A 72,089-nucleotide genomic window follows, 5' to 3' on the forward strand; every position below is an offset into this window, starting at 1 on the left:
AATGGGGGTCCCCTAACCGCTGGAAAGAGGCCCCTTCCGGACACCTGTCATATAGGAAACCCTAGGAGGATTCCCTGGACGAGAGTCGGGTGCAATAAATTCACAGAAGACGGCATTGCACACTAAAGAAAAAGAAAAGGCATGAAATAGAAAGAAAACAGTCTATCCTATGCCCTAAGGAACCATTATACGAAGAACGTATGGTCTTCTACAAAAAATAACAACAAATGTGTGACAACAGTAATCCTATCACTAGAGCAGTAAACTCAAACCGATTATATGAAGGATTTAAACACTTGCATTCCCAGAAACTTCGAATGCAAACCCAGAAAAGAACAAACAGATAAGTAACAGCATGCCATTTAATAATGAAGTAAATGGTGCAAAGAACTTACACTGAAGTGTTGAGACTGGGGGTCCTGCTGTGAATCGAATGAAGACAAGAAGGACTAACAGTAACAAATGAAGGAGAACTGGAGAAAACTGCAAAGTGCTTAAAGGTGTTTTTCTGGGTCTGAGAATTTTTCTCTCTGGGAAATTTGAGCAAAGTTGGCAAGAAATGGGAAGTAACCGAAGTGAAGGAAAGATGGTGGCTTTTATAGGCAAAGCTGCATGCGGAACAGGCGTCATCACCTACCAATCGAACGGTGGGGGAAGCGCACGATTCGGATTCTTAGAAATCAACGAACAAGATTGATTTGCAATTAAGGCGGTGGAAACGTTTGAGTATCCGTCTGACACCATTAATGCGCCGTATCAATCAATGGGCGTGAAACGAATCGACCTCTGCAAAAAGTGAATCGCTGCATTAAAGGCCATCATTAAATACACCCTCACGCGCTCAAAGCTCGTGTCAGGAAACCGAGGAGTCAACCGGAAGCACTTGAGCAAGCCTTGTCTTATTTTTTCAAATAAGCAAGGCTTGGGGGGTAAATGTTGCCCCTAATTTTTCCCAATATACGTGGACCAACCGAATAAGGACACGTGGATCAAGCAATGTACAAACCAAAATATTTGCTAAGTCTTTATGCTGAAAGGTAGCTTCCAGGACATAGCTCCCGGAGAAGGCATATGGAACCCCATATGCTCCCGGAAGCTCGAAGTAACGTTAAGGCATCTCCGTGACGTGTCAGGTTTCTCCTGAGCAATCAAGTCGCATTTAATGCCGCATGGGAGGAAGCGTGTTGGGACTGCTACACGCAATAAAGTCTGACGGCACAACCTCCAACCAGCAGCTACAAAGTAATGATCATTTAAGTCTAGCGACGGCTACACTGTGAAGAGTCACATCAGTCAAAAGACAATAAGGACATTCCACATAAAAACCCTACAGCACCTAGGGATTTGACCATGCATTACCCATGGTATATTCATTGAGAATGCCCAACTTTATGGATACTTACAGATACCTTTATAAGGATAATTCTGGGAATTACCCCACCAAAAACACTATAAATACCCCCTCAAAGCTCATTAAATGGGATCGAGAATCTTGGGCTGCATATGAGCAAGTAGAGTAAATACTCACCAAGAACATTCTCTGTATTTATAAGAGTGAAACACTCCCCAAATACATTCTCTGTATTAAAGACATCCATAAATAACAAAGACTCGTGGACTAAGGCTCATTAACGCCCCAACCACGTAAAAATCCTTCTCTAATTTTCTTACAGCTCTCTAACTTTATAATATTTTATTAGTTGCCGAAAACCTCGGTCAACAACGGCGATCCAACTCCTTCAATATTCTCGCAAGCTCTGTTTTCTTCATAGCGGATTATAATGAATCTTTCACTGTAATTTCTCTCAATGAAAGCACCAATTGATAGGTAATAGTCCTCTTCGAGACAGGACAAATCTCTTAAAATGTACTCTTCGAGTCAGTGCTAAACTCCAATTGAACCAAAGTTCTATTTTCTATTTCCATGTCAATAGCTGCACAATTACATAGTCTTTCACCCTCTTTACAAATTACTAATAAACCCCTACACTATTTCATAGTCTAACATAATACTAAGTTCTAGGACGAATTTTATTAATTTATTTTTTCTGTAAGGTCCCGCACGATCTTCTAAGATCATAAACATTAAGGTGGTGTTTGATTGGGAGGAATGAAAATATAAGAATAGGAATGAGAATGAAAATGAAAATAGGAATATGAATAGGAATAGAATAGAATAAATTTTAAAATGCATAAAAAAATTTGATAAAAGAATCATTAAATTTTTTCTCTTGTTATATTGGAATGGTCTTTCCTTCCTTTTTAAAATGGAATAGTCATTCCACCAAAATAATGAAAAGAGCATTCCATTGGAATGTCATTCCAATACTTTAAAATGCAACCAAATAAATAAATGGAATAAAAATTGTTTCTTTTCCATTCTATTCTATTTCATTACCTCCAACCAAACGCCACCTAAGATCATCTTTAACTAGAAAAAGATACCGCACTTGGCTTGGTTTTTATAACAAATAAAAATTACACGTGTTCAAAGAAAATTATACATTTTTTAAGATTTTCTTCAATTTTTTTTTTTTTTTGGAATTGCCATACATAATGTATTATTTTATTTTTATAAAAGGTATTTTTATTTAGGTTGTTTTTATATGTACACGGGTAGCTGAAATATTATTCAAATATACTATGTACAAAAATTTATTCCATTTATACGGTTAAATGACATTTTATTTGTAAATATAAGACACTTTTTAAAAAAAAAAACCTGCTATTCTAAAGCTTCACAGTTCACACAACATCATCTCTTTGGCTTCGGCAAGATTTCAACATTCATTGCCGGAGCTACTGAATTTAAAATAGGCTATCTCTCTCTCCCGAAAAATCCAAAGCATCAAATGTTCAACCTTCTAATTTTTTCTTCAATTACATTAAAGTTGGCAAGAATTTCAACAATATGGGGAAAACTTAGATTTATTGGAAAAAAGCTTTCTATCCCTTCAAATAAAATCAGCAGAGGTCATTAAATTCATGTTGAAGATTTATTACAGCCATACTAAATTCTAATTGAGGTAATTAAAAGCTTAAAATTCTCTTTTATTAATATTATGGGTAAATATGAATTTTGGTGTTAAACTTTGTTTGTTTTTCATCTTGTTCTTAACTTTGAATATGGTTCACACGGTTCAATTTGATCGGTTCACTTAATGAATTGTTTTTGTTATATTTTGTGCATATGAGTTGATGTTAAAGTTGCAGATATATAGTTACTATAGTGTTTCTGCACATGTTGCTAGAAAGTTTGTTGTAATCAATTATTAGAAAGTTACTATAAGTAATACTGCAAGAGTTGCTAAATTGATTGTTGTATTTTATTATTATTTCTATTTACATAGGGTTGTTGAAAGTGTTTCTGTAGGTATTGTCAAAATAGTTATTGTATTCAATCTTTTGTTTTTTTTTTAAAAAAAAAAAATACTGTTGTTGGAAGTATTGGTATCAAGTTTGCTGAATTTCTTTCTTTGTTCTTTGTACATATAGTTGCTACAAGTGTTTTGAAAAGGGTTTCTGCATTTGTTTTTTTTCTTAACAAATGGTTGTTAGTCAGGGTTGCTAAAGCAGTTGCTGTAAGTGTTGTGAAAAGGATTTCTACATTTGTTTTTTTTTTTTTTTTTGACATATGTTGTTAATCAGGGTTGCTAAAGCATTTGCTGTAAGTGTTGTGAAAAGGGTTTCTGGATTTGTTTTTTTTTTTACAAATGGTTATTAGTCAGGGTTGCTAAAGCATTTGCTGTAAGTGTTGTGAAAAGGGTTTATGCATTTGTTTTTTTTTTTTTTACAAATGGTTGTTAGTCAGCGTTGCTAAAGTAGTTGCTGTAAGTGTTGTGAAAAGAGTTTCTGCATTTGTTTTTTTTACAAATGGTTGTTAGTCAGGGTTGCTAAAGCAGTTGCTGTAAGTGTTGTGAAAAGAGTTTCTGCATTTGTTTTTTTTTTACATATGGTTGTTAGTCAGGGTTGCTAAGCAGTTGCCGTCTTTGTTGTTTTGTTATTTTATGAGCATGATTTATGTTAGTGTTGTTGTGGTTGCCAATAGGGTTGTTATAATCTTAAATCTTTGTTATTTTTTAAATATAGTTATAATAACTGTTGCTATGAATATTTCTGATTGGGTTACTGATAATTTTTTTATTTTTTTAAGTTTATGGTCATGGATGCTTGTAATGTTGTTTTCAGCATTGCCAAACAAAGTTATACTATTTAACGTTTAAGTATTTTTGGCATAGAGTTGTTGAGGATATGTATAGTTAGAGAAAAGTTGTTAACTTTATTTATTTATAAGCTTAATATTGAGTTGTTGTAATTGGTTTTGTAAATTTAATAGAAATAATACTTGCTGGTTTAATTTTATTTTAGAACAGGAGATAGAAAGTATTGTTGTACTTCAACATGGAGGACAATGGGATCAAAATGGAATCTACATCAACTTTGAAGGTTGTGCATTGCTCATTCCAAATAATTGCAACCATAGCCACTTGTTTGGAATGATTTGTAATGAGCTGAAGTTGCTAATAGAATCAACTATTTTGAAGATTCAGTATCAAGTAAAAGACGGCTACAGTCCTTTCAATATAGCCAGGGCCGACCCTGAAACTTAGTGGGCCATAGAAAAAAAATTTATTTTGGGCCCTTATTTAGAAAAAAATGTGGTATTTTTCAAAATAAAAAATGGTATAATTTTTAAAGGAATTTTTTTTGGGGCCCCTGGGCTAGGTGGGCCCTAGGCACAGCCTAGCCCGCCTATGCTCAGGGTCGGGCCTGAATGTAGCTGATGATACACAACTTAAAGTTTATATGAAGATGAAGAAAAGAGAACCTGATTTTACAAAGTATCCATTATGCCTTACAATTGACATCAGCCCCAACAGACCAACTTTCTTTTCAACAAGGAGTGCAATAACTTCATCATACCTACTATATAATGAAGTTGGAAAAGTAGAAGAAAATGCATCAAACATTGATAAAACTGGCACAGAAGACATTGCAGACTATATTGACTATGTCAATCTTATGTCAAAAAAAATTATAGAAGATGCAAATGAAACGAACTTCGAGAAAGAAGAAGAGAGCGACATAAATGAAGAATCAGTGATCTGCAACAAAAATGAAGAAGAAATTGTTGTGTCTCAGATATACAAAGACAAGAAGACCTTGAAGAATGTTTTGAGTCATTATGCTATCAAAAACAATTTCCAGTATTGTGTGCAAAAGTCTTGTACAAAAGAGTATCTAGTTGTTTGCCTTGACAAAAATTGCAAGTGGACATTACGAGCATTACGAAATGGAAAGACAAATCAATTTATAATCAAGAGCTTTCAGCAAATTCACACTTGTGCGCTTGAAATAAGGTACAAAGGCAAACGACAAGCAACTTCAACAATTATTGGAGATATGATCAAACACAAATTCAATGATATCAAAACAATGTACAAAGTTGTTGATATAATGAATGACATGAAGCATGATCATGGAGTGAAAGTGAAGTATAGCAAAGCTTGGAGATCTAGAGAAAAGGCCAAGGAAAAAGTTCTAGGAAATGCAGCCCAATCTTATGTTGAATTACCAAGTTATCTTCACAGGTTCCACCTTACAAATCCAGGATCTAGAGTTGATCTCAAAACAGATGATAATGGGATATTCCTATATGCTTTCGTAGTGTTGAATGCTTCTATAAAAGGTTGGCCCCATTGCATACCATGTGTAATAGTTGATGGAACTTTTATGAAGTCAGCATATGGAGGAATATTACTAGCTGCAGCAACTCACAATGGAGAAGGTAAAAGTTTTCCCTTAGCATATGGTGTAGTTGACTCGGAGAATGATGATTCTTGGGAGTTCTTCTTTGATAAATTCAGGAAAGCATATGGAGTAAGAGAAGATATGATAATCATTTCAGATCGACATGAAAGCATCATAAAAGCAGTCAACACAGTATACCCAAAAGTACCACATGGGGCTTGCGCCTACATTTGTTGAAGAACATGAAAAGCAAATTCAAAAAAGGATCCAAAAAGGTGAAGAGTACATTCTTTTTAGCTGCATATGCATACACTGTCAATGAGTTTGAGTACCACATGAGAGAACTTGATAAGATTGATAAGAGGCTACAACCTTACCTACAAGAGATTGGATATCACAAATGGGCAAGAGTTCATTCACTAAACAACAGATACTCCATCATGACATCTAATATTGTAGAATCTTTGAATTCAGCAATTCTAGCTATAAGAGAGCTACCAATTTGTACGATGTTAGAATGTTTTAGAGGATTGGTTCAACAATAGAGTTAGAATAATAGAAACATCGCAAATGCTATCACAACAAAGTTGACCAGTAAATATGAAGAAATTTTGAATGACAACTACATATCCTCATTGTCATTGACGGTATTATTATGAAATTCAAATACAAACTTTCTTTTTTTTTCTATCATAACTACACATGGTATACTAATTTTATCATTATAATAAACAGGTGCACCCACCAACTCACACTTTGTACGAAGTTTGTGATGATGGAGAAAGAGCAATAGTTGATTTAACTTGGATAACTTGTTCATGCAACAGGTTAAACACTTAAACCATATATGTTTAATCATTAATATATAATGTTGTTGCATATACTTGATGATTCATTATATTAATCAATAAATTCATAATGATTCAATAGGTTTCAAATGGATCAAATACCATGTAAACATGCAATTGCTGTTTTGAAAGCAAATAATGAAGACCCTTATCAATATTGTTCAGCATATTACATGAAGGAAGCAATGGTTGCTACTTATGGGGAAGTTGTATATCCTATTGGAAGCAAAGACATGTGGGAAACACTTGATGAAATTAAAAATTGGAAAGTAGACCCTCCAAAAGGAAGAGTAAGAGTAGGTAGAGCAAAGAAGAGAAGATTCAAGCCTGGATGAGAGAAAAAAAAAACAAAATGCCAAAAAAAACAAAACAAATGCGGTATCTGCGGTCAAAGTGGACATAATAGAAAGACTTGCAGAAAATATAACAACAACAGGAATTAAAGATTGACTTTATAACTATATACATATATATAGAAGAATGATATATATATACATTCATTATTGCTTTACTTTTTTAAAACAGAATATAAATCTTTAATTTGACTATTACACACATAATTTTTAGAAAAAAAAAATATTTGGACTTTAATATTTAGCTAATAGTTTATCAAATGGTTTCAGTTTGAATTGTTTTATTGAATTATATGATATTTTATGCAAGGGATTGCTGAATGAGTTGCTTTTAGGGTTGTAGTGCAGGATTATTTGTTATTTAATGCAAATGGTTACTTTTATGTTGATGATGTAGTTCATTTCAAGGTTTCTGTATTTGGTGCTTTGACATGTTATGCAAAAAATTACTGATATAGTTTCCTTTAGAGTTTCTATTAGTATTGATATAGGAATTTCTATATTTAGTCATTTGTTCCTTGAAATCAAAGTTACTAGTGCAAATGTTATTGTAAAGGTTGCTAATATAGTTGTTGGTGTTGCTAAAAATGTGGTCCATTACTAATAAAGTTGTTGGTGTTGCTAAAAGGTTGCTAACATGTCATTTGTTATTGATATATTCGAATTGTTATAGGAATTGCTATATTTAGTCACTTCACATGCTTGCTGCTTTGTCATTTGTTGTTGGTGTTGCTAAATATTTACTTGTTCTCTACCATTGCTCCAAATTATCCTAATAATTCTTCATAAATTAAATTAAAACAAAAGCAGTATACCAAAAGAACATAAAGGACAAAAAGCTCTTTGTATTGACAAAGTTTCAATATCTACATACCAAAAAGATACAGTGGACAAAAAGCTCTTTCCTTTGATAAAGTTTCAACATCTATATACCTAAAAAACATTGTGTACAAAATGCTCTGTGCTTTGACAAAGTTTCAATATCTACATACAAAAATAACACAGTGGACAAAAAGCTCTTTGCTTTGACAAAGTTTCAACATCTGCATACCAAAAAACACAGTGGACAAAGTTTCAACATCTAGTCAGCCTCACTCTCATATCCACAGGTTTTCTTTGTCATTGCATATGAATATAATAAAAAAGCAAGCCTGGACCTATGACATTCCAAATCAAAATCCACCTTCGGAATCTCCTTTCCCTCTATGAAATACTCAGCAAATGAGAACATATATATTGCATTATCTCTGCACAAAAATAATAAAAAACACAAAGATAAAATTAGGAATGTGAGTTGGGCTGGGCCGGGCCTGACCCGCCACAAACCCGGCCCGACCCGATATCACTTTAGCCTGGCCCGGCCAGGCCTAACTCTTTCTTTTGGCTTAGCGGGCCAAGCCCGACCCTAGATAAACGGGCCGAGTTAGGCCCGACCCCTTTTTTTAAAAAAAAGTTAGGATACTTATGGTGGTTACTGAATTGCCTTAGTTCTCTAAATCAATTTTTTTTTTCTCATCCTCAAAATATAGTTAAAAAAAAGTGATAATGATGGACTTTTGAACTCAGATAAGTGATCTTGTGGGGTTTTGATTTTAAAAACAAGTTTACTAGCTGTAATTTTGTTTTTTATTTTCAGAAACTATATAATGTAATCATTCTATTCCTAGTGAGGACGTGAGGTGTTTTGTAATGACCAAAGCATCTTTTCTCTTAGACATTTCAACAAACACTTGTTGTTCACCAACCCAAAATCTAAGTACTAACACCAAAACACAACCAATACAAACACCCCACTCAATTTGAACAACCCATTAATCTTCATTAAATACCAACACAATCTCTAATAACACAAGAACTAAAACTCTAATCATATCCTAATCTCTCACTGGAAATATCACGAGAAGTAGTACCATCTTTGGACATAATTCATTCTGGACAAATAAAATATCATTAAATTCCCACTACAAAAAATAGTCAATGCATGTTTTCAATGAGACAGGTTAATCATATTATGACACGTAATTTACATACAAGTATATTTTAAGGTTTGTTTCACCGGTGTCATTTTTATCAATTGGGATTATAGTTCAGGTTAAAGTTACCTGTCTCTAGGATATAAATGTATGCTCGTTCGTGTATGCTTCAGGAAAAACAAAGATGGTTCAGAAAGAAATTGAATAGCTTTTCTGGGGATTGTATCAGAGACTAGAGATTGAGTATTGAAAGTGTAGAGATGATGTAAGTTTACCTAAAAAAAAAGAAGAAGAAGCTTTGCTTTTCTGGGGATTGTATCGTAGAGTAGAGATTGAGTTGATAAGAGATCGAGAACTGAGAAGAAATTAGAAATTGAGATTTTTTTAAGGATTTAGGTGTTTTTTTTAATATTTGAAACCGGGCCGGGTCGGGCCAGAAGCTCGATAAGAGCCCGAATAATTCGGGCCACAGTTGGCCCGTCGGGCCGGGGGCCCGACCCGGGCCGCGAAAATGGCCCAGATTGACATTCCTAGATAAAATAGGTAAGTAAAAAACACAATTAATCATTATAAAATGAAATTCAGTTTAAAAGGAACACACCTAGATATCCCTGTTGGAACGTCACCATCAAAAACTACCTCAAAAGGAGCACTACGTATTTTCCCAGCATAAGGGGCAACAGAGAAGTCTATGTCTGTGCGTTCAAAAAATCCAAGCATGGTCAAATAAGAAGGTAGCAAAATACGAAATAGCTCCACAGCTACCAATGCAAGATGATGGTTATTGGCACATGTCAATGTGTTATAAACATGAAAAACACTTTCTTTAAGACACATAACAGCAAGGAGGCAATGATTTCCTTCTTTATAGAATTTGGAATAAGCGCATAGCCTGCTTTATTCCAAGGAATTGTTATATTATTTGATATAATATAATATAGATTAAAATATTTAAATGTGACAAATTATATATTAATATGAGATTAATATATATTATGTGTTGGAGGTTATATTATATCATATATAGTATAATAATACACATAAAATTGTAACATATAATGAGTTACAAATCTGAAAATAGATTGTAACTTAAGGATCACAATTGATAATATGTGAGTTATTACATATGGAAGTTATGTAATTAATGGGATAAGTTTCTAGTTGTTAGAAACTGTTACAATACTCAATTATATCATTTAAATGGGTATTGGGACGTTGGGAAAAGATTTGACTCGGAGAGGAGTTACATTTTGAGTTCTCTAGAAACAATTGTTTAATGGTTGTTTTTATGTTGTTTTATGGTTGTTTTACAAACACCTGGAACCCGTTTTTGAAAACGTTCATAAACGTACATAAATTAATTGAGCATATTTCCAGCTCTCTTGTCCAATGTTTTTATCCCATTAAACACAAATTAAAGTATTGGTAATAGCCATGTGATTAAAGGATTTAATTTTCAAATGTGATCCTCAAAACACTATAAATAGAGGTCTTGAGTTTACTTTGGGGGGAGAAGTTTCTATCAAGAGAGCACATTGCTAGAAACACTATAGGCTTGATAAATCCAGAAAGCTATTTCCATTATTTCTTTTCCTTAAGTGCTTGTGGTAGGGGGAAATAAGCTTTTGGACAAAGGTGTAAGACCTTGTTCAAGTTTTGTGATTCTCCTATTATACACTTGTGGTGTATATGGTGTTGAGATTGCTCTCACATCTCTTATATTTATATGCTATTTATATATTGTGTTTTATGTGTAGCTTATTGCTTTGAGTTGTAATTCTTCTCTTCTCTCCATATTCTCTATATTTATGTGTATATTTTATTTGGTGTTGTAACATTATTTAATCTATATTTTTGTCCTTTGTATTATTTGTCATAGAGTTGTAATCTTGTTGGTTTGGTATTTCTATTAGGGCAAAATAATTTCCAACAAGAATATTACAATGATTTGCAAAACCCATAATCACATCAGCAACAACATGTTTGCAACTCAGCACACCAAAATCATGATTCTTCTTGAGAAAAGTTTGATAAACAACTTCAATTCTTGTCTGAAAGTTAGAATTGGTTGTGGTGAACTTTTTAACTGTTGAGTCGCGATACTTGCCTTTCTTTCTTAAGTAATAAAAGAACACATCAACATGCTACATCAATAAAAAAAGTTATTAAGAAAATACTCTAAAATTTACATGGTAAAATTAAAAAGTAATCATAAATGACAAAGAAACTTACTGAATTTGTAATAGGCAGCCCACTACATTGTAGAGCATGGAACCAAGCCTTCTTAATAATGACATGAACACCAAGTTGAAGGCCAAGAATTATCAAGTTATCCTCCTTAGAGTACAATCTCATTTTAAGACAAAAAAATACAATAATAAAAAATAAAGCAACCACAACAAAAAACAATAAATAAATAAAAAAAAAACAAAGTAAACACTCACTTGTTGTCACTTTTCATTCCCTTATCTAACCATCCGTTGAAATCTTGAGTAAGAGAAAAATCAAGTGGTTCACCAATTTTTTCATCTAATGGGCAAAGACCTTTGAGAACCTTAATGTCTCCTGTTGATTTAACTCGATTACTAAGGCCAGAACTAAAATTTCTCACAAATGGTGAGTCCAAATATGATGGAAGCTTAGTCTTCCTTTTTGACATAGGAGTAACACATTCCAACTTACTCTTGTCACTATCAATATAAGGAACCATGGTCGTGCAATGAGAGAAGATGGCTATGAGGAAAAAAAATCATATAAATATACTTATAACAGCAATAAATATAAACCATTAAATAGTAAAAATTTAGAAAAAGTATAATGGATAAAACTATACAATTTTTGTCTTCATCGCATCCAAAGCTTTATAAGCATTTTGCATTGTCTCCTCCAATAAAGCGTCTGATGAAGAATCCAAAAAACACCCACCATTATCATTCTCAGTACCCACTAAAGCAACTGGTGTTGCAACTTCAAGAACTTTATTTGAAATTGCGCCATCATCTTTAACCTGCAAACAAAATATACAAAATAAAATATATTAGAATATTTTATATATGGAAATTATTTTCTAATTAAGGAAATAATTTTCTATTTAAGGAAATAAATAAATAATTGATTTTCTGATAAATGAATATTTTATATTCATTGAATTTGGACAAAATCAATTATGTAATATTCTATATATGGTCAGATTTCTATATTCATTACCTGATTTGATTTCCTGAATTAATTGTCAAAATATTCTGACAATTAATGTGGCGCGTATCTCGATGGAGTATCTCACCTATAAATATAGGGTCTCGGTCCCCGAGCTCCTCACTCATTCTGAATCCATTCAGCAAATTCCATCTAAAGAGAGTTGAGAGAGCGAGGAAGCCCGAACTCCAATACCGAAGCTATCGCAGGGATTGAAGCTCAAAGATCAATGGCTGGAGGTACATCGATCCTTTCATTGCATATATTATTGATATGATTAAAGTTTATTTTCCGCATTTCATATCATTGTATATGCTATATTACATACACTATATATATAGTCTAACAGTTGGTATCAGAGCGGATTTATCTCTGCCTTGATTTTATTTGAGTTTCACATATATATATATATACATACATATACTGTTCATATATATACATATTTGTTTCGGTTCTGTATATATATATTTATATTCATACCATTTATATTATATATACATTTTAATCAGTATATACATATATATATCTTTTATTGTTCATATATACATATATATTATATACTCATACATTCATACTCGTACGTGTATATATATATATTTTATATGTATATATGTTTCTATATATATATCGTATATACATGCATATATACATGCATATATGTATATATATATGTTTCTATATATACATTTTTTTATTATGTGATATATACATGCATATATATATATATACATGCGTATATATAATCACGATCGGTCCATGGTTTTGTTTTTTCCTTTTTTCATTTTTCGGTGTTTATTTTGAATTCTATATACATTACTATATTCGTATAGTATTATAGATCGATCTAAGCATTGAAAATCCATTGAAAAACTTAAAGATGGAAAAAATTTTCAGTTAAAACTTTTTCGGACCCGATTAGTTTCGTGATATTAAAGTATATATTTTTTCGTGTTTTTGTGCATAAAATCTATGTGGATCTCTTTATTATTTGATTTAGAACCATTTAGATTTGAAAACACGTAATTTGGTCGTCGGAAACGCAATTTCCGATCGGATTTGGGTCGGGTTCGACGGACCCGCGTGCAGAAAAACGGGTCAAAATCGACCGGTTTCTTGTCGAAGAAGACGACGCAAAACGACATGTCGTTTGGAGAAAACGACGTGTCGTTTGGCGTAAAAACGACGTGTCGTTTGGCGTAAAAACGACGTGTCGTTTGTAAAAAACGACGTGTCGTTTGAAACACGTTACAAATGTCGTTGTAGAAAAAACGACATGTCGTTTTTCACATTGTGGAAAACGACATGTCGTTTTCGATCTTCGAGCGACCTTTGCATTTATTAAACGACGTGTCGTTTTAGCTTAGGTAAAACGACGTGTCGTTTTTAATGTTTTCAGCACACTTCAGAAAGTAAAAAACGACGTGTCGTTTTTGCCTTTTGCAAAAACGACATGTCGTTTGGCAGTATGAATTTTTCAAAAAAAAAAAAAAAAAAAAAAAGAGGGGAAAAATTCCGAATTTTTTATAAATTTTTATTTATTTGGAATATTAATTATTTTCCCATTTTAGTGTTAATTTAGTCAATAAATTGCATTTAGTTAATTTTCCATTTTTGTTTAATACATATATATAGTATAAATTGAAAATGGAAATTTGTTTAAATTTGGTAATTTGTTACATGATTTATTTAGGCATGTAAAAATTGTGTTAATTTGTGCATTTAATTATATATTACCAAATTTCTGCAATTTATTGTCTAAATTAATTTTTGAAAAATCTGCCATTAATTTCATATTAAGGAATTTGCATTTAATTAATGATCATACATTAATTGTATTATTTTGTATTTAATTGACAAATTTATGTTTAATGCAATTAATTTAGATTTGTATGATTTAAATGCTATACATAAATTCCTTTTATAGTGCTAGATATATTTAGAAATATTCAAACATTAAGATAGGTTGAATATTTTATTTAGCAATTAAGTTTCATAAAACTTCATAAAATTATTCATAAAATATTCATAAAACTTAATAAAATGAATAAAATATGAATAAAACGTAAGTAGTTTTGTGGTTTGACATAAGAAAACATGAACCTGGGACAAATGCTCATATCTAGAACGGTTTTTAATGATCTTCGGACGACCACACTAGGAGCACTAATCTCAGTGATTGTCTATTATGTTAATAACGAAATTACTTTTAGGTAGAGCCCAATACCTAATGTCTAAAGTGAAAATATAATTTTTTATAATTAGGGAGTAGCCACAGCATCTTTAATTATATAAAATTATATATTAATTAAAATTCACCTTAATGGACAAAACTTGTAATTAATTATTTGGATATAATAATTTTACCCCACAGGGATTTTATTATATTTTTATAATTAATTAGGATAATATATTAAGTTAAATTCTCTTAATTTACCCCACAGGGAGTTATGAGGATTTGAATTAATAGTGTTATCACAAATTTTAATTATAGATAGATTTCATTCCTCCATTATTTCTAAATTAAATACTTCATTAAATCTATCATAAAGTTCATCTAATTTTATTAGATTTAAAATTTAGCCCACAGGCAATTTTAGATTTAATAAAATTTTCATCTTCATCATGTTTCTACATTGGTAAAACATGAATTCATTAAAGCCTCAATTCTTTTAAACATCTAAATTTTTGTAATCCTATTCTTGCAGCTATTTCATCCACCTCTAAATATGCTGAAATCACTAGTGAAATCCACCGAGCTTAGGAGTGACAACTTCAAAATCCGGAAGGAACGAGTTCTTCTCCACCTTGCTTGCCTTTGACATGGATTATGCAATAAGGAAAGATGAACCGAGTGCTATCACCGATACTAGCACCGCTGCCGAGATTGCCTTTGCGTGAAAAGTGGGAGCAATCTAATCGTCTCTCGCATCATGTTCATTATGTCCGGAATTCCTATGGGAATGCGTGGATCGGTGGAGCCACCTGAGAAGGTGAAAGACTTTATCAAAGTTATGGATGAGCAGGTTTGACACTTCGGATAAATCCTTGTTCATCAACCTCATCCAAGAGTTCTCGTCCACAAAACTCACGGTGTTAAAGGAGTTCGAGAACATATTTCTAAAATGAGGGACATCACTGCTCATTTGAAGAAACTCGACGTTATCATTCCTGATACCTTCCTGGTTCATTACATCCTTCACAATCTTCCTCCACAGTATGGGCCTTTCAAAATTTCCTACAACACACATAAAGAAAAATGGACTATCAATGAATTGATGACCATGTGTGTTCAAGAGGAAGCCAGGCTCCTACAGGAGCAAGGAGAAAATGTTCACCTGACCACTCAACCTAAGAAACGCAAGCCATTCAAGAAGAACAAAGGGAAAAAGCCCATGGCTCCCAAGGCTGCCATAAAGAAAGATTCCATCAAATGTTTCTTTTGTAAACAAAAGGGACATGCTAAAAGGGAGTGCAGCCAGTTCAAGAAATGGATGGATGACAAAGGTAATCCAATTTCCTTAGTATGTTATGAATCTAATATGGCTAATGTTAATCTTAACACATGGTGGATTGATTCCGGTTCAACAATTCACATAACAAATTCCTTGCAGGATATTCAAAATCTAAGGAAGCCAGTGGCAAGTGAGCAAAGCATCTTATCTGGAAACAAGATGGGCTCACATGTGGAAGCTATTGGAACATGCAATTTAGTTTTAAGTAATGGTTTTATTTTAAAGTTAGAAAAGACCTTTTATGTACCAAGTTTCTCTAGAAACTTGATTTCAGTTTCAAGACTTATACCCTTTGGTTTTTCCTTTACATTTTCAGACAAATATTTCAATTTATATTATAAATCTGAATGTGTTGGAAATGGTATTTTGTCTGATGGTCTTTACTGCCTTAATTTACAAAATAATACCACTAATAATGTTATGCATGTTCACGCTGGCACTAAAAGATGTGTTATGAAAGAGGATTCCTGTACATTGTGGCACTGGAGATTGGGACATATCTCCATTGATAGAATTAAAAGGTTGGTAAAAGATGGGGTACTCAATACCTTAGATTTTACTGACTTTGATACTTGTGTGGATTGCATTAAGGGAAAGCAAACCTCCAAGTCTGTCAAAACTGGTGTCCATAGGAGTTCTGAAATATTAGAAATCATTCATACTGATATATGTAGTCCAGATATGGAGTCACATGGTCAGAAATACTTCATCTCATTCATAGATGATTACTCACGCTACATGTATATCTACTTACTTCATAATAAAAGTGAAGCATTAGATGTCTTTAAGATATTTAAAGCTGAAGTAGAGAAACAATGCAACAAGCAAATTAAGATAGTGAGATCAGATAGAGGAGGTGAGTATTATGGTAGATACACAGAAGATGGACAAGCACCTGGTGCATTTGCGAAGTTTCTTGAAGAAAATGGGATTGTTGCCCATTACACCTTGCCCGGTACACCCGAGCAAAATGGTGTTGCAGAAAGAAGAAACCGAACATTAATGGACATGGTGCGGAGTATGCTTAGTAGCAACTCTAACCTTCCTAAATCCTTGTGGACTGAAGCATTAAAGACATCCGTGTACATATTAAACCGAGTTCCAACAAAGGCAGTCTCAAAAACTCCTTTTGAATTATGGAAAGGTTGGAAACCAAGTTTGAATCATGTACGCATTTGGGGATGTCCATCTGAAGTCAGAATATATAATCCACAAGAGAAGAAATTGGACCCGAGGACCATAAGCGGATTCTTTATAGGGTACGCTGAAAAGTCTAAAGGTTACAAGTTTTATTGTCCATCTCATAGCACAAGAATTGTGGAATCAAGGAATGCAAAATTTCTTGAGAATGCCTTGATCAGTGGGAGTGATCAATCAAAGGACTTAGGTCCTGAGAAAGATCCTTCAGAACCTTCCACTTCAAAAGCAAGATTGATAATGGTTAACACTCCTGTAGTTCAAACGAATGTTGAACAACCATTACCAATCACTGAAGATCCACAAGTTGGTAATGATAATCCAGTAGATCAAAATGTTCAAGAGTTGCCTGCAACTGTTGAACAACCTGCTGAACCTGCTGCTGCTCCACAAGAGCCTGTTGGTGAAGTCTTAAGAAGATCTACTAGACCTATCAAACCAAGGATTTATAAAGACTATGTTGTGTATTTATTAGAATCTGATATTGGAATTGGAAATGATCCAGAAACGTTTTTACAAGCTATGAACAGTAGAGAATCAAAATTGTGGTACAATGCTATGGATGATGAAATGAATTCTATGAGGTGCAACAGAGTCTGGGAACTTGTAAAGTTGCCTAATGGGGCGAGAGCCATTGGCTGTAAATGGGTCTATAAAACTAAGAAAGACTCATTAGGCAACACTGAGAGGTACAAAGCGAGACTTGTTGCTAAAGGATTCACTCAAGAGGAAGGAATTGACTATACAGAGACTTTTTCTCCTGTATCAAAGAAAGATTCCCTGAGAGTCATCTTGGCATTAGTTGCTCATTTTGATTTAGAGCTGGAGCAGATGGATGTAAAAAACTGCTTTTCTGAATGGTGATCTAGAGGAGGAGGTATACATGAAACAACCAGAAGGATTCTCCTCTAGTGAAGGTCAGGATTTGGTATGCAAGCTCAAGAAGTCCATCTATGGATTAAAACAAGCATCCCGTCAATGGTATTTAAAATTTCATGATGTCATCTCTTCCTTTGGATTTGAAGAGAATGTCATGGATCAATGCATATACCTGAAGGAAAGTGGGAGTAAGATCTGTTTTCTTGTTTTATATGTGGACGATATTCTTCTTGCATCCAATGATAAAGGGTTGCTACGTGAAGTAAAACAATTTCTTTCAAAGAACTTTGAGATGAAAGACATGGGTGAAGCATCCTATGTCATAGGCATTAAGATTCATAGAGATAGATACCGAGGTATCTTAGGTTTATCTCAAGAAGCCTACATCAACAGAGTTTTAGAAAGGTTTCATATGAAAGATTGTTCACCGAGCGTTGCTCCAATTATGAAGGGTGATAAATTAAATTTGAGCCAGTGCCCAAAGAATGATTTTGAAAGAGAACAAATGAAGAACATTCCTTATGCTTCTGCTGTCGGAAGCCTAATGTATGCTCAGGTGTGCACAAGACCCGACATTGCTTATTCTGTCGGAATGTTAGGAAGATTTCAGAGTAACCCGGGGATAGACCACTGGAAAGCTGCAAAGAAAGTAATGAGGTATCTTCAGGGTACTAAGGATTACAAACTGATGTTCAAACGAACTGACAATCTAGAAGTAGTTGGCTACTCAGACTCAGATTTCGCTGGTTGCACTGATTCATGTAAATCTACATCTGGTTACGTGTTTATGTTTGCTGGTGGAGGCTGTGTCTTGGAGGAGTAACAAACAAACCTTGACTGCTACTTCTACTATGGAGGCTGAGTTCGTTTCTTGCTTTGAGGCTACATCACATGGTGTATGGCTAAAGAGTTTCATTTCAGGCCTTAGAGTGGTTGATTCCATTGCAAGGCCGCTAAAGATGTTCTGTGACAATTCAGCTGCTGTTTTCATGGCTAAGAACAACAAAAGTGGAAGTCGAAGCAAGCACATCGACATTAAGTACTTAGCTATTAGAGAACGTGTTAAGGAAAATAAAGTGGTCATTCAACACATTAGCACTGAATTGATGATTGCCGATCCTATGACAAAAGGCTTGCCACCTCATAAATTCAAGGATCATGTAGAGAACATGGGACTTGGTTCCCTTATGTAATTTGTACAAATAAAGTTATTATTAATGAAACTCTTATTTTTGATTTTCTCATATTTATGCGCATCTTAATTTTACATTTGAGAAAAATTTCAGAGGACCTGAATAAACATAAGGTTTAGGGTTTATTCACTTAAGTACATTGCCACATAAAGTACATTGTTATATAATAAATGTATTGTAATACATGGAAGATAATACTCGATTCATAATGAGGACATGTCGCTATGATTCGTATGTTTATTATATAATGAGGAACGTTGGGTTTGAATATTTTAGTTTAAATGCTGACCAAGTGGGAGAATATTAGAATATTTTATATATGGAAATTATTTTCTAATTAAGGAAATAATTTTCTATTTAAGGAAATAAATAAATAATTGATTTTCTGATAAATGAATATTTTATATTCATTGAATTTGGACAAAATCAATTATGTAATATTCTATATATGGTCAGATTTCTATATTCATTACCTGATTTGATTTCCTGAATTAATTGTCAAAATATTCTGACAATTAATGTGGCGCAGATACTGATGGAGTATCTCACCTATAAATATAGGGTCTCGGTCCCCGAGCTCCTCACTCATTCTGAATCCATTCAGCAAATTCCATCTAAAGAGAGTTGAGAGAGCGAGGAAGCCCGAACTCCAATACCGAAGCTATCGCAGGGATTGAAGCTCAAAGATCAATGGCTGGAGGTACATCGATCCTTTCATTGCATATATTATTGATATGATTAAAGTTTATTTTCCGCATTTCATATCATTGTATATGCTATATTACATACACTATATATATAGTCTAACAAAATAATCATAAGCGTAAACATGAAAAGTGTATGGAATCTTAAAACATTAATTAAAGGGAAAACACTCAACCTTAACATTTTCATCATTGTTTTCTCTACTACAATCTCTATCATCTTTGTCTTGTTCATTATTTCCACCGCAGTCATTATCATCATTTATATTAAGCCCATGATAATCATCATCATGATTATCCTTTTCTTTAGACTCATGATCATATTCTTTTTCTTGTTGATCTTTTTCTTCTTCCTCTTCTCCTTCGGCATCTTCTTCTTTATTTGCTTCTTCTTCTTTATCTACTTCTTCTTCTTCTTCTTCTGCTTCTTCTTCTTTATATGCTTCTTCTTCTTCCTTCTCCTCTTCTTCTTCTAAAACAATATTTTTCTCATGTCTTTGTTTAGTTCTCCTCTCATTAAAAAGAGTATCATTATGACAAGAAGGAGATTGGGACAAATCAACGGATGAATCCTATTGAACAATTAAAATATAAATTTAAATGGTGTGAACTAAAAAAAATAAAAATATGACATTAATATGCAATAGAGGTTGCTATTGGGGTCACTGGTAGGGTTGCTGCATATAAATATCATTTTCTTACAGATGGTTTCTATAATGGTGGCTGAAAGGGTATCTATATGTCAACTAAGAAAATAAAAAAATATAAAGATACATAAAATATGCTATGAAGGTTGCTATTTGCATAGTTATTAGGTTTGCTGCAAATAATGACTGTTATTTTATAACAGATGGTTTCTGTAAAAGTTGCTGAAAGGGTTACAAAAAAGGTATTTCTATGTGAACTTAAAAAATAAAAAATATATAAAGATGCTATGAAGGTTGCTATTGGTGCCATTGTTAGGTTTGCTGCATATAATGATTGTCATTTTATTAGAGATGGTATTTGTGATCCATAATTATTTTTAAACAGGGGTTGCAATAATGGTTTTTCACAGGGATGTTTTTATTCTCAAATATGAAAATTATTAAAAATCTAATAAAACAGCATATGAAGCAACATAAATTATATATTAAGACATACATGTTTTCTAGATTCATGGAAACTAATAAGCTAAAACAATGCCATATCAAAGCGAGAAAATCCATCTTGGACAAAAGTCTTCAGCGAGCATACTTCAGAAACTATAGTCTTGTTACTTTCTTCTAGTCTTAATTGGGCTTGCATGATATTTAGCGACACTTGAGGAACAGAATATGGACAACCAGCAACAGACCTAGGAGGAATTTCCACAAAATCATCATCTCCATCATCAACATCTTGTGGGGGGTTGCTCCAGCTTGAGGATGATCAATATCTATCTGAGGCAAAGAATGTTTTTTTCCTTTAGGGAAAAATATATCCAGATTATATTTTACTCTCTCTTCAGAAGTTGGACATAAATTTCTCAATTTCAACTAAAAATTTTAAAAAATAAAACAAAAAAAAAAAAATCAATATATATGTAAAATAATAAATAAAAATATAATAGTAAGAACATATTATACAATGTAAAATACCTCATCCATTGGCAAAGATAGCATTATAGAAACATCCTCGAATCTAGGATTCAAATCACATTTCCACCTAACAATACGAGAAATTGAACCTTGATGCAAAGTGGCAAGACCACCGTTCATGTATGGGCAACACTCGTAGAACCAAACTTGAAATGCATATACAAACCCAAAATGCCTATAAAATGGCTTCCTAGAATGTGCTTTGGCTTCTTCCACCTTCTTCAAGTTAATCCTTGCCTTCAATTTTTTCATAAGGAAAATGAAACTTCTTGTCCCCAAGGAAACTCTGAAAATGCACCACTATCCAATATATTTAAGTGTTCTTGTGACACATTATAACAAGGTTCTGAACGGAGCAAATTTTTTTAAGGAAATGCAGAAGTGTAATTTTAAGAGCATCCTCATCATTCTTCCATCTCTTTTCAACAAAACATTTACTCAATTGTTCCTTGGAGAACTTCAAATTATTAAAATATGTTGATTGAATACCATTTTCATGTCGAACATATTTTAATTTATCCCTAGACCCCAAACATTGTAGACCCGCTACAAGGGCAAACTCTCCTCGGCCAAAACTTAGCTGCATTCCATTGATCCCAATCTAAATCTCAACTGGATTGGGTTGTCGCAACTCTCTAAGGAGTGAATTGTGAATTAACTGATTTTGAATTGTGAATTGTTCCAACGATGCAAACTGGCCAAAGCAAGAAGTAAAGAAATCTGGAAATTGTTTTGTTGAAAGAGTTTCCCGAATAGACCCAATGAATCTACCATCAATGCCTTCGTAAGTAATCCTGACGTTGCGATGTAGACTACGAGGAATGAGGAACGATGTACCCTACAAAAAAAAATTACACATAATAAACTAATAAATAATAATGTTAAAAACATTTAAAAAATGAAACAATAAAATAATAAAAGAGGCATAGCAAAAGAAAAATAAAAGTGTACCTCGCGAGGGGCAACTAACTGATCATTAATAGATACATGAGTCTTTTTGGCTTTTAGCAATCTGTGTGGAATTTGAGGGTCATTTCTTAGACCTTGTTTCAACTTGAGAACGACTAGAAGCTGAACAAGGGATGGTTCTTTTCTTAGACCTTGTCTCAATTAGAGAACAAACAGCAACTGTAACAAGAGGAGTGGATTCTAATGAAGGAGATCCTAACAAGAACCGTGTATGAACCATTCTATTTTCTCACTTATGACCACCTGCAATAACAAGCAAAAAATATTTGAGTATGTTGGAATGCTGGAATACTAAAATAAAAACTTAAAAAGATTACAGAGAGAATAAACCTCTATACTTTCTTCCAAAAAAGAGTGGAAATGAATTAGTAGGCTAAAACACTAATTTAAATAAGTAAAGAGAAATTTAGCAACCATTTTCTATTTTCTAAAGTTCCCAGTGAGCTCTCACATTATGCCCCAGATATCCTCACCAAATATAATCAAAATAAATATCATACACATTCATGAAGCAAGTCAAGCTACCCAAGTATGCTCTCTAACTCAAATAGAGAAAACTAAAGTAGAAACAATACCAAATGACAACTTGAGCTCCCACATTATAATGAAACAACAAATAATAATATATAAAGACAATTGGCTCAATTCTAGTCGCATTGCATTGACCCGAAATAACATAAAACTTAGAGAAAACTTAATACACATTGAAATGATCACCAAACCAAAATAATTGCGCAGCTAGACAGAGAGAGAAAGAGGGAATTCAAATTTATGCACAATTGTAAAATGTTATGTACCATAAACCGATTATTACTTCAAACATGGAAGTGTATATTGTTGAGCTTTGTGCCCTAAATAAAACTCTATTTTAATATAATCTTTGCCATTCAGTTATAAATAAAGAAATAGAATTATTTTCATCACTTATTTAGTATGTCATTTGATTTTAAATTGTTAATATGCGGTTCAAACCGCACCGCACCGCACCGCACATTATAAAAATAACAATTTTTATATTTATTTTGGTCCAATATGTGAATGTCCAACCCAAAGCCGACTAATTATTGTATTATTGAAAAATATTTATTTTCAAGTCTTATGATATTTTTGACAAGTGTTGCTCAAATTTTGTTGTATGTATGATAGTTTAATTATTGGTGATAGTCCAAACTGCAAAAATCGCACCGTCCCGCATCATTTTTTGCGGTGCGATTTCTACAATTTTTTAGTTTTGCGGTGCGGGTGCAGTTTAAAAAATTGAAAAAACCGCATGTGCGGGTTGGTTTGAAAATATAAAGTTCTTTTTTGGCAATTTAGATGCCAAAATATTTTTTATTATGGTGCGATTTTTTGGCTATCATAAAACTGATTTTCTCACCTTAATTAAATGTTTATTGCTCTTTTCTATCATAAGAAAGATTCTATATTCAGCTATCATTTTCTTTGTTTGAAAACTTCTTGTAAGGGAAGAAATTTTCTTCTGGAAAGTCTACTTTTTATGGAAACTTTAACTTTTCTTATTTCTCCTTAATGAGTTCGATTGTGTCTTCATAAGATCAGATCAAACATACTGTTTTGGCAAGTATCAAGTCCAAATATGTAACACATTTACAGTACAGTGAGTCGAGCTCGTCTCATGGCGGTGAACTTTACATGTTAGGGCTAACCACATTCTTTAGGACCGTATTGCTCTGATACCATATTGTAACACCCCGATTTCCCGAGATGTCACATAGGATAGTCCGTATAAAATAATTTAATAAGATAAAGACAATAAAATAATTCTTTATTGAAAAAAAATATCTAAGCATGAGATCTCACTGTTTAAAACAAAATACTTTTAGTACCGTAAACCTAAATAAGAACTAGTTAAATCAAAATAACGGTTCCACAATGTTTAGCATTTAAAAACATTAAAAGCAAAATACTGGGCCAGCCCCCTAACATGCGGTCCACGCCTCGAGCTCTTCAATCTCACTACTTAGCCTTACCCTTACCTGCACACAGAGTACTCGTGAGCTAACGCCCAGTAAGAAGAGCTATGTAGGACATAACCCTCCTAACTAGTTACTTGACATAAGTTACTATTTAATATTAATCAACAGTAATTCACATTCCATAAATATATCCACAGCGCATGTTGTTCTCACATGCACAAATAAAGTCTCATATCGCACATTATACTCACATACGATAATCAACTATACGCTCATGTTGATCAAACATGAGGTAACCTGCCCTGCCTTGTGTTATTCTCACACTTGGCATCCAACAGGGCAATTAATTACCATAAGTTGTACTCACCCATGATAAAGTTATAACCTGCAAGTGATATGCTCACACAAGTAGCAAGACCCTAATATTATTCTCATGCTAACGATGCTCACAAAATATAAAGAAATCACAACACAATCAAATTAAATAGCAAACCAACCCAAGTTGTATGCATAACATACACCTTGTGTACAGATGTCCACTCTTCTTACCTCAGTTGCTAAGACCACACTCGCTACCTCGAGCACCTCAACGAATTTCTTTGTTGAGAACAAGATCCTAAACATTCATTAACACAACAATACACTCAAAATACATTCAAGTATGAATCTCTAAACCCATACAGAAACTTACGTAAAAATACGTAACACATAGGTCCATTTCACTTGCATGACACACCATACATAAGCATTTATTATTTTGATTCACACAAACATATTGCATGGACTCAAACACACATTCTTAACGTAAAACATGAATTCATACAACACCTTTTCACGTAAAATTTACTAAAATACTATTTATTCTCATTAAAACCCAAATAAATAGTTAATTAATCACCAATAATTATAATAAATACCTACAACAACTAATAAATAATAAAACCTATTCCTTTTGATATCATAGGCAGTAAATGGTATTACAAAAATACATTTTACTATTTTAACAACACTTATCCATTTTTCATAATTAACTTAAGCATTAATTAAGTAAATTCATGAAAAATACCAAAATTGTTTAAAAACCGAATCTAACTCTTCTAACACAGTTTATAATCTGTACTAAGTCATAAATAATTTTCTTTGAATTTTCTAAGCAACGTAGGTATTTTTCATAATTAAAATAAGAAATAACATCAATAATTTATGAAAAATACATAATCGCCTAAAAAATTCAATCTACCAATTTTATAACAGTTTATATATCATAGCCCATCATATAAAATAAATCTAGATTTTTCTGAGCACCCTAAGTATTTTTCATAATTAATTTATGAAATAAACTAATTAATTCATAATAATTCCAAATAAATTCAAAAAATTATGAAACTTCACCAAGCACCTTAGAATAAAATAAGGAATCAAAATATACAAAAATATCTAAGAAAAACATCTCAGAAACGGTCAGAACGTGGTCGCCGGCTTTCTCGTCGGTTTCGTCGCCGGTAAAGTGTAACTTTGTCTCCGATTGCTCTTGAAGCATCCTTTCGATTGGGGAACACAGTGCTCAGGACCTCAAAATGATCAAGAAAAGAGGTCCGAGAAGGCAGATCGGAGTCGTCTCCTTCGTTGGCGGTGTACCGTCTTTAATGGAGTCAAAATATTAGTTTTTCGTTTTGGACGTTAAAGCTTCATTTTCTTACGTCAACAACAATCCTTAGGGTCCGATGCACTCATATATAACCTCCCTTGATCTAACAACAAGCTTAAACACGTTCGAATTCGAGTCCATTTCCAAGCCGCACCTTCGAAGTAGGGATGCACACGGGGCGGGGAATGAGCGGGGAGTGCTCTCCCCGTCCCCATCCCCGTTAAGGATTTTAATCCCCATCCACGCCCCATCCTCGCTTATTCCCCATCGGGGACGGGGCGGGAAATCCCCTAATGGAGCGGGGACGGGGCGGGGAATCCCTATTGTAAAAATAAAATTTATTTTAAAAATTTAAATGTCTAAAATTAATAAATTACATGAAAGATAAAATATAACATATTATTTACTATTCAATATAGTAATTATTATACAAAGACACAACTTCAAAAATTGTAAAAATGATATTAATATACTAAAAAAATACAAACGCATATATGAAATATAAAATATTAATAAAAAAATAATTAATAAATTAAACGGGTCCCCGTCGGGGCGGGGAGTGTCATCCCCGTCCCCGCCCCGTTTAACCTTCGGGGACAAAATTTGATCCCGTCCCGGCCCCGTTCCCCATTTAGACGGGGAATCCTCGCCTCATTAGGGGCGGGTCCCCACGGAGCCCCATCCCCATGGGGAAAATGTGCATCCCTACTTCGAAGCTTCAAAAATGGCGAATCTCGAAACGAGGACCTCCGCCCCTTATACCACGTTAAAAAGCTTTCTTAGGTCGTATATAAGTGATCCCAAACCCCCACGTTCACCCAGGTTGCGGTCCGCTTGAAGAAACGAAATTTTTCGGTATCGTATACGCCGTATACGTTCACTCTCTCTCTCTCTCTCTCTCTCTCTCTCTCTCTCTCTCTCTCTCTCTCTCTCGTTCGTTCTCTGTTTCTGGTGCACGAAAATAGAACTCAAACCTAATTTCTATCGTGTTTAAACCTAAGCAAAAGATTGCTTTGAACCGAAGTGGAACGATTCTCATTCGACAAAAATCGGTGCTCTCCGAACCGTATATATTCGTATATACAGTTTTAAAAATAACATTAATAATATTAATAACAATAATAATAATAATAATAACATTAATAATAATAAAAAAATAATAATAATTATTAAAATACTAATAATAACTTTAATAATAATAATAATAATAATAATAATAATAATAATAATAATAATATTAATAATAATTATAATAATATAATAATATAATAATATACCCATCTAATAATATCGAGATATATATATTTTTTAGGCATTAAGCACATGCCAATAATATCATATCATCACAAAAAAAAAAAAATCTCCTACATATTTAAATCCATAAATATGTAAAATAATAAAAATACTCTCAGCTAAATAAAATTATAAAAATACCCTTTCGGAGTTAGCAGATATTACACTTATCCCCCTCTAAAAGAAAATTTTGTCCCGAAATTTTACTCAAATAATTTTGGATATTGTTCTCGCATATCAAGCTCTAGCTCCCAAGTAGCTTCCTCAACCACACTGTTTCTCCATAGGACTTTCACCAAGGTAATAGTCTTATTTCTCAAAATCCTATCATTTTGATCAAGAATCTTTATCGGGCGTTCATTGTAAGATAAGTCTTCCTGCAAACCCTGTGTTTCATAGCTCAAAACATGCGATGGGTCTGACACATATTTTTGGAGTTGAGATACATGAAATATATTGTGCACCCCAGATAATGATGGCGGTAAAGCTATTCTATAAGCTACACTGCCCACTCTGTCCAATGGACCAACATATCTGGGACTTAGTTTCCCTCTCTTGCCAAATCTCTTCACCGAGAGTCCTTTTCGTGGTGTCACTCGAAGAAACACATGATCACCCACTTCGAACTCAATGTCCCTCCGCTTCAGGTCTGCATAAGATTTCTGTCTGCTCTGCGCGGTGATCATTCTAGCCCTGATCTTCTGAATAGCTTCGTTGGTGTGCTGAACTGCATCTGGCCCTAGGAGTTTGTTCTCTCCCAACTCATCCCAATGCAGTGGAGACCTGCATTTTCTTCCATACAACATCTCATAGGGTGCTACCCCGATAGTAGACTGATAGCTGTTGTTGTAAGAAAATTCAATCAAAGGCAGGTATTTGCTCCATGATCCTTAGAAATCTATCACACATGCCCTCAACATATCTTCCAAGATCTGATTTGTTCTCTCAGTCTGACCATCTATCTCTGGATGATATACAGTACTGAACTTCAATCGAGTTCCCATTGCTCTCTGTAAGCTTTCCCAAAAAGATGAAGTAAACCGAGCATCTCTGTAAAGCCCGCTTAGTTAATTTGGAAATTATCAGTTGGTTATGATTAATTATGAAATTATTTATAGCTATTTAAATAATTTATTATTCGGTTATTTATGTTATTCAGTATCTTGCATATTTTGCATTTCCGGTGTCCGGTATTTTGGAACTCGGCGTTTGGCTCAGTAGAAATCACAACTTAATATGTTAGTAGTTTGGGGACGGGTTTTAGACATTGGGAATGTCGGGAATGGCCGGGAATTTAGAATTTCCCAAAAATACCCCTTTAGTATGATTTTCATGATTTTATGGTGAAGGGGCAAAATGGTCTTTTTGCCCCATTAGTGTTTTGTCTTTTAGTGACTTTTTATTTGAAAATTAAATGTTTAATTTTTAGTATTATTTGGCTGAAATAAGGGTTATGTAATGGGGGTTTAATTCATTTATCCAAAAATTTCAAAGTTTAGAAAAATTAGAAAATTGGAAAACCTCTCTTTTCTCTCTCTCTTTTTTCGGCTGAAGGCTTGGGGTTCAAGGGCTAGTTTTCTTTCAATTTTCAAGCTAGTTTCATCCAATCTAAGTGTTCTTCTAATCCTTGGTAAAGTCTCTAACCTTTCTTGTTGTAATTTCTTGAAAAAAAATGATGAAAAATGATGATGCATGCATGATTAATTGAGGTTGTTGCTGCTGTGTTTTGTTGATGTTTTCTGTGGTTCAAAGCATGTTTAATTGATGTTAATTGAGTTGTTTGAAGCATGTTAGTTAGGTTGTTCAAAGCTTTTAGTTTCTATGTTAAAATATGTGATTTTTGAATGAAATGGTTCTATTTGTTGCTGTGAAGTTGCTGGATGTTCTTTATAGTTTTCAGAGGTGATTATATGCTAGTTTAAGTAGATTTAAGCTAGTGGAATGCATGTTTAGGTGGATTTGCTCAAGCTTGAGTTTGGAACTCAAAGCTTGAGCTCCAGTGGTGATTTTTGTATATGTGTTTTCTGGGTGGTTTTGAGGCCTTAGATTTGTTCTTTGGGGTGTTTAGAGCAGGTCTGGAAAGTTTGGTACCAATTGGGGTTGAATTGGTCGAGTTATGAAAATTTTAGTTGGTGCACTGCGAGGAAACGGAATTCCGGTTGTACATCCGGAATTCCAGATGAGGGTTCTGAATTTTCCAGAACCGGAATTCCGGTTGGGCAACCGGTCTACCGGTTGGGAAAAATTCAGGGACCCTAGTTTTCCTCGTTTTTATGTTTTAGGGGGTATTGCCATGCTTTTTATCGATAGGGAAACTTTTAGTTCTTAGTTTTAGTCCCCGGGAAGTGATTTAGCGTGTCACTTATAGCGTTGTGATTTTTATGGTTTAGGAGCCAGTAATCCGCCGCTCAGCTTCAGTTCCCGATCGGGTTGACGGCACACCTGAAATCGGAATCCAGGTAAGATTAGTATAACAGTATGCATATGTAGATTACATGTTTAGCGTGCATGTAGGAAGCCTGCTAGATTACATTAGTTATGTATTTAGGCTTCGAACCATCCAACCCTGTCACGTCGGTACAGGCTGGAGTATGACCAGCAGCCGGAGTATGACCGGTTCGACCGATCAGGCTGACATTTGGTTGGTGGTTCGATCTTATTGACCTATCCCGTCTTGCAGATGTGCCGAGTATGACCAAGCCGGAGTATGACCGGTTCGACCGATCGGGAGGATACTTGTCAATAGTACCGTCCCTATGAACGTTCAAAACTCGCACCATGTTGGACATGGCGGTAGTGGCTCGCACCATGTTGGACATGGCAGTAGCGGGACTCAGTATCGTGTTGGACACGGCAGTTAGAATTATGTATGATATTATTATGCTTTTCTTACTGAGTCTGTCGACTCACAGTTTATGTTCATGTGTAGGTAAAGGCAAGGCTATAGCTGATGGACCGTGAGCGAGCTTATGAGATTGTACATGTCGGGGCGGTTAGGCCTGGAGCGTACGATCCTCGAGACAGCAAGGCTGAGTTTTTTTGTAACTGGTCGTTAGACGACTTTTATTTTGATGTAATAGTTAAACACTTAAAAATTTTGTAAATAATTTTATAAATCGGGATCCCGAGTCTTTTGTAATATGGTTTATAAGTTTAATTAAAAAGCAAAATTTTAATTAATCACGTTTTTCCATAAACCTCGTTGATTAGCAACGAAATTTTGCACAAGATACGTTTAAAAATCACGTAATACGCCTAAGTTAGTTAGGGTGTTACAATTTGGTATCAGAGCCGCCAGGTTGTCTTCCGAAGATCGTCACGACATGTACAATCATCATCAGCAGTTAGCTCGGTTCACGGTTCAGTAAGCCTTTATTGCTTTAGTAGTTTATTTTATTCAGTTATGAAAAAGAAAAGCCTGTTAGGAAGCATGTTAGTAGCCTGATAGTAGAATAGGCGCATGTTTCGTTTCTAATTTCCAAATTAAGCGGCATTAGTAAGCTCGCCTTGAATACGACCTGATATGCCAACTCTTGGTTTCGCAGGCGGTTCTAACTAGATGGACGCCAGGCGGACTACCAGGAGTCAGGGCAACTCCGTAGGGTCGAACCAAGGACAGGGAGCTCAGTTTCCCCCACCTGCTAGGGGCCGAGGTAGAGGTCCCCGAGGCAGGGCTCGTGGCCGGGGTGATGAGAACCCGCCACAGGCTGCCCAGGCTCCCCCAGCCGATCAGGGAGCCCCGAACTGGGAGTTACGGTTTGCAGAGATGCAAGCCCGGATCGAAGAACAAGACCTCGAGATTCAGAGGTTGAGACAGCAGGGTGCTCCTGCAGTTCCAGTGCCCATAGTTCCAGTGGCACCTGCCCCTGCTGCCCAGGCCGAGATAGTGGTGGCGGCCCATAGATTGGAACCATTGTATGAGCGGTTCCGGAAGCAAGCACCTCCGGTATTCCTGGGAGGTCCGGACGTGATGAAAGCCGAACAGTGGCTGACGGTGATCACCAAGATTTTGAACTTCATGGGTGTCACCGGTAACGACAGAGTGGTGTGCGCCACGTTTCAGTTCCAGGAGGACGCCCTGGTATGGTGGGACATGGTGTCTCAGATCCATGACGTCACCACCATGACCTGGGAAAGGTTCCAGGAACTCTTTAACGCAAAGTATTACAATGAGGCGGTCAGAAGCGCCAAGAGGAAAGAGTTCGTTCACCTGACCCAGCGGGAGAACATGAGTGTCACTGAGTATACTACTCAGTTTGATCGGTTGGCGAGGTTAGCCTCGGGAATTGTGCCGACCGACTTCAGCAAGAAGGAGAAGTATCTGGACGGGTTGAATCCCAAGATCAGGCATGACCTGATGATCACCACAGACGACAGCACCACCTATGCTCAGATGGTGGAGAAGGCACTGCGAGCTGAGGGCGCAGTGGGGTGCATGTCGAATCGGCCGAGTACTCGGTTAGTGGCGGGGCTCCTACCCCTCCCCGCATCGAGGCTATAGCGGGGAGTAGTGGTTCGGCCATTGATCAGAGGAAGAGGGCACCCACTGCTTCCGGCGGCTCGAGTCAGAACAAGAGGTTCCGGGGGAACCGCACGAGAGGAGTCGTCCCGGTGGTACCGAGACCCGATTCTCCTATCCCGAGTGCCCTATCTGCAAGAGGCACCATCGGGGCGAGTGCAAAGGTCAGGGATGCTTCCATTGTGGCATGCCCGGACACTTCAAGAGGGAGTGTCCCCGGCCCGACCGGAGGCACCGAGAGCTCCGGCGATACCCACTCCGGCCCGGGGTGTTCGCTATCACGCAGCCGATGCGGATGCCGGCCCATCGGTAGTCACGGAGTCGGCTTTCTATTAACAACTCGCTATATTCAGTGCTGTTTGATTCTGGGGCTACACATTCTTATGTGGCGGCCAGAGTCTTTAGTAAGTTGGGTAGACCCTATGATAGATATGAATCAGGGTTTGGAACCCTGTTACCTGGCGGAGAATTGGTTATCTCCAATAGGTGGATTAGGTCTATGCCGATCACGATAGATGGTAGAGAGTTAAGCGCTGATCTGATCGAGATGAGCTTAGTCGAATTTGATATTATTTTAGGAATGGATTTCCTATCTAAATATTCGGCGAGCATTGACTGTAAAAGGAAGATGGTGGTCTTCCAACCGGAAAGTGAAGAACCGTTTGTATTTGTGGGTTCAGTTCAGGGATCTCGGATCCCGGTGATCTCGGCTATGTCAGCGAGAGAATTGTTGCACGGCGGGTGCTTAGGGTTTCTGGCCGTGGTGGTGGACACCACTCGGCCAGACACCATTCGGCCAGAGGACATCAGAGTGGTTCGGGAATTTTTGGACGTTTTTCCCGAAGAACTTCCAGGGTTACCACCTCAGCGGGAGATTGATTTCGTGATTGACTTGGCCCCAGGGGTGGATCCGGTTTCCAAAGCCCCATATAGAATGGCTCCAGCTGAACTTAAGGAATTAAAGATTCAGCTCCAAGGGTTGCTTGACATAGGGTTCATTCGGCCCAGTGTGTCACCCTGGGGAGCCCCGGTTTTATTCGTCAAGAAGAAGGATGGATCTATGAGGATGTGCATCGACTACAGGGAGTTGAACAAGCTGACGGTGAAGAATAAATATCCATTACCTAGGATCGATGACTTGTTCGCTCAGCTTCAGGGAAAGACGGTCTTTTCTAAGATTGATCTCCGTTCGGGTTATCATCAGTTGAGAATCCGAGAGGAGGACATTCCGAAGACGGCTTTCCGCACTAGGTATGGACATTACGAGTTTCTGGTTATGTCATTCGGACTAACCAATGCTCCTGCAGCATTCATGGACCTGATGAATAGGGTATTCAAGGATTTCCTCGATATCTGTGTGATTGTGTTTATCGACGACATCCTCGTGTACTCTCAATCAGAAGAGGAGCATGAGTTACATCTGCAGATGGTACTGCAACGGCTTCGAGAACATAGACTTTATGCCAAGTTCAAGAAATGCGAGTTCTGGCTATCTCAGGTGTCCTTCCTAGGGCACATTGTGAGTAAAGATGGGATCAAGGTAGATCCCGGGAAGATTGAATCCGTCAGGGATTGGCCGAGACCGAAAACAGTGACAGAGATCAGAAGCTTCTTGGGATTAGCTGGATACTACCGTAGGTTCGTGGAGGGGTTCTCCAAAATCTCAATGCCCCTAACCGAGCTTACAAAGAAGAATCAGCGGTTTATCTGGTCAGATAAATGCGAAGCTAGTTTTCAGGAGCTGAAACAGAGGTTGATTACTGCTCCGGTACTAGCTTTGCCCTCGGACAAGGAGAAGTTCGTAGTCTACTGTGACGCATCCAAACAGGGTTTGGGGTGTGTATTGATGCAAGCCGATCGGGTTATCGGTTATGCCTCCCGTCAGTTAAAGGATTATGAACAGCGATACCCGACTCATGATTTAGAATTAGCCGCAGTGGTTTTTGCACTGAAGATTTGGTGGCATTACCTTTATGGGGAGAAGTGTGAGATCTATACCGACCATAAAAGTCTCAAGTATTTCTTTACTCAGAAAGATTTGAACATGAGACAAAGGCGTTGGTTGGAATTAGTGAAGGATTACGATTGTGAGATCCTCTATCATCCCGGAAAAGCCAATGTAGTGGCCGATGCCCTGAGCAGAAAGCGTCCCGGGCAAGTAGCTAGCATGGTTCAGATCTCCCCTCAGCTAGCTGAGGATATGGTTAGATCCAGCATTGAGTTTGTGGTAGGTCAGCTTCACAACTTGACGCTGCAATCTGATCTATTAGAAAGAATAAAAGTCGCTCAGATGACAGATCCGGAGTTAGTGAAAATCCGAGATGAGGTATTGGCTGGTCAAGCCAAGGACTTTTCAGTGTCAGATAGTGGGATGCTTTTGTGTAAAGCCAGGGTTTGTGTCCCGAACAGTGTGGAACTTAGAAATGAGATCTTTGAGGAGGCTCATTCTACTCCGTATTCTCTGCATCCCGGCACCACCAAGATGTACCAAGATTTGAAACCGTACTTCTGGTGGAATGGTATGAAGAAGAATTTGGTAGAATTCGTATCGAGATGCCTCACTTGTCAACAGATCAAGGCTGAACATCAGAGACCAGCAGGGTTGTTGCAGCCTCTAACCCTACCAGAATGGAAATGGGAGGAAATTACGATGGATTTTGTGGTCGGGTTACCTAGGACCACGGGTTTGTATGATTCCATCTGGGTAGTGGTGGATCGATTTACGAAATCTGCTCATTTTCTGCCGGTTAGAACAACATTTTCAGTGGATCAGTTGGCAGAACTGTACGTCAGAGAGATAGTGAGACTTCACGGGGTACCGAAGTCTATAGTTTCGGACAGGGATCCGAAGTTCACCTCCAAATTTTGGCAAAGTTTGCAACGGGCAATGGGTACAAAGCTAAAATTCAGTACAGCATTCCATCCTCAGACAGATGGTCAGTCCGAAAGGACAATTCAGATATTGGAGGATATGTTGAGAGCCTGTGTTATGGACTTTGAGAGTTCATGGAGTAAATATCTACCGTTGATAGAATTTTCGTACAACAACAGTTATCAGAGTACGATAGGGATGGCTCCCTATGAACTGTTGTACGGTAGGAAGTGTAGATCCCCTATCCACTGGGATGAGACAGGGGAGAGGAAATACCTAGGTCCAGAGTCAGTTCAGCGGACCAATGAGGCAATAGAAAAGATAAAAGCTAGAATGCTTGCCTCACAGAGCAGACAGAAGAGTTACGCGGATCCGAAACGCAGAGATGTTGAGTTCCAAGTAGGGGAACATGTGTTTTTACGAGTATCTCCGATGAAGGGGATTAAACGTTTCGGGAAAAGAGGCAAGTTATGCCCTAGATTTACAGGACCTTTCGAGATTCTCGAGAAGATAGGTCAAGTGGCATATCAATTAGCATTTCCTCCAGCCTTGTCAGCAGTGCACAACGTATTCCATGTCTTGATGTTGAGAAAATACGTTTCAGACCCCTCTCATATACTCAGTTATGAGAGTCTTCAGCTTCAGCCAGACATGACCTATGAGGAACAGCCAGTGCAGATCCTGGATAGAAAGGATAAAGTCCTTCGGAATAAGACCATAGCATTGGTCAAGGTTCTCTGGAGAAACCAAAAGGTGGAAGAAGCCACCTGGGAGCTAGAGTCAGATATGAGAGCTCAATATCCAGAGTTATTCAGGTTAGATTTCGGGGACGAAATCCTTTTAAGGGGGGGATAGTTGTAAAGCCCGCTTAGTTAATTTGGAAATTATCAGTTGGTTATGATTAATTATGAAATTATTTATAGCTATTTAAATAATTTATTATTCGGTTATTTATGTTATTCAGTATCTTGCATATTTTGCATTTCCGGTGTCCGGTATTTTGGAACTCGGCGTTTGGCTCAGTAGAAATCACAACTTAATATGTTAGTAGTTTGGGGACGGGTTTTAGACATTGGGAATGTCGGGAATGGCCGGGAATTTAGAATTTCCCAAAAATACCCCTTTAGTATGATTTTCATGATTTTATGGTGAAGGGGCAAAATGGTCTTTTTGCCCCATTAGTGTTTTGTCTTTTAGTGACTTTTTATTTGAAAATTAAATGTTTAATTTTTAGTATTATTTGGCTGAAATAAGGGTTATGTAATGGGGGTTTAATTCATTTATCCAAAAATTTCAAAGTTTAGAAAAATTAGAAAATTGGAAAACCTCTCTTTTCTCTCTCTCTTTTTTCGGCTGAAGGCTTGGGGTTCAAGGGCTAGTTTTCTTTCAATTTTCAAGCTAGTTTCATCCAATCTAAGTGTTCTTCTAATCCTTGGTAAAGTCTCTAACCTTTCTTGTTGTAATTTCTTGAAAAAAAATGATGAAAAATGATGATGCATGCATGATTAATTGAGGTTGTTGTTGCTGTGTTTTGTTGATGTTTTCTGTGGTTCAAAGCATGTTTAATTGATGTTAATTGAGTTGTTTGAAGCATGTTAGTTAGGTTGTTCAAAGCTTTTAGTTTCTATGTTAAAATATGTGATTTTTGAATGAAATGGTTCTATTTATTCTTTGTGAAGTTGCTTTGGATGTTCTTTATAGTTTTCAGAGGTGATTATATGCTAGTTTAAGTAGATTTAAGCTAGTGGAATGCATGTTTAGGTGGATTTGCTCAAGCTTGAGTTTGGAACTCAAAGCTTGAGCTCCAATGGTGATTTTTGTATATGTGTTTTCTGGGTGGTTTTGAGGCCTTAGATTTGTTCTTTGGGGTGTTTAGAGCAGGTCTGGAAAGTTTGGTACCAATTGGGGTTGAATTGGTCGAGTTATGAAAATTTTAGTTGGCTGCCTGCGAGGAACCGGAATTCCGGTTGTACATCCGGAATTCCGGATGAGGGTTCTGAATTTTCCAGAACCGGAATTCCGGTTGGGCAACCGGTCTACCGGTTGGGGAAAATTCAGGGACCCTAGTTTTCCTCGTTTTTATGTTTTAGGGGGTATTGCCATGCTTTTTATCGATAGGGAAACTTTTAGTTCTTAGTTTTAGTCCCCGGGAAGTGATTTAGCGTGTCACTTATAGCGTTGTGATTTTTATGGTTTAGGAGCCAGTAATCCGCCGCTCAGCTTCAGTTCCAGTCAGGTTGACCGGCACACCTGAAATCGGAATCCAGGTAAGATTAGTATAACAGTATGCATATGTAGATTACATGTTTAGCGTGCATGTAGGAAGCCTGCTAGATTACATTAGTTATGTATTTAGGCTTCGAACCATCCAACCCTGTCACGTCGGTACGGTGGAGTATGACCGACGGCGGAGTATGACCGGTTCGACCGATCAGGCTGACATTTGGTTGGTGGTTCAGTGCTATTGACCTATCCCGTCGGTACAGGCTGGAGTATGACCAGCAGCCGGAGTATGACCGGTTCGACCGATCAGGAGGATACTTGTCAATAGTACCGTCCCTATGAACGTTCAAAACTCAGTACCATGTTGGACATGGCAGTAGTGGCTCAGTACCATGTTGGACATGGCAGTAGCGGGACTCAGTATCGTGTTGGACACGACAGTTAGTATTATGTATGATATTATTATGCTTTTCTTACTGAGTCTGTCGACTCACAGTTTATGTTCATGTGTAGGTAAAGGCAAGGCTATAGCTGATGGACCGTGAGCGAGCTTATGAGATTGTACATGTCGGGGCGGTTAGGCCTGGAGCGTACGATCCTCGGGACAGCAAGGCTGAGTTTTTTTGTAACTGGTCGTTAGACGACTTTTATTTTGATGTAATAGTTAAACAGTTAAAAATTTTGTAAATGATTTTATAAATCGGGATCCCGAGTCTTTTGTAATATGGTTTATAAGTTTAATTAAAAAGCAAAATTTTAATTAATCACGTTTTTCCATAAACCTCGTTGATTAGCAACGAGCTGCACAGTACGTTTAAAAATCACGTAATACGCCTAAGTTAGTTAGGGTGTTACAATCTCGATCACAAACAATAGAATACAGTGCCCCATGTAATCTCACAATCTCATTCACATAAAGTTCAGCAAATTGGTCCATGGAGTAAGTCATGCGTACTGGTAGAAAATGAGCAGACTTTGTATACCTATCCATAACTACCCAAATAGCGTCATGCTGCTTTGTAGTCTTAGGTAACCAAGTCACAAAATCCATGGAAATATCTTCCCACTTCCATTCAGGGAGCTTCAGTGGTTGTAATAATCCCGCTGGTCTTTGATGTTCTGCTTTAACTTGTTGACATGTTAAGCATTTGGCCACAAATTCAACTACATCCTTTTTCATATCAAGCCACCAATACAATGCTTTTAGGTCATGGTACATTTTAGTGGTCCCGGGGTGAACTGAATAAGGTGTAGTATGAGCTTCTTCCAATATTCCCTTCTTGAGCTCATCATTATCAAGCACATAAATTTGTCCCTTGAACCGAATTAATCCCGTGTCTGATATTTCATAATCTTTGGCGTTACTATTCAAAATTTCTTGCTTTAGTTCACTGAGCTTTTGATCTGTCGTCTGCCCCTCCTTAATTCTTTCTAACAAAGTTGATTGAAGTGTGACCTTTGCAAGTTGCCCTGTGATAAACTCTATACCAGCTTGTTCCATGTCTTCTACTAATTCCCTTGATACTCTTTGTAAAGTGGAAACTAGTCCAGGACCTCTACGGCTGAGTGCATCCGCTACCACATTGGCTTTACCAGGATGGTACATTATCTTGCAGTCGTAGTCTTTGACTAGCTCCAACCACCTCCTCTGCCTCATGTTTAACTCCCTCTGGGTGAAAAAGTACTTTAAACTCTTATGATCGGTGTAGATTTCACATTTCACTCCATAGAGATAATAACGCCAAATTTTTAGTGCAAAAACCACTGCGGTTAATTCTAGGTCATGTGTCGGGTATCTCTGTTCGTATTCTTTTAATTGCCTTGAAGCGTAAGCAATTACCTTCCCTTCTTGCATGAGAACACAACCCAACCCTTGTTTAGATGCATCACAATATACCGCAAATTATCCCTCTTCTGTTGGTAAACTGAGGATTCGTGCCGAAGTAAGTCTACTCTTCAACTCTTCGAAGCTTTGCTCACACTTGTCTGACCAGGAAAATTTTAGATTCTTCCTAGTTAATTCTGTTAACGGTGTTGCTGTTGGGTTTTGTGCCCAAAATAAAACTCATTTCAATATAATCAGATTTACTTATTAAGAAAGATCAGAAATAACATTTTATGTTGCATGGTTCACATGATTTATTTCATGATTATATGTATATAATGTATGAATTCTTTTTAAGTCTAGAACATATGAATTTGTTAAAGATTATAGTGTTGTCAGCACAGTGGAATATAATCTTAATTATATGTTCCAAAGTTTATTCCCTGATTTGTCAGAACACTAGATTTAGACTGACATGGTATAATCAGCGATAGGTATTCTTACACCTTGGAAAAGTGTTATGTCCTTTCCAGGACATTGGCAAAGTTTACCAGTATCGGACGTATGGAGTATACATCAGAAGGGACCGATATTGAACTTTGATTAGATATATTAAAACTTACCGTAATATCTATTCAATTCAATATCACCTGTTGATCCTAGATCAAATTACCTTAATCCTGATATGGGTAGGTTCGATCTCAAGAGTACTATACATGTTCTTTGATTTGTTAGTTAAGCCTACTTTTGGGTCAGGGTGATACGTACATTTTGGGAACATGATAGTATAATTGAGTGGGAGCGCTACCATAAAGATGGAATCTATAACTTCTACAGGAACTTAGAAGTGAAATGATGATATCCTTCGAGCTTGGCTAAACAGAAATAAATGGTGGAGATCTCATTTCACTTTGCTGAAATATTATTTATACGGAGCTAAGTGTTTTAAGGATAAAATACATTGAAGGTGTAGCAGTAACACTAGTGCCTTTTCAATGTAGATCATCTATTAGAGGGTCATTGATCACATTAGGGTTATAACAATGGATAACTAATGACGTGTCTATATCATGGAACATATAGAGCGTTCTATATGACTGAGAGTGCAATTCCAAGTTCTAAGTGTGGATTCAATGAGGAATTAATAAGTTAGGGAATTTACTTGGTAAATTCGGTTCGACTTATTGGAAGCTCGGTTATATAGACCCATGGTCCCCATACTAGTGAGACCATACTGCTTGTAAGACTCAGTTAATTGATTTTAATTAATCAATTATAATTCTAAAAGTTTGACTATGTCTACTTTGTGAATTTTCACTAAGCAAGGGTAAAACAGTAAATAGAGAGTTTAAAGGGTATATTTATTAATTGGGAAACTTTGATTAGTTTTTATTAATATATAAAATAAATGACAATATATTATTTAATAATTAATTATAGTTATTAAATAATTAGAGAGAATTGGCAATCTTTGAAGAAATGGAAAATTAGAAATGATGAAATAGGAAAGTGAGAAAAGTGGAAGGCTTGTTTCCTCAATACATGGTCGGCCACCTTTGCTTCTATTTCACATTTTATTTTTCATTTTTAAATGCCAAATAATTCAACTTTTAACCCTATGTGGTATTCTATAAATAGAAGGTTAAGGCTTCAGGTTTGAGAGACACTTTTACTGTTTATTTTCTCAAACACTATGAAGTCGCCACTCTCTCTTTCTTTCTTCTCTGTTTTCGAAATTCCTTGAGTGACGAGTAGTGCCCACACACATCAAGTGGTATCTCAATCATAGTATGTAAGACTATGGAAATTCTGCATCAAAGAAGGAGAAAAGAAGATCCAGATTCAGATCTTGATTATGCTCTGCTACAGAAAGGAATCTAGGGCTAGAGATCTGAATGGAAGGAGTCATATTATTCCGCTGCACCCACTGTAAGGTTTTCTAACTTTATATGTGTTTATTTTCATTGTTTTAGAATTCATATTATGATGTTAATCAAACATACTTGTTAGTAAATTTAGATCCTGGTAAAATATTTCCAACAGTTGTTATTTTTGAGAACCCCTCAACAAACCTTCTATAATAGCCTGCTAAACCCAAAAAGCTTCGAACCTCTGAGGCGGTCTTTGGTCTAGGCCATTCTTTCACTGCATCAACCTTGGCAAGATCTACTTTTACTCCCCCGTTAGTGACAATGTGGCCCAAAAATGCAACCTCGGACAACCAGAACTCACATTTTTTGTACTTGGCATACAATTGATGTTCTCTAAGTCGTTGCAAGGTCAAGCGTAAGTGCTCCTCATGTTCCGCCTCTATCTTAGAATAAATCAATATATCATCTAAGAATACAATGACAAACTGATCCAGATATTCCTTGAAGACTCGGTTCATGAGGTCCATAAAAGCTGCTGGGGCATTTGTAAGTCCAAATGACATCACCAAGAACTCATAATGCCTGTATCTCGTTCTGAAGGTTGTCTTCGGTATGTCTTCATTTTTGATTCTTAGCTGATGATATCCTGAACGAAGATCAATCTTAGAAAACACCTTTTTCCCTTGAAGCTGGTCAAACAAGTCGTCAATCCTCAGTAATGGGTGCCGATTCTTTATAGTCACCTTGTTCAGTTCTCGGTAATCTATGCACATTCTCATAGTACCGTCTTTCTTTTTAACAAATAGAACTGGTGCGCCCCACAGAGAGTAGCTAGGTCTGATAAACCCTAACTTAAGCAATTCTTCCAATTGTATTTTGAGTTCTTTCAATTCAGATGGTTCCATTCTATATGGTGCACGGGAAACTGGTGCTGTCCCGGGCACTAATTCTATCACAAACTCAATTTCTCAGTGTGGTGGTAATCCGGGTAACTCCTCTGGAAATACATCAAGAAACTCAGCGACGACCCGTGTTTCCTCCGGCTTTCTTTCAATATTCTTGGTGTCATCAACCACATTAACTAGATACCCTAAGCACCCATGCTGTAATAGTTGCCCAGCCTTCATTGCCAAAATAATAGAGGTGCGGGGTTTCTTTCCTACCCCCTGAACTCGAATGTCTCTCCATCTTCTGGTGTGAAAACAACTTTCTTATGCTTGCAGTCAATTGATGCTCCATATTTGGTAAGAAAATCCATGCCCGAGATTACATCAAAATCAAATAAATCTAATACAATCAGGTCTACAAATAATTCTCTACCATCTATCCTGACAGGTATACCCCTAAGCCAATTTCTCGAGATTACAACCTCCCCAGATGGTAACATGGTCCCAAACCCCACAGTAAATAATTCACTCGGTGCATTTATATGATTAACAATTGTGCTAGCAATAAAGGAATGAGTTGCACCAAGATTAAACAAAACTTTACAAGTGGTGTTGGCCATAGAAATCTAACCTGATACAACCGAAGGACTGGCCTCAGCTTCTGCTTGAGTGATGGCAAAAACTCTGGCTGGAACATACTTGTCATCTTTCTTGGGTTCTGCTCTGTTCCCAGTCTGTCCCCACAGTGGGCAATTGCGTTTGATGTGTCATTCTTTTCCACATTTGTAGCATGCATTTGCGCAAAACTCGCCGAGATGATGTTTGGTACATTAAGGGCATTCTGGAATGTTTCGCCCACTGCTGCCATTAAATCGTTGGTCGTTATCAGTTTTGTACCTCTTGTCTTGACTTGGTTGCCTAGACTGGTCCTGTCCCCGTTTCTTGTGGTCATTAAAATTGGCTCCACCTTTCTTAGATTCTCTCCTGGCAGCATTTTCCTTCCAAATTTTGTTTTCACTCCGCTCAGCCGTAAGAGCCATTTCGACAACTTGAGTATAACTGAATTAACCCCTTGACACAATTTCCACATCTCGAGCAACCATTGGTTTCAGGCCTTCCACAAATCTATGTGCTCGCACTCTATCAGTAGGTACCAGATCTGGAGCGAATTTCGCCAATCTATCAAATTTTTGTGCATACTCAGTCACAGTAAGGCTCCCTTGGACTAATCCAGTAAATTCATCGACCTTTGCTGCTAGAACTGCTGAGTTATAATACTTCTCATTAAAGACCCTTTTGAAATCATCCAAGTTCATGGTATCTACATCCTTTGTTTGTTCCACCACCTCCCACCAGATACGAGCATCTTTCCTCAGCATGTAAGATGCACACTTCACTCGGTCATTCCCATCGACCCTTAGCATCTGCAAAAAGCTTTCTATGCGACTTATCCACTCCTCAGCCACTACCGGGTCTATGCCTCCCTCAAACTCAGGTGGGTGTTGTTTTCGAAATCTCTCTGCTAACAACTCATGTCTATCCTCTGTAGCAGGATATACCACTGCATCCTGCCTTATTTTCTGCATCCTGCCTTATTTGGACTGGCGGCTCCGGTTGACGTCTCAACTGACGAAGTTCTTCATCCTGCCTATGAATGATTCCTTCCAGTGCGGAAAGGCGCTCTTTCCATCCCTGTGGTGCTTGATGTGGTTCATTGATCCCTCCATCATCTCGGCCTCTATCTCGGCCTTGGCCTTGACCTCGACCTCGACCTCGACCTCGATCCACTCTAACTGACCTTCTAGGAGGCATTTCTAAACTCCTGATCCACACAAACCAAAACACATCAAGATCATTTTGATCATCAATTTTACATGAAAAGAATATTACACTCCTGCGTGCAGAAATTAAAGGCACCTTAATTATAAGTAATAACCACTTACAGTACAGTGAGTCAAGCTCGTCTCATGGCAGTGAACTTTACATGTTAGGCTAACCACATTCTTTAGGACTAGATTGTTCTGATACCATATTGTAACACCCCGATTTCCCGAGATGTCACATAGGATAGTCCGTATAAAACAATCTAATAAGATAAAGACAATAAAATACTTCTTTATTGAAAAAAAATATATAAGCATGAGATCTCACTGTTTAAAACAAAATACTTTTAGTACCGTAAACCTAAATAAGAACTAGTTAAATAAAAATAACGGTTCCACAATGTTTAGCATTTAAAAACATTAAAAGCAAAATACTGCGCCAACCCCCTAACATGCGGTATGAAGGAGATCCTAACAAGAACCGTGTATGAACCATTCTATTTTCTCACTTATGACCACCTGCAATAACAAGCAAAAAATATTTGAGTATGTTGGAATGCTGGAATACTAAAATAAAAACTTAAAAAGATTACAGAGAGAATAAACCTCTATACTTTCTTCCAAAAAAGAGTGGAAATGAATTAGTAGGCTAAAACACTAATTTAAATAAGTAAAGAGAAATTTAGCAACCATTTTCTATTTTCCAAAGTTCCCAGTGAGCTCTCACATTATGCCCCAGATATCCTCACTAAAATATAATCAAAATAAATACCATACACATTCATGAAGCAAGTCAAGCTAACCAAGTATGCTCTCTAACTCAAATAGAGAAAACTAAAGTAGAAACTGTTGCTCCAAATTTTGCCCAAAATACGTGGACCAGTCAAGAGGGGACACGTGGATCAGATAACTTGGAAAGATTTGCTAAGTCTTTTTATGCCACCAGGAAGCGCTATTAGCATGGGTCCCGGAGGAGACATCCGGAGTACAAGTTACTCTTGGAAGCTAGTATAGCGTGAAGGCCCTCCGGGATGTGTCAGGTCTCTCCCGAGAAATCAAGTCGCATTTAATGCTGCATGGGAGGAAGCGTGTTGGGACTGTAACACGCAATAAAGTCTGACGGCACAACCCCCGAACAGCAGCGCTACAGTAATGATCATTTAAGTCTAGCGACGGCTACTCTGCGAAGAGTCACGTCAATCATAAGACAAAAAGGACATTCTCCATAAAAACCCTACAAAGACACTAGGGATTTGACCATGCATCACCCATGGTATATTCATCGGAAATGCCCAACTTTATGGATACTTACAGACACATGTGTAAGAACAATTCTAGGGATTACCCCACCAAAACACTATAAATACCCCCTCAAAGCTCATTTAATGGGGTCGGAGAATCTTGGTTGCAAAAGAGCAAGAAGAGAAAAAACTCACCAAGAACATTCTCTGTATTTAAGAGAAAAACATTCTCTCAAGTGTAGAATCTGTATTAAATACATCCATTAATAGCAGTGGCTCGTGGACTAAGGCTCATTAACGCCCCAACCACGTAAAAAGTCTTCATCTCACTTTCTTACAGCTCATTATTATAATTATATTTTAATAGTTGCCGAAAACCTCGGTCAACATTTTGGTGCTTTCATTGAGAGCTGAGGAAAGCTGCTTCACAACAAGCATTTAACTTCACGATAATGGTGGAGACAAGAGCTACACGTCATCCTCGCCCTCTAGAAGACGCTCAAGATCCCAATGAGGAAGATGTAGCCTCAAGGGCAGCAGAGGAGTCCGAGGAAGAAGAAGAAGGAATAGTTCCCGATGAAAACCACGAGGAACACCTCGACGAGTATGCTTATGATGATGGAAGCTACCAAGAGCTGGTGCTCCTCAGACAAAAAGCTATCGATCATGAAGCTGAGATCGAAGCTCAGAAAGTGCAAAATCAAAAAATGCATGAAGTGATGCTAGCCATGCAGAAAGCCATGGAGGCAGCTGGTATTCACGTGCATCCCAAGGCGATGGCCGCAGGACTCGACGGGGAGCCGCCGACGTCTTCGCCTAATTCCCGGCGGCAAAGGCCTAGTGGAACCTAGCCCTATAAGGCATCCTGCTGAGGAAAACCAAGCAAAAAACCCTACTTCTGCCCCTGGTCGAAAGAAAAGGCGCAGGATCCGCGAAAGGTCCGCTCGGATTTCCCTAAAGGGAAAGGTCCGCAGAGGGGCAAGCCCCAAAGAGGGAGTCTTGGCCCTCAGGATCGAGGGGACCGGAAAAGCGTTTCCGTGCACCAGGAACCAGGGGGTAGAGGAAGAGGAGGACAGAGATGTCCACCCATTGATCTGAGAAATCAAATCAATGGGAATCAAGGTGACCTCCGGGATCACCTTGACCAAAAAAGATACAGACCCGTAGTCTCCTCGGGTACTGTAAACGAAGGGATTATGGCAGAGCTTGCCATACTTCGAAAAGATATTGCCCGAGTCTCCCGGAGGCAGAAGGGAGATGACTCCGACTCGGACAGTGAGGATCGGGAGCCTTGTGCCAAACATATCCTGGAGGCGGAGCTCCCTAAAAACTTCAAGATGCCCGAGATGGCGGCATATACTGGGAACTCCGACCCCAGTGATCACTTGTCACGATTCAACCGAGTCATGACAGTCATGCGGGTCAGCAATGACGCCAAATGCCTATGCTTCCCCCTCACTCTGAGCGGATCGGCAGAGGAATGGTTCAAGAAATTGGAACCAGGATCGGTGGGATGTTGGAACAAACTCCAAACCAACTTCCGGAGACAATTTGTCGCCGCCAGGAAGGTCAACTTGGAGGTTAGTGCCTTGACCAACATCAAGCAACTGCCCACCGAGACCTTGAAGAATTACATCAAGAGGTTCCGAGAGGAAGCCTCGAAGACCAAGAAGGTCGACGACGGACAACAGCTTGCGCTTCTCCAAGCAGGAATCCGCACCGGGACTCCCTTCTGGAACGAATTACAGCAAGAAGGCGCTGCTAGCCTTCAGGACTTCCAGAAGCGAGTCCAAAAATATATTAACCTCGAAGAAGCCCAGATCGTGGCTTACGGAGGCTATTATCCCACCGGGATAGCAGGATACATGCCAGGAGTATCGCCCTCGGGTACTGTCCCGACCGCGACCCCTCCGATAAGTGGCATACAGTTTTCTGCTACTCCCGGATACAGCCAGGGCCAAGCTTTGCCCCCGGCATCTTCCCATTACGGCAACCCGTCCGGGGTGAATGGACGGGCTCCTTCACAGGCTGCCCCGACTGCTAGCTTAACAGGCCCTACCCAGGGGTCGAGAAGCAAAAGGTCTTCCAAGGGCAGCACCCGAACGGGAGAGAAGCGCCAAAAGAAGGGGTACACACCCCAATACACCCAGTACACAGAGCTCACGGACTCTCAGGAACGTGTATATTTTGCCACAAGGCAGAATACGCACTACCGGAGACCCCAGCCATTGTACAGAGACAGCTCCCGGAGAGATCCGAGTAAAAGGTGCGAGTACCACAACGACATTGGCCACAGCACCAATGAGTGTAAAAATCTCAAAGATGAGATTGAGAATCTGATCCGTTTGGGCCACCTCTACGAGTGGATCAAAAATAGGTTGCCCCACCTTAACCCGGGGCAGGTGGCAGGGGGTATGCCTTCGGGAACACCAGGGGGTACAGCAGGAGTATTGCCTCCAGCTGCTCCCGCAGGTGACACCCAGCATATACCCGGACTACCGCCCCGGCCTAATGGACGGGTAGCCATGATCTCCGGAGGTCCCCATATCGGAGGAAACACTCGAAAGGAGCGAAAGAGATATGCCGAGGCCGCAAGACACAGTGAGGTGTGGGAGGTCACTCAACTCCCAGCTCAAAGGCCTCGGCTAATGGACCAACCCATAACGTTCACGGAAGAGGACGCCAAGACGGTGCGTTTTCCTCATCACGACCCGCTGGTCATAGAGACCCCCATCGCAAATAAAGTGGTGGCTAGGGTCCTGATTGACAATGGAAGTTCCGTGAACTTGCTCTTCAAAGAAGCCTTCACTGCGATAGGGTTGACCAACCGGTACCTCTCTCCTAGTGGATCGCAGCTCACAGGGTTTAACGGGACAACGCTAATCCCGATGGGAAAAGTCGAGCTCCTGGTTACCTGTGCCTGTGCCCGGATACCCCCCAAAGCACATTCAAGTATTGCACCTTCGTGGTGGTAGACTGTCCAACAGCCTACAACGCAATCTTAGGCCGACCGGCCCTCGTCGACTTTGGTGCAATAACTTCAATCCGACACCTATGCCTAAAATTCCCTACCCAGGAAGCCGGAGTCGGAACGGTGAGGGGAAATCAAGGAGAGGCCAGGCAATGTTACAATGTTGCCACCCACTTGCCAGTACTCATGGTCCGGGGGCCCCCTGAAATAGAGAAGGCTGAAGAAGACGAGCTGGATCCTCGCATAGGATCCGAAAGGGTCGTAGAACCAATGGAGGACGTCGAAGAAATACCAGTGTGCGACGACGACTCCACCAAAGTACTCCGGATAGGGAGAAGCCTAGATCCGGAGGAAAAAGATAAAATAATAAAAACACTGAAGGGCGCCATCGACATTTTTGCATGGCGCCAAGAAGACATGACCGGCATCAGCCCTCATGTCATCACCCATGTACTCAATGTCAACCCGGACATGCCCCCCGTACAAAGAAAAGAGACGCCCGCTCGACTCGGTGAAAGCCGAGGCCTTAGAGAAAGAGGTGGATAAACTTTTGTCCAATAGCATGATCCGCGACGTATACTATCCGGAATGGCTGGCCAATCCGGTCCTGGTGCCCAAGCCAAACGGGACTTGGCGGGTTTGTATAGATTTCACAGATCTAAACAAAGCCTGCCCAAAGGACTGCTTTCCGCTGCCCAGGATCGACCAGATGGTGGACGCCACGTCCGGATTTAAGCTGCTGTCTTTCATGGATGCCTATGCTGGGTACAACCAAATAAAAATGCATACGGCAGACCAGGAGTGCACTAGCTTCAGGACCGATAAGGGGGTATACTGTTACCTAGTCATGCCTTTCGGACTGAAAAACGCCGGAGCAACCTATCAAAGAATGGTTAATCGGATGTTTAAAAGCCTCCTGGGACGAAACATGGAAGTATATGTAGACGACATGCTCGTCAAATCCAAAGCATGCAACAGCCATGCAAGCGACTTAGAGGAATGTTTCGAAGTCGTCCGGAGATACGGCATGAAACTCAACCCGAAAAAATGCACCTTCGGGGTCAAGTCGGGAAAATTCCTGGGCTTCATAGTCAGCCAAAGGGGGATCGAGGCGAACCCGGAGAAAATCCAAGCTCTCCTGGACATGCCATCCCCCAAGAAACATAAGGACGTGCAAAGTTTGACCGGAAAGGTAGCCGCACTGAGCCGCTTTATCTCACGGTCCACGGACAAGTGCATACCCTTCTTCAACATACTGAAGAAATGCCAAAAGTTCGAATGGACAGATGAATGCGAGGAGGCATTCAAAAGGTTAAAAGACCACATGGCCAAACCTCCTATCCTATCAAAACCCGTCCTTGGAGAAGACTTGTTCCTTTACTTGGCCGTCTCCGAGCATGCGGTCAGTGCTGCACTGGTCCGGGAGGAAGAAAAAATTCAGCACCCCGTGTACTATGTTAGTAAACGCATGGTAGGGGCCGAGACAAGGTACCCGGTTATTGAAAAGTTAGTATTCTGCCTCCTGATGGCATCACAGAAGTTGAGACCATATTTCCAAGCCCATCCGATCAGAATTTTGACCAATCATCCACTCCGGCAAGTTCTCCAGAAGCCTGAAGCATCCGGAAGACTCCTCAAGTGGGCAATGGAGCTGAGTCAGTTCGACTTACATTACGTGCCCCGGATTTCCATAAAAGGCCAAGCCTTGGCGGACTTCATCACCGAATGTAATGAAGCCGAGGCAACAGCCAATACACCGGAGCCACCCATCCCCACTTGGAGAGTATTTGTGGATGGAGCTTCTAATGAAAACGGTTCAGGAGCCGGAGTGGCTATGATATCACCTACTGGGTTGCGGCTCCAGGCAGCACTCCGATTCAACTTCACAGCTTCGAATAATGAAGCCGAATATGAGGCCCTGATAGCAGGGCTAAAATTGGCTAAAGCTGTAGGAGCCAAGAGGGTGGAAGTCTACAGCGATTCTCAGCTGGTCGTAAACCAAGTTTCCGGAGAATACCAAACTCGCGGCGAAAGGATGGCCGCGTACGTAACAATAGTCCGAGAACTGCTCCACGAGTTCACGGACTATAAAATAGAAAGAATCCCCCGAGAAAAGAACGCTCACGCGGACTGTCTGGCTAAGTTAGCCTCGGACAGCGAAATCGAAGAGCTGGGGGTAGTACCAGTGGAACGCTTGGCAGAGCCAAGCATCAAAATAAAAGAGACCACACAAACGGTTGGGCAAGAACCCAGCTGGATGGTCCCCATCATAAAATACATAACCACAGGTGAGTTGCCCCAAGAGAGGGCACTGTCTCGAAAGATTCAGTATCAGGCTCATCGTTATGTAATGATGGATCAAATTCTCTACCGGAGAGGACTCAGCATGCCTTATTTAAGGTGTGTATCGGACCCTGAAGCTAGACAAATCATGCTGGAGGTCCATGAAGGGTTCTGTGGAGATCATACGGGAGGACCCAGCCTCTCAAAGAAAATATTGAGGCAGGGATACTTCTGGCCAACAATGAAAAAAGATTGTATAGACTATGTCCAAAAGTGTGACTCGTGCCAAAGGTACGCGAACATACCGAGAGCTCCTCCAAATGAGATCACTTTGATGACCAGCCCCTGGCCCTTCGCGGTCTGGGGCATAGATCTCATCGGGTCTCTACCTACTGGAAAAGGAGGGGTAAAGTATGCAATAGTAGCAGTGGACTACTTCACCAAGTGGACAGAGGCTGAGCCTATGAAGACAATAACTGCTAAGAAGGCATTGGACTTTGTTATCAAAAACATAGTGTGTCGATACGGCTTGCCTCACAAGATAGTCTCAGACAATGGAAAGCAATTTGATTGCGAGGAATTTACTGACTTTTGCAACCAACACGGAGTGGTAAAAAGCTTCTCCGCGGTAGCCCGGCCTCAGACAAACGGCCAGGCGGAAGCAGTCAATAAAATCCTAAAGGTCACCTTGAACAAGAAGCCGCCGTCCTGTAAAAATAACTGGCCTGAAGAATTGCCAAGGGTATTGTGGGCCTACCGGACGACCCCCAGAACCACAACCGGTCACTCGCCGTTCTCGATGGCGTACGGTTGTGAAGCAATGGTCCCGGTGGAAACATTATTCCCATCCCACAGGAGGACGACTTACGATCCGGCCACCAATCAGGCCCTGCTCCAAGAAGCTCTGGATCAAGTTGAAGAACTCCGGGATGAGTCCCAAATATGGATGGCCGCTTATCAAAAGAAGGTGACCAAGTATTTTAACTCCAAGGTTAAAAACAGAAAATTCGCTATTAGGGATATGGTCCTAAGAAGGGTTTTCCCAGCCACCCAAGAACCCGGAGTGGGGGTACTTGGACCAAATTGGGAAGGACCATATGAAATCGAGGACGAAATCGGTTCTGGCACTTACAAACTGAAAAGAATGGACGGAACTACTGTCCCAAGAGCCTGGAATGCCGATCACCTCAGAAAATATTACCAGTAGCGAATTAAACTTAGATTTTGTTCAAAGGGTTTGTACCGTCCAAATGTATGCCTCCTCTATATTAAATAAAACCGAGTGCCTTAAAAACAAAGTTTCTATGCCACTCAGGGGGGTACTAGGGTATACCGCACGGACAAACAAGAACAATCTAAGTAAAATATCCTGACCCAAAGGGCAGGTCAATCTAAGTAAAATATCCTGACCCAAAGGGCAGGTCAATCTAAGTAAAATATCCTGACCCAAAGGGCAGGTCAATCTAAGTAAAATATCCTGACCCAAAGGGCAGGTCAAAAAATATGCGCAAAAATAAAGAGCGTAAGTATAAAAACCCTGAGCCAAAGGACAGGTTGAAATATATAAGTGTGAAAAAAAAGATCGCATATATATATAAATAAAATATCCTAGCCCGAAGGGTAGGTCATACACATGTAAATGGCCCGGGGACAGGCCTTAAGATATAATTGTCTCCCCTTCAAATAAAAGCTGCCGCCTATATGTAAATTGTTCTAAGGCAGCAGCAAATATGTACAAACAAAAAAAAAAAGTTATAAGAAGAACGGGTAGAATCTGGGTCAATAATACGGCAGCTCAGTCAGCCCGCGGTGGAAGACGAGGTCCAATCCGTGCCTCAAGCTCAGCATCAAGCCTCTTCTTCTTTTCCCGAAATTTGGCAATCATGTCCTCGGGTTTGGGATAAAAAGTAAGCTTGATACTCTGATCATTGGTGGCCCAAGCCATGTAGACACCATCATCAAAGCGCTTCGGGCACCGGGCGCAGGAGACAGGAGAAAGGAGCTCGGCCCTCTTGGCCTTCCTGGTAGACTGATCTTTGTAGTCCCGAAGCTCCTTCAACTCCGCAGCTAGAGCGGCCTTGGATTCGATATCCGACTGGTGAGTCTCCTCTAGAGACCTCACCTTGGCGGCCATTTCATCCAAAGCCTCCCTGGCCTCCCGAAGATCTCGCCTGGCCTTCTCGGCAGCCTCGGTTTTAGCCCTTAGTACCAACAGTTGATGGGTCTGCATCCTCCCTCTCCGCTGGGCCTCGGCCTGGATCATGGCCTCCGCCCGAGCCTCCCCTCCGGTGGCCTCCTCTTCCTTGGCCTTGGCCTTCTCTTCCTTGGCCTTGGCCGCTGCTTCCTGCGCTCGGCAGCCTCCTGGTAGATCTGCCTCTCCGCTGTGAGGTCTTGGAGGACCTTCCTGACGTCGTTCATGTCCCCAAAGTCGGACAGAGCGAAGCCATGGTTTATGATGTTCCTGGAGAGGCGACCAGCCTCAGCAGCAAGCTGAACCATAACGGGGTATAAGGAAAAATTTCTCAAAGGAAGAAAACAAAATACAAACAACAAAAAGGAAACGCAAGAAATGGCAAAGTACTTACCACTGTGAGGGAATGGCTGAGGTCCTGGACCTGGAAGATGGAGTTCAGGGAAGCGCAAGTGGCAAACCGCTTGGGCGCACAGCGTGTAAGCTGAGAAGCGAACTCACCGGTCATTTCCGCGGCAAAGGGAGCCAAAGTGGGCCCTAGGAGGGGACGGAACCAGTCCGTTAAAGGGTCCAGGTTGAGGTTCCACGGATCATGATAGTCCGGATGGTTGATGCTCGCCTCAACCTCAGCCCGCAGAATCCTCCTAAGGGCCTCCACCTCGGCATACCCCCGGGAGTACTCATCCATAGCGTAGTTGTGTTTGGCTATGCGAAGCTCCTGCCTCACCTCATCCCCCGGAATCGGGGTAAGATCAATGTGAGGAGGAGCAGGATTTTCCTCCATCGGAGAAACCCCGCCGTCTAGGCCATGAGCAGGAGTGTCGGCCCTCCGAGGCCTCTTCGGCTCGTCCTGGGCAATCATCTTGCCCTTACGCTTGCGAATCAGAGCCACTTCAGGCTCCTCCTCGTCCTCCTCTGCTACCACTGGAAGGGCTTGAGGTTCTCCAGTACCCTCGGCGGCTTCCTCCGAGAAGTCCCACCCTTTCCCTTGGCCTTCTCCCGGAAGCACCTCCTCGTCATCCACTAAGTCAATGGTTTCGGGAGGAGCGCCGGAAGGAACCTTCAAGGAAGGAGCCGGGGGAGAGGGGGTGAAAGCCGGAGGAGCCACGGGAGTATGAACCCCGGCAAGCTGTTCCAGGATGGCATCCATGGAGGTACCTGTTCCAATAAAATAAGCAAGTGTTAGAAGTTCGTGAGAAACTGCTTATAAAAGGTGCAGCAAATAAACTACTCCTACCCGAACTTCCTAATTCGGCCCTAGCAAAGTCCCGAACTTTAATGCTGGCAGCATCATCTCCAAGATAACTGTCCGAGGGCCGAAACCAGCTGGACGCTATGTAAGCCGACGGACCTAAGGGAATAGGTTCCGGAGGGCCGGAGCCCATCCGGGACCGACCTAGGTAATCTCCTAAGTTCGTAAAATAAAATTCCTTCAAATGATCCCCCCACCGGGTCGACGGCATCTTAAACCTACGGAGACGCTCGTCAAACCCTATGGGCCTATGACTGGTATATTCATCAACGGAAGGAACATAGCGAATTATCAAGGGAGACTTACCACCGGCACCGGAAGTGCTAGCACCGGGAGCACCCGAGTTCGGTTCGGGGGCTGAAGGCTGAGGCCGGGAAGTCTGGTTATCAGAAGAACCTTCAAGACGAAGGGGCCTCTCGGCGGAAGGACCCCCAATCTCTTCTTGAAGTATCTTGTCAAAAAATTTAGCTTCGGACTTCCCGCCAATGGCTTGGCTCCTTCGCACCACTGGACTCCCCACGCGAAGCCCTCTCCCAGAGGCAGCCTGGGCCTTGGAATACGCCTTCTCCTGGGCCTTCCGGTAGAGATAATCTTGGTACTTCTTCTCTGTCGTAGCAATGAGCTCATCCCGGAAGGCCTTCTCCGCGACCGGCGCCCTCACATTGGGGCAGATGACCTTTGAGAGGTTGGAGTCATCCACGGATTGATGAGAAAGGATAAGTTTAGCCTTCCTGCAATTCTCCGTGGTGACCAGGCCCCCGACATCAAGATCGGCATGATCGTAGGAGGCGAAGGCTTGGGCCCTTCGAAGGAAAGCCTGAGTGGGGAGCGTCCGCTGGTAAGGTGGGATCCGCACCCACTCCGTGAGAAGCTCCGGATGGTCCACGGCCCTGAACCCGGACGAGAAGAAAAATCGGTGGCGGTACTCCTTAACATGAGTCTGCCTATTATATGGAACCACCCCCTCGTTAGCAGGGTGGATCCGGAACCCATAAAAACCATCCTTAAGTTTGTCCCCTTTCTTGGGGACGGATACAAGTTCATAAAAATATAAAATTTCCGCCGGGCTGGGAGACCCCCAGCCGCGGGCGGTGTAAAAAATAAATAAGCCTGAAAGCAGGCGGTAAGCTTGAGGGATAAGTTGGTATGGCGCAAGGCCGACAAATACAAGAAAATTCACAAAGTAATCTTGGAGCGGGAGCATGGCACCGGCCATCAAATGGGTCTGACTCCAAGCCCCGAAGCCGTCATAATTGTGATTAGGCGTCTCCGAGTCACGAGGAGGCCGGTGGAAGGTCCCTGAGGTAGAGGGTTTGATCCCAGCCACATTAATGATGTTCTCCAGCTGGTGAGGGCAAGTCAGGGTCGATCGAAGCTCGGCCGCTTCCCAACCAGTGGCGCGGGACTCGTACCCCTCCTGGGCAACGGGTCCCAGAGAAACCTCCTCCAGGGTGGCTATGTTTTTCCCTTTCTTCTTCGAAGATTTCGAGCCAGAAGCAGACATTTTATGTTCTGAGAAAAACAAAAAGAAAAAGCCCAGCAGTTAGGCCCCATACCAAACCCTAAATCAGAAAAAAGAGAGTGGGGGTCCCCTAACCGCTGGAAAGAGGCCCCCTCCGGACACGTGTCACCTGGGAAACTCAAGAGAGAATCCCTGAACAAGTGTCGGGTGCAGTAAAATCGCAGAAAAGTGGTTTTGCAAAAAGGAAAAGAAAAGAGAAAAGCCTTCCTATGCCCTAAGCAATTGCTAATCGAAGAACACATGGCCTTCTTCAAACAAAGCTGTACGCCTACAACAGAGGCATGACAATGGCGACTCTACAACTAACACAGTAAATATAAAGCAAAACTCGAAGAACTTAAACACTCACACACCCAGAAGCCTCTAAGTGCGAACCCAGAAAACAAACGAATATGCAAGAAACTTACAGTTGATTGTTGAACTGGGGGTACTGAGTGTGGTAGAGTGAGAGTTGAGAAGCACTGGCAAAATCGAACACTGGAAATAAAAGAAGTGTTTAAGTGTTAAAGCAGTTTGTGCTACTTTGAGGAATTTTCTCTCTGAGAAATTCGAGCAGAAATGGCAAGGAATGGAAAGTAACCGAAATGAAGGAAAGGTGGTGGCTTTTATAGGCAAAAGTGCATGAGGAACAGGCGTCTTCACCTACCAATCGCACGGTGGGGGAAACGCACGATTCGAATTCCCAAAAGATCAACGGACCAGATCAATCTACCATTAAGGCGGTGGAAACGTTTGAGTATCCGTCTGACACCATCAATGCGCCGCATCAATCATGGGGCGTGAAACGAATCGACCTCTGCAAAAGTGAATCGCCGCATTTAATGCCATTATTAGACACACCTTCACGCGCCCCCAAGTCGTATCAGAAGACCGAGGAGGCGGCTGGAAACATTCCTGCAAACAAGCATATTGCTGCATTAAATGACATCATTTAATGTGCCCCCACGCGCTCGAGGCTCGAGCTAGGGGAACGAGGGGTCAACCGGAGACATTTGAACAAGCCTTGGTTTATTTTACTAAGTAAACAAGGCTTGGGGGGTAAATGTTGCTCCAAAATTTGCCCAAAATACGTGGACCAGTCAAGAGGGGACACGTGGATCAGATAACTTGGAAAGATTTGCTAAGTCTTTTTATGCCACCAGGAAGCGCTATTAGCATGGGTCCCGGAGGAGACATCCGGAGTACAAGTTACTCTTGGAAGCTAGTATAGCGTGAAGGCCCTCCGGGATGTGTCAGGTCTCTCCCGAGAAATCAAGTCGCATTTAATGCTGCATGGGAGGAAGCGTGTTGGGACTGTAACACGCAATAAAGTCTGACGGCACAACCCCCGAACAGCAGCGCTACAGTAATGATCATTTAAGTCTAGCGACGGCTACTCTGCGAAGAGTCACGTCAATCATAAGACAAAAAGGACATTCTCCATAAAAACCCTACAGCACCTAGGGATTTGACCATGCATCACCCATGGTATATTCATCGGAAATGCCCAACTTTATGGATACTTACAGACACATGTGTAAGAACAATTCTAGGGATTACCCCACCAAAACACTATAAATACCCCCTCAAAGCTCATTTAATGGGGTCGGAGAATCTTGGTTGCAAAAGAGCAAGAAGAGAAAAAACTCACCAAGAACATTCTCTGTATTTAAGAGAAAAACATTCTCTCAAGTGTAGAATCTGTATTAAATACATCCATTAATAGCAGTGGCTCGTGGACTAAGGCTCATTAACGCCCCAACCACGTAAAAAGTCTTCATCTCACTTTCTTACAGCTCATTATTATAATTATATTTTAATAGTTGCCGAAAACCTCGGTCAACAGAAACAATACCAAATGACAACTTGAGCTCCCACATTATAATGAAACAACAAATAATAATATATAAAGACAATTGGCTCAATTCTAGTCGCATTGCATTGACCCGAATTAACATAAAACTTAGAGAAAACTTAATACACATTGAAATGATCACCAAACCAAAATAATTGCGCAGCTAGACGGAGAGAGAAAGAGGGAATTCAAATTTATGCACAATTGTAAAATGTTATGTACCATAAACCGATTATTACTTCAAACATGGAAGTGTATATTGTTGGGCTTTGTGCCCTAAATAAAACTTTATTTTAATGTAATCTTTGCCATTCAGTTATCAATAAAGAAATAGAATTATTTTCATTACTTATTTAGTATGTCATTTGATTTTAAATTGTTAATATGTGGTTCAAACCGTACCGCACCACACCGCACATTACAAAAATAACAATTTTTATATTTATTTTGGTCCAATATGTGAATGTCCAACCCAAGGCCGACTAATTATTGTATTATTGAAAAATGTTTATTTTCAAGTCTTATGATATTTTTGACAAGTGTTGCTCAAATTTTGTTGTATTTATGATAGTTTAATTATTGGTGATAGTCCAAACTGCAAAAATCGCACCGTCCAATTTTTTGCGGTGCGATTTCTACAATTTTTTAGTTTTACGGTGTTGGAAATTATTTTACCAGGATCTAGATTTACTAACAAGTATGTTGGATTAACAACCTAATATGAATTCTAAAACAATGAAAATAAACACATATAAAGTTAGAAAACCTTACAGTGGGTGCAGCGGAATAATATGACTCCTTCCGTTCAGATCTCTAGCCCTTGATTCCTTTCTGTAGCAGAGCATCACCAAGATCTGAACCTGGATCTTCTTTTCTGCTTCTTTGATGCAGAAATTCCATAGTCTTCCATACTATGATTGAGATACCACTTGATGTGTGTGGGCACTACTCATTCACTCAAAGTTTCGAAATTACAAAGAAGAAAAGAGAGAGAGAAGGTGGCGTGTGAGGCTTTTTCTGAGAGAAACAAAGTGATCAAAGATGTGTGTCTTAGTTTCTTCAAGCCAACACTTTCTATTTATAGAAAACCCTCTAGGTTTAGGTTAGAATTGCATGGCATTAAAATAATGGAAACTACAAATGGAATTTCCTATGCAAGGGCCGGCCATACAAAGGGTATTGGGCCTCACTTTGCAACTTTCCCATTTTGTTATTTTCCATTCCCATTTTCTCAAAAATGCCAATTTTCCAATTTAACCTTTTAAATGCCAATTCTAATTATTTAATAACTTGGAAATAATTATCAAATAATATTGCCATTTAATATATTTATTAATTTAGACATATAAAGTCTCTTAATCAATAAATAAACCTAAAATCTCTTTTCTTTACAATTTCGCCCTTGCTTAGTGAAAATTCATAAAGTAGACATAGTCTAACTTTTAGAATTTTAATTGATTAATTAAAATCAATTAACTGAGTCTTACAAGCAGTATGGCCTCAACTAGTATGGGGACCGTGGGTCTATATAACCGAGCTTCCAATAAGTCGAACCGAATTTACCAAGTAAATTCCCTAACTTATTAATTCCTCATTGAATCCACACTTAGAACTTGGAATTGCACTCTCAGTCATATAGAAACGCTCTATATGTTCCACGATATAGACACGTCATTAGTTATCCATTGTTATAACCCTAATGTGATCAATGATCCTCTATATAGATGATTTACACTGTACAGGGATTAAATTACCGTAACAGCCTACAATGTATTTTATCCTTAAAACACTTAACCCTGTATAAATGATATTTCACCTAAGTGAAATGAGATCTCCACCATTTATCTTCGTTTGGTTAAGCTCGAAGGAAATCATCCTTTACTTCTATTTGCCAAATAGAAGCTATAGATTCCATATTTATGTTAGCGCTCCCACTCAATTGCATTACCGTGTTCCCAAAATGTACGTATCACCCTGATACAAAACTAGGCTTAACTAACAAATCAAAGAACACGAATAACACTCTTCAAATTGAGCCTAACCATATCAGGATTTCGATCATGTGATCTAGGATCAACAGTTGATATTGAATTGAATAGATATTACGGTAAGTTTTAACATATCTAATCAAAGTTCAATATCGGTCCCTTCCGATGTATACTCCATACATCCGATACTGGTAAACTTTGCCAATGTCCTGGAAAGGACATAACACTTTTCCAAGGTGTAAGAATACCTATCGCTGATTATACCATGTCAGTCTAAATCCAGTGTTCTGACAAATCAGGGAATCAACTTTTGAACATATAATAAAAATTATATTCCACTGTGCTGACAACACTATAATCTTTAACCAACTCATATGTTCTGGACTTAAAAAGAATTCATACATTATATACATATAATCATGAAGTAAATCATGTGAACCATGCAACATAAAATGTTATTTCTGATCTTTATTAATGAGTAAATCTGATTATATGAAATGAGTTTTATTTAGGGCATAAAACCCAACAAACTCCCACTTGCACTAATATAAAACAAAAAGTGCATTTCAAATAATCATTAACACCTTGATATACCAATTAAGTGTAATAGTAGTAAACTCCTCGTAATGGGATCTGACAGGTTGAATTAAACACAACCTCTTCTCCACCATTACTCTTCCTTAATCACAAAATCCTTGATAATGTGAAATTTCTCTCTATATGTCTACTCTTTTGGGATACTGGATTCTATACTTTTGGGCAACTACTCTTTCGTTATTCAGGAAGTAACCCTAGTAGTTAAGGCAAGTTGGAACACTGCCACAAATGTATAGAACTTTCCTTAGACTGAATAAGTATCTTTCCTGCAACTTCTAACATTCAGTCTCTTTCTGGTAGACCAAGAGATTTCAGATAGGTTTTTACACTTCTCCAAAATCGCTACTCCACCCCCAAAGTAATCACCATCTCATCAGCAGACTTTCTAGCACACATGCAAGTCTCAAAATCTGATGTGGTGTAGTCTAAGAGTTTCAAAACCACCCTTATTGACTAACATATAGTTCCTCTTCTTAATCTTAAAATTTACTTGATTGTCTTCCAATGTTCTTCTCCTGGATTAATCTGATACCTACTCATTACTCCCACTCAACAGCAGGTGTCTGGTCTAAGGCATACTAAAGCATATCTGAGACCTCTCACTGTTGATTTAAGAAATTCTTTCATGGCTTTATCTTCTCTAGAATAGTTGAGACTTTTCCTTAGATAAATAAAATCTATATCTAAGAAGTTGTGAAGCTTCTATAGATTTCCATTGGAAAGAAAATGCATCAGCATCTTACGCTTGCATTAGAGTAAGTAATTTCCAGGTATACCACAAGCCATAGGTTTAGATAAACTCATACCTATAATACTAGGAACATGAAGTTTTGTTAAGTCCAATGAATAGACTTATGAACGAAAATTTTCTTTCATGTCCTCGTAATAGAAAACTTTAGGTTACTCCATGTGAATGGATCAAACCATAGTTCTATTGGCTTTCTTCTTAGTTTCTTATCTTGACAATCCATTACTTGTTTAAACTCACAATGGATTTTAATCACTAGTGTCTTCCAAGTCATAAGAAGGTGAGTTCCTAGAAACTCTCCCACTACAACAAGGTACCGTGAACTATGTCAAAGAAAACTAAATGGTATAGACCTCTTCAGTTGTGTTAAGACAACAGAGGCAGTGGGATCATCTTGTAAAATAAGATGATAGAACACTTTTGGAATCAAGAAAAAAATATCTCCTTTATTTGCTACTTTATTTTCAGACTTAGTCATTTTCTTAGAAAAGTAGTATTTGTTTAAACAAACACTTTCTTATCTAATGACTACGGGATGGTCCACCCCTAATCACTTAGAATAGCTAACAAACATGCAAACCAAGGTTAGCAGTTCTAGCTTTTCTTAAGATTTCGATTAGGTCATCCATGAATCTAGTAATGATTTACATAAAGTATACAACCATTGCATCATTCTGAAATTTTATTTCCATAGAAGGATTTAGGCATTTACTAGTAACTAATCATCAATATGCAACTCGAATTTCTGGGGAGGTAAGTTTGGATATTATTCAAAATCAAATTAATGATCTTTGAACTGCATATCTACTAACTTTTTCTCCACCCCTATCAGTTCGCAAGATCTTTAACCACTTACCTTCACCATTGCTAGAAATTCATGAAATTTTTCAAACATTTCAAATTTCTTTTGCATAAGGTAAAATCTAGAGTGATCGTTTTAAGAATACAACGAAAACTCATATCCACCCCTGAATGTACATCCATCTGCGAATGAGATGAAATTACTTTCAGTGGATATAGGCATATTAACTCTTTGCAGAGAATGATCTTGTCAAAACCACTATGAACAAGATACAAATGCCTTAGATTTATAAAATATGTGGTTGTATCTTTTGATGACTTAAGTTTAGTTACATCAAAGAGTTCTTAGAATAGTGCAAGTGGATTCTGGTCACAGAATACTAAACTCATACAGTTTAAATCCATTGATAGAAAATGGTTATGAAACACTTGTGAAAGTGTAACTGTATAATTAGTAATTCTTTCTTGGACCACCACTACTAATCTAACTCTATGATTTGCCTATGCAAGTAGGAGATATTTAAGATTGAGGATTTATATCATTTAGGGATAGAATTCCGGGAATATAATCATATGCGTCATCTAATTTCTTAAGAGAAAATAAGACTTTATATGATTTATAGACCATTCATCCAATGATATGTCATTAAGCTAATTCGAAATGAATAAGCTAAGAGGAATTAGGATAATTTCGTTTTAAATAAGAATCCAACGATGCTCCGATTAGCGAGAGTCAAAGTAATCTTATTTATACAATCTTCTTGTTTCATATTGTAAAACACTAGTCTAAGGTGTCATCAATTGATGAACAGCTAGATGTTGCATATACAATATTTATCTTTCGAGATCTAACACTATTATGTTAGTCTAATGGTGAAAATCCATTAGGGATTTATCTCATTAGAAAAACAAATCAAGTTAGACCAACAATGAAGATTCGAAATTAAACTACAATTTAATAACAGAAAATAACATGGTTCAATACAAATTCATACACAATTCAGAAATTATGAAGCACATAGCAAGTAGGAATGACAAGTGAAAATACTAAAACATACAATCCTAAATAATTTCCAAGGTTTTCAACAAACTGATATCAGTGTCCCGTTTAGGCGAGAGTCAAAGCTACCATCCATTGAATAGAGTTGTCAGCTCATCTAAAATGTCAAACATTCTAGCAACCTTTTATTCGATCAAGATGTGAATCCGCGTTGTCCCGTTTAGGCGAGAGTCAAGGCTATTCTATCTTATGAGCTTCCACCATTGTTTCATATTCTTGCAAGTCTTATACAGTCGCCACCATTAGGGTGAGCGTAAACTATATAAAAAACTTACAAGATTACTTATCTTTCGAGATTAAACGGTGCTAACTTGCTAATGAACGTTCCTCCATTAGGGGGATTACTCACTAAAACAATAGCTATGTAAAACCAACAATGGAGATCGAATATCCTTATAATAATAAAGCTCATTATTTAATGAAGGGTTGTATTTTCTTCTAATATTTATTTTAATCCATTTATTTTAAATATATATTTATTTAATTAAAATATCCAATTTAGAATGAAAAATTCCAAATATAAATTTTAATTTAATATTTATAAATTATACTTAGATGGATAAATAACGTGAATTATTGGCATCTTAGTAATAATTTCCATAAATATTTAGAAAATTATTCAATTTAAGTTGTTTCAAAATTAATTTAAATTAATTTACAACTCAAATTTAATTTTCTATAAATATATATTGCATTTTCGAAAATGCTTTAAAATAAAATAAAAATAAATCCTGGAAAATTACTCTAATTTTATGTTGGCCCAAAATTAATAAAAATTAATTTTCAACAAAAAAATATAATTTCCCTATTTAATTAAATTTTTAAGAAAAATTTCAAATATTTAAGTATCATGATTAAAAATCAACTTAAATATTAATTTTCTATTTAATTAAATACACTAGAAAAATACTTCAAGCAAAACAGATAATATCTATCTAGACTTTCATAGACTAATTAATCCAATTTCTAATTATAATATATTTTAGTTCATTTATTTTAATTAACCATTAAATGAAAAAGTCATTGATTTAAGTTGGTCCAAAATTAAAAAAATAATTTTCAACTTTAATCTATTTTTCAAATAAAATTTGAAATTTCTGCATCAAGGTGATGCAATTTCGAAATTTTGGGAAATGATTAATAAAATAAAATAAAATATATTTTGAAAATTATTCAAACTTAAGTTATTCTGAAATAAGATTTCAAACATAAAATAATTTTCAACTTTAATTAAATAACATGAAAATAGCAATATTAAAGTATCATGATGAAAATCAACTTAGATATTGAAATTTTCAATTTAATTAAATGTATTAAATTCAAGAAATAAATAATTAAGTAAAGAGAAAACTTAATTATTAATTCTAGTTTAATACTAGGAAAATATTCTAAACTTAGATTGTACCAAAATTAATTATGAGACAATTAATTTCACAATCAATGATATTTTCCTATTTAATATTAGAAATAATAACTAGTACTAGAAATAACTATCTAGAATATATCATTGACTAAGTGTTTTTCTAAAATTAACTTTAAAATATTACAATGAAAAATAAATTTCATATATTTTAAAAGTTAATTATGTTGCTAATTCAATTTTAATTAGGTTAGACTAATATAATTAACCTAATACAATTATTTAAATAAGGCAAATGGGCCTTCACAATTGGGGTAGTTCATGTGAGGGGGAGCTGGGTTCAGTATGTCGTACCCACTTCTATGGCCCCCAACTCTAACACAAGGCCCAAAAGAGAGGAATTTAACCTTAAAATAAACAATTGTTATTCATTGAATAAGCCCAAATCTAATTGGGCATAAATAAATTTCCTTATGTCAAAATTTATTTTAGCAACCTAGTCCATTTACTTAGTAAAAACTTAAATAGGCTCCCTATATGTATCTAAGCCCAAAAGCAAACATATAGGCTCACACAGGTCAAATGATTTGGATGGACCCTATCATGTTACTAGGTTTACACAGATGAAAGAAGTACAAAATTTACCTGTTACAAATTATTTATAAGATCTATCGTCAATTGGACTATGATTAAAATCAGATCATTGGATCATGATCTGTCAACAAGTTAATCATAACAATGTAGATCAGATAAATAATATGTTTGTTAAAAAGTTTTGAATAAACAATATAAATAAACAAACATTGTCCATGTAACAGATGTGAATCAAGATATTAATATAATTAAATTATTATTCTTAAACTAACCAAATAAAGGAAACTAATTTTAAAATATCTAGGTTTATTTGAATCAAATTAAATTAAATATCTAATAAGATCAATAATTTAAAAGGAAAGAATCTCCAATATCACTTTCAGATCTTATAATTTAATAAAATAAACCAATTTTAAAATAGATTTGGTTAGATAATTATTATTTTAGGAATAAAATAATAAATGAATAATAATTACCATAATTATATGTCAAAATATCTCAAAATAAGCAATATTCAAATCTCTACAAAAATATCTATGTTATTTAAATATTTAAGATATGATTTATAAATTTCTAATAAGGAAAAAATGATATATATAGAAAAAATATCATTTTTATACTTATAATTTATAAATAATTAAATATTTAACAAAATAACAAATTTTTGAATTTGAAAACATTATGGTAAGTATATTTATAAAAATATCTATGTTAATTTCAAATTTATTAATTATTTAATTTGCCATATAAGATAATTTTAATATAATATTTTAAATAAAAAGACAAAGTTATCTTTTAATTTAAAATATATTAAATATCAAAATATTTAATCTTATAATTAAAGGCTAATTATGTAATCCCTCACTAACTTTTTGAAGGATTACACCCCTCAAATAAGACAAAATAACTATAGGTTGATGTTAGTAAGTTATATGATAGGAAACTGGCTGTTAATTTAAAATTTAATATTGAAAAAAATGATAAATTCACATTTTTGAGGTCAAACATGTCATTTTCAACTAAATTTGAGTAATATTGGATAATAAAAAAGGGTATAATTGTAATTATATACTATTCTAATATTTTGTTATTTGTATTTAGCATAAAGTAGTTTGTATTTTTATAGAAATGTTTTGTATCAATGCAAAATATTGTATCAAGCCATTTCACTAAAATATTGTATGAAGCCAAATGTGACAATGAAAGAGATTATGCTACAAACAAAATTAAAAATAATTTAAAATAGATTTTAGAAGTGCAAAAAGAACAATAAAATAATTAACTTTTTATTTAATGACTAAATCAATAAATGTAAATAATATTTTAATGTTTCTTTTTCAATTTAAATTTTAATAAACTTAATGTTTATTAAAACGATTACACAATATATTAAAATCATTAATGTATGTTTAAGTAATTAATGAATTATTTCAAAAAAAAAAATTCTTTTGTTTTTTTTTTTTAAAAAAAAGTATTTAGTTAGTTGAAGTCATTATGTATTTCTTCGATCTTCTCCCTCAAGTTGTTTAAGGTGAACTTAGATTACAAGTTCACAATCAATGTATAAAATATACTATTTTTCTTTAATTTGAGACTTCATATAAATAAAAATATATAATTTAATGTAATGGAAACAAAAAAAAAAAAAAGTCTAAATTTAAATTTATTTCCATTATAAATTGAACAAATATATTAATTTAATATATATGTTATTGACAGTAAAATCTCATGAATTAAGTTATTGGCTCGAAAATGAAAAAATTGTTGTGATTTTTAAAAAATATAGATTTGATTTTTTATTTAACAAAAAAAATTATTTAATCAATAAATTTTGTAAAACATAAAATCTAAAATAATATTTTTCCATAAATAAATAGAAAATAAAAATAACATCTTCTACAAATTTAGACATATACCTTTTAATTTATTTTTATCAATAATTTTATACACTTAGTTTCATTTTTTTTTTTTTTTGCTGAATAATCAATTTAAAATTAATCACAAAAAAACTTACAAAAAATACTATAAAATAGAGAAAATTTTACAAAAATACTGTGACACAGAGTTTTTTTTTTTTACATTTTTATTGTACCAACTTTACAAAATACTGTGTTTAAATTTTCAAAATTATAAAAATACTGTATTTCAGTAAAAAAAATAAAAAAAAAAAAACAACTTAGAAACAACCCTAAAACAACTTAACAAACAACATGAAAACAACTATAAAACAACAAAATATAACTAAGCAATAGAAAAATAACAAAATATTAATCTAATTGCAATAAGCAAAATAATATGAACTCCTTAATATATTTTTGTATTACGAATTTTTTTTACTTAGTTTTGATAACTTGATTTATCTTTTTGTACTATTACATTATTTATTTTTTTCATAGAATTTGTTGTTACAATTTTCATTCTTTCAATTTTTTTTTTCTCTTTTTTTTTTTTGAATTAGTGATAGTTAAGAAATAACTAGATTTTTTTTTTCTTTCAATCACATTGCTAACGTGTTTAATTTTATGATTATATGTATAATTTTAAAATCTATTAAATTGCAAGCATGATGTAAATCACGATGAAAAATAATTATAATTATATATTCAAAATTTTGCTTAAAATATACTTTTTTTTCCATAAAAATTATAGGGTAAATACTATTTTAAATCCTGTGTTTTGTAAAAGTTATTAATTGGACCACTTGTTTTGTTAAATGACAAAATAGATACTGTATTTTCCAAAACGGTACAAATAGGACCCTAAACTGATTTTTTTGTCAAAATGAAATTTAATAATAATTCAATCTAAAGGTGTTATGACAAAATTGTTTACATTTTCAGTATCTGTTCATATTAGAAATTTTTTTCAATTTGGTTATATTAAAAAAAAAAAAGTTGTCAAAAATTAAACTCAGGGTCCTATTTTTACTATTTTAGAAAATACAAGCTCTATTTTGTCTTTTAACAAAATAAATGGTTTAATTAGTAACTTTTGTAAAACACAGGGTCACAAATAATATTTACTCAAAATATTATTGAAATTTAATTTCATTTTGTATTAAAATTGTTGAAGTCACAATACATAAACTAGCATTAGTAAAAGCATTAATAGAGTTTTTTTTAAAAATAATTTTAATTATATATGTTCAATATTTTTTTAAAAAAAAAAATAGATTCCAATATGTATTTAAAAATATATTTGTTCCACAAAAATTGTATTCAGAATTTAATCTTATTTTGTACTAAAATTATAAAAATGGATGAATATATGCTAGCAATAGTAATGCTTTAATAGAGTAAAAGAAAAATCATAGAAAAACTTTTCAACCATTTCGAAAAAAAAATGCTTTAAAAAAATAAAGAAAAGGACAATTGATTGTAATATTAATATTGATGTAATGACTGGAGCAACAAATTTCAAGTTTTCATTTTAAAAAGGTCCATCATTATTATCCATTTGTATCATCCGTTAGATTATATAACAAATAAATCCAACCATCAAACAAGGCTGAGGTATGTAATCCCTCAAAATAAAGTGAGGGATTACATAAGATCCCATAATTAAATAATAAATAAATACTAAAGAACTTAACAAATTTTTAAATCTGACCATAATAGGAAATATTTAAAAATTGGAAACAACCCAAAATAGAAATATTTAAAATTGGAAAAAATTTCAAATTGAAAATATTTAAAATTAGAAACATTTCAATTTAAAAATATTTAAAAAATAGAAAAATGAATTTTGGGAAACAATCCCATGAAAAAAATTGGATTTTTGGGGAAAAACCCCAAAAATCGCAATTTTCGGGAAACTGCCCAGGAATGGGCGTGCAACAGGCTGCACGCAGCCTTCATGCGCGCGCGGATCGAAGGGATGCAGCCCCATCTGCCGAGAAACCTCGGCGGGCTGCAGGGTTCCATGGGCGAGACTTCTGGGCGCTGGCAGGGTGCACACGGGCGTGTCACGGGCGCGCGATTGAGCACCATGCATACCCGAAATCCCGATTTTCCAAAATTCATAACTTTCTCAATTTTTATCGGAATCGAGTTCCGTAAAAAATAAAATTGCTTAATTTTTCACAAGGAATCCAAATAAAATATTTTCAAAAATTGAAAAAATATTTTTCATGGAAAACGAAACTGTACAACATCAACATTCATCAAGCAACACATAAACCAACATGAAACCATCCAAATCAACACAGAAACATGCAATCATCGTTTTAATTCATATTACATGAAAGTAAATCATTACCATGGCTCTGGTGCCAGTTGTTGGAAATTATTTTACCAGGATCTAGATTTACTAACAAGTATGTTAGATTAACAACCTAATATGAATTCTAAAACAATGAAAATAAACACATATAAAGTTAGAAAACCTTACAGTGGGTGCAGCGGAATAATATGACTCCTTCCGTTCAGATCTCTAGCCCTTGATTCCTTTCTGTAGCAGAGCATCACCAAGATCTGAACCTGGATCTTCTTTTCTCCTTCTTTGATGCAGAAATTCCATAGTCTTCGATACTATGATTGAGATACCACTTGATGTGTGTGGGCACTACTCATTCACTCAAAGTTTCGAAATTACAAAGAAGAAAAGAGAGAGAGAAGGTGGCGTGTGAGGCTTTTTCTGAGAGAAACAAAGTGATCAAAGATGTGTGTCTTAGTTTCCTCAAGCCAACACTTTCTATTTATAGAAAACCCTCTAGGTTTAGGTTAGAATTGCATGAAATTTCCTATGCAAGGGCCGGCCATACAAAAGGGTATTGGGCCTCACTTTGCAACTTTCCCATTTTGTTATTTTCCATTCCCATTTTCTCAAAAATGCCAATTTTCCAATTTAACCTTTTAAATGCCAATTCTAATTATTTAATAACTTGGAAATAATTATCAAATAATATTGCCATTTAATATATTTATTAATTTAGACATATAAAGTCTCTTAATCAATAAATAAACCTAAAATCTCTTTTCTTTACAATTTCGCCCTTGCTTAGTGAAAATTCATAAAGTAGACATAGTCTAACTTTTAGAATTTTAATTGATTAATTAAAATCAATTAACTGAGTCTTACAAGCAGTATGGCCTCAACTAGTATGGGGACCGTGGGTCTATATAACCGAGCTTCCAATAAGTCGAACCGAATTTACCAAGTAAATTCCCTAACTTATTAATTCCTCATTGAATCCACACTTAGAACTTGGAACTGCACTCTCAGTCATATAGAAACGCTCTATATGTTCCACGATATAGACACGTCATTAGTTATCCATTGTTATAACCCTAATGTGATCAATGATCCTCTATATAGATGATTTACACTGTACAGGGATTAAATTACCGTAACACCCTACAATGTATTTTATCCTTAAAACACTTAACCCTGTATAAATGATATTTCACCTAAGTGAAATGAGATCTCCACCATTTATCTTCGTTTGGTTAAGCTCGAAGGAAATCATCCTTTACTTCTATTTGCCAAATAGAAGCTATAGATTCCATATTTATGTTAGCGCTCCCACTCAATTGCATTACCGTGTTCCCAAAATGTACGTATCACCCTGATACAAAACTAGGCTTAACTAACAAATCAAAGAACACGAATAACACTCTTGAAATTGAGCCTAACCATATCAGGATTTCGATCATGTGATCTAGGATCAACAGTTGATATTGAATTGAATAGATATTACGGTAAGTTTTAACATATCTAATCAAAGTTCAATATCGGTCCCTTCCGATGTATACTCCATACATCCGATACTGGTAAACTTTGCCAATGTCTTGGAAAGGACATAACACTTTTCCAAGGTGTAAGAATACCTATCGCTGATTATACCATGTCAGTCTAAATCCAGTGTTCTGACAAATCAGGGAATCAACTTTTGAACATATAATAAAGATTATATTCCACTGTGCTGACAACACTATAATCTTTAACCAACCCATATGTTCTGGACTTAAAAAGAATTCATACATTATATACATATAATCATGAAGTAAATCATGTGAACCATGCAACATAAAATGTTATTTCTGATCTTTATTAATGAGTAAATCTGATTATATGAAATGAGTTTTATTTAGGGCATAAAACCCAACATACGGTGCAGTTTAAAAAATTGAAAAAACGGCATGTGCGGGTTGGTTTGAAAATATAAAGTCCTTTTTTGGCAATTTAGATGCCAAAATATTTTTTATTATGGTGCGATTTTTTGGCTATCATAAAACTGATTTTCTCACCTTAATTAAATGTTTATTGCTCTTTTCTATCATAAGAAAGATTCTATATTCAGCTATCCTTTTCTTTGTTTGAAAACTTCTTGTAAGGGAAGCAATTTTCTTATGGAAAGTTTACTTTTTATGGAAACTTTAACTTTTCTTATTTCTCCATAATGAGTTCGATTGTGTCTTGATAAGATCAGATCAAACATACTGTTTTGGCAAGTATCAAGTCCAAATATGTAACACATTTACAGTACAGTGAGTCGAGCTCGTCTCATGGCGGTGAACTTTACATGTTAGGGCTAACCACATTCTTTAGGACCGTATTGCTCTGATACCATATTGTAACACCTCGATTTCTCGAGATGTCACATAGGATAGTTCGTATAAAATAATTTAATAAGATAAAGACAATAAAATACTTCTTTACTGAAAAAAAAAATATCTAAGCATGAGATCTCACTGTTTAAAACAAAATACTTTTAGTACCGTAAACCTAAATAAGAACTAGTTAAATCAAAATAACGGTTCCACAATGTTTAGCATTTAAAAACATTAAAAGCAAAATACTGCGCCAGCCCCCTAACATGCGGTCCACGCCTCGAGCTCTTCAATCTCACTACTTAGCCTTACCCTTTCCTGCACACAGAGTACTCGTGAGCTAACGCCCAGTAAGAAGAGCTATGTAGGACATAACCCTCCTAACTAGTTACTTGACATAAGTTACTCTTTAATATTAATCAACAGTAATTCACATTCCATAAATATATCCACAGCGCATGTTGTTCTCACATGCACAAATAAAGTCTCATATCGCACATTATACTCACATACGATAATCAACTATACGCTCATGTTGATCACAAATGAGGTAACCTGCCCTCCCTTGTGTTATTCTCACACTTGGCATCCAACAGGGCAATTAATTACCATAAGTTGTACTCACCCATGATAAAGTTATAACCTGCAAGTGATATGCTCACACAAGCAGCAAGACCCTAATATTATTCTCATGCTAACGATGCTCACAAAATATAAGGAAATCACAACACAATCAAATTAAATAGCAAACCAACCCAAGTTGTATGCATAACATACACCCTGTGTACAGATGTCCACTCTTCTTACCTCAGTTGCTAAGACCACACTTGCTACCTCGAGCACCTCAACGAATTTCCTTGTTGAAAACAAGATCCTAAACATTCATTAACACAACAATACACTCAAAATACATTCAAGTATGAATCTTTAAACCCATACAGAAACTTACGTAAAAATACGTAACGCATAGGTCCATTTCACTTGCATGACACACCATACATAAACATTTATTATTTTGATTCACACAAACATATTGCATGGACTCAAACAAACATTCTTAACGTAAAACATGAATTCATACAACACCTTTTTATGTAAAATTTACTAGAATACTATTTATTCTCATTAAAACCTAAATAAATAGTTAATTAATCACCAATAATTATAATAAATACCTACAGCAACTAATAAATAATAAAACCTATTCCTTTTGATATCATAGGCAGTAAATGGTATTACAAAAATACATTTTACTATTTTAACAACACTTATCCATTTTTCATAATTAACTTAAGCATTAATTAAGTAAATTCATGAAAAATACCAAAATTGATTAAAAACCAAATCTAACTCTTCTAACACAGTTTATTGTACTTAGTCCTAAATAATTTTCTTTGAATTTTCTAAGCAACCTAGGTATTTTTCATAATTAAAATAAGAAATAACATCAATAATTCATGAAAAATACATAATCGCCTGAAAATTCAATCTACCAATTTTATAACAGTTTATATATCATAGCCCATCATATAAAATAAATCTAGATTTTTCTGAGCAACCTAAGTATTTTTCATAATTAATTTATGAAATAAACTAATTAATTCACAATAATTCCAAATAAATTCAAAAAATTATGAAACTTCACCAAGAACCTTAGAATAAAATAAGGAATCAAAATATACAAAAATATCTAAGAAAAACACCTCAGAAATGGTCAGAACGTGGTCGCGGCGTTCTCGTCGGTTTCGTCGCCGGTAAAGTGTAACTTTGTCTCCGATTGCTCTTGAAGCGTCATTTCGATTGGGGAAGCTCTCCACAGTGCTCAGGACCTCAAAACGATCAAGAAAAGAGGTCTAAGAAGGCAGATCCAAGTCGTCTCCTTCGATGGCGGTGTACCGTCTTTAATGGAGTCAAAATATTGGTTTTTCGTTTTGGACGTTAAAGCTTCGTTTTCTTACGTCAAAAACAATCCTTAGGGTCCCATGCACTCATATATAACCTCCCT

The 72,089-nt window shown here is 37.1% G+C and overlaps 2 protein-coding genes and 1 long non-coding RNA gene across 3 annotated transcripts; 2 read left to right on the forward strand and 1 right to left on the reverse strand.

Annotated features, from left to right (window-relative positions):
* The first annotated feature begins 4,812 nt into the window (after window positions 1-4,812).
* Window positions 4,813-5,988, forward strand: LOC133031297 (uncharacterized). The gene has a single exon (XM_061104777.1). The coding sequence runs from the start codon at window positions 4,813-4,815 to the stop codon at window positions 5,986-5,988; it is 1,176 nt and encodes a 391-aa protein (XP_060960760.1).
* Window positions 5,989-5,993: 5 nt separating this feature from the next.
* On the forward strand, window positions 5,994-6,934 carry LOC133031298 (uncharacterized). Its single transcript, XM_061104778.1, has 3 exons — window positions 5,994-6,284; window positions 6,487-6,578; window positions 6,682-6,934. The coding sequence occupies exons 1-3, from the start codon at window positions 5,994-5,996 to the stop codon at window positions 6,932-6,934; spliced, it is 636 nt and encodes a 211-aa protein (XP_060960761.1).
* Window positions 6,935-20,000: 13,066 nt separating this feature from the next.
* On the reverse strand, window positions 20,001-23,028 carry LOC133031138 (uncharacterized). The gene is made up of 2 exons (XR_009684631.1): window positions 21,225-23,028; window positions 20,001-21,122 (listed from the first exon to the last, which is right to left on the reverse strand). It is a non-coding gene; the product is annotated as an uncharacterized LOC133031138 (long non-coding RNA).
* Between the last annotated feature and the right edge of the window lie 49,061 nt (window positions 23,029-72,089).

Source organism: Cannabis sativa, chromosome 9 (genome assembly GCF_029168945.1).
Source record: "Cannabis sativa cultivar Pink pepper isolate KNU-18-1 chromosome 9, ASM2916894v1, whole genome shotgun sequence".
NCBI classification, from domain to species: Eukaryota; Viridiplantae; Streptophyta; class Magnoliopsida; order Rosales; family Cannabaceae; genus Cannabis; species Cannabis sativa.

Coding starts and splice junctions, on each gene's coding strand:
- LOC133031298 (XM_061104778.1), top strand. CDS start 5,994: ATGAAAAGCAAATTCAAAAAAGGATCCAAAAAGGTGAAGAGTACATTC. Junction 6,285..6,486: donor TAGAATGTTTTAGAGGATTG/GTTCAACAATAG, acceptor TATAATAAACAG/GTGCACCCACCAACTCACAC. Junction 6,579..6,681: donor ATAACTTGTTCATGCAACAG/GTTAAACACTTA, acceptor ATGATTCAATAG/GTTTCAAATGGATCAAATAC.
- LOC133031297 (XM_061104777.1), top strand. CDS start 4,813: ATGAAGAAAAGAGAACCTGATTTTACAAAGTATCCATTATGCCTTACA.